The sequence below is a fragment of the Colobus angolensis genome, unplaced genomic scaffold (assembly GCF_000951035.1).
Source record: "Colobus angolensis palliatus isolate OR3802 unplaced genomic scaffold, Cang.pa_1.0 Scaffold57, whole genome shotgun sequence".
NCBI lineage: Eukaryota > Metazoa > Chordata > Mammalia > Primates > Cercopithecidae > Colobus > Colobus angolensis.
In genome coordinates this window covers 10,588,162-10,639,402 of record NW_012119265.1, presented here as the reverse complement: position 1 = coordinate 10,639,402, position 51,241 = coordinate 10,588,162, and the positions used below count along the sequence as shown (strand labels likewise).

Genomic DNA, 51,241 nt, shown 5'->3' with positions numbered 1-51,241 from the left:
ATAAAAAAAAAAAAAAAAAAGAAACTGCCCTTCGGTCCCTGCATATCAGAGCTGAGCTGCCACATGTCACAGTGCGCTTGCTAGAGGTGAAGACAAAGGGAGACTTAATCTCAGATCCAGCATTGTTTCTTTCAGAGAACACAGAGGAGAGATGCCGAGGAAAAATTACTTCTGTGGAAGAAAAGGCAAGAGCTTCACAGTTTTCTCTCCATCTCATTGATTAGCACACAGTCCCTATATCCTCATGTCCTGGTAGAAATCCAATTGTGACACCATATTGATTATGACCCTGTTAAGATGCTTCCACTTTTCAAAAATTCTTCCCATCTGTTCTTCCTCTTCTCCCAATTATTGCCCCTTATTTATTTAAAAAAAAAAAGTGAAGCAGGAGTAATCTAATCACATGAGAAATTAGAAAAGGGATTTGTACAGATTTTCCTTTGAAACTCACACATAATTATGGACTGGGAAGGTTAGAATAAGTTGCTTCTTTTTTTGGTGGGCATGTGTTTAATAGTAGAAGGAAGAGAAGATACATATGGCTATTAAAGACCTGATCGTATTTAAGAGGAAGAATATACTAAAGGTATTTAGAGGGGCACTAGAAAGCAAGAAATTTTCTGTTCTTTAAAGGTTTGCAGTAAATGGCAAATTCTACAATGAGGTAGCATTTATAAGTTCACAGTGACATTAATTCACTAAAGCAACTGGAGAAGTAACTGACAAAAGAGTGAAACTAACTGGTATTTTGTACATGGTACACATGAACTACTAAAGAAAAGGGGTTTCTGTTCCAATCCAGAATAGCAAGTATCAAAAGGCTACCACCATGGGCAAGAGTCCTTCCTGGGATGGAGAGAAGTATTTTTATGGCACATCCAGTCTGTGTGCACTGATAACTAAGACACATGCCCTACCTTTTTATACTGAAATGGCTATTTTTGCCTACATGTCCTTTCCAGTCCTAGTATTCTCCAAACTTCTGTCTATTCTTGCATTTACTCATTCACTAACAATTTTGCAAGATACTGTGCAAAGTCCAAGGAAGTCAATGATTAAAAGGCCCAGATAATACCCTTAAGTATCATAACCTATTATGTCTACAAATAATTCCTATAAATTCCGTCATAGTGATATATACACACACTATAGAGAGAGGAGGAGTGGAGGAGGAAGGAGAGAATGAGAACAGAGCATAGGCAAGTGCTTCACTCAGCCTGGTAATTCAAAAAGTGTCACTGAAACAGGAAGGAATGTTTGAAATGAAACTTGAAGACTGAGTAGATTTTGTAAGGTCAGCAGTGGAGTGGGACATGGTAGGCCATGTTAGAGCTTAAGGAACACCATGAACAGAGATTTAAAAGCATAGGCTGACAGAGCTATTCAGCTAACTATAAATCCTGCAACCACCCTCAATGTTTTCTATTGCTTCTTTGACTGAATCTTGGTAGACTATAATTTCATACAATGACCCAAATTAATGTACCTAATGTGAAAGAATCACAGCATCGGACTCGAAAGGCTCTTTTCATGACCTTATTAGTGGTGGCTGTCAGTGAATTCAGTGAGCTGAGGTGATATGGGTTGCCTGTGTCCCCACCCAAATCTCAATTTAAATTGTATATCCCAGAATTCCCACGTGTTATGGGAGAGACCTAGGGGGAGGTAATTGAATCTTGGGGGCAGGTCGTTCCTCTGCTATTATCATGGAAGTTAAGTCTCACGAGATCTGATGGGTTTATCGGGGGCTTCCACTTTTGTTTCTTCCTCATTTTCTCTTGCCTCTGCCATGTAAGAAGTGCCTTTCACCTCCCACCATGATTCTGAGGCATCCCCAGCCATGTGGAACCATAAGTCCAATTAAATCTCTTTCTTCCCAGTCTCATGAATAAAGACAGCAGCAGCAGCAGGAAAACAGACTAATACATGAGGCAGTGAAAAACAGCTCTCAAGACAAGCCAATGCACCACTGCAAGGGAACACAGGTACACGCTGGGAATATGGACTTTGGAGTCAGGATGGGATGCCTGTGAGCGTCATACAGGATGATGACAGATATTCAGCACCATGTCTGGCACATAAGCAGCACTTCATAAATATCAGATGCTACTCTTTTACTTATTAAATTATTGGAAGGTGTATTCTATAGTTATACTGTGATATTTATGAATTTTGCTACCCACTAAGACATTTAGTTCTACAGGATGAGCATGTGAGTGAACAAGATGAGTAATATAAAATCATCCGATTTTCCAGAAGAATTTAAATCTAAAAATCTATGTAAATTGTCATAACAATAACTTATAGTCCATAAACTATTTTTAAAAATGTAGATTCACATACGTATGTATATTTATCTATAGTAGCTATTCATAGTATAAACAAGAAAAATAGGAGAATAGGTAGGTGCCATTTTCATTACATGACAGATATTTGTAAAAGGATTTTTTTGCAAGATTATAAATAGGTAGGATATTTTAATGGGACACATTGACAGTAATTCTGGTCTCACTCATAAGTGGGAGTTGAACAATGAAAACACATGGACACAGGGAGGGGAACATTACACACTGGGACCTGCCGTGGGGGTGGAGGGCAAGGGGTAGAATATTAGGGCAAATACCTAATGCATGTGGGGCTTAAAATCTAGATGACAGTTTGATGGGTACAGCAAACCACCATGGCACATGTATACCTATGTAACAAATCTGCACATTCTGCACATGTATCCCAGAACTTGAAGTATAATAAATGTAAAAGGATTTTTTTAATATTGCTTCCTGAGGGATTTTCACTTTTTACTGCATTCTCTTGTTAGTTTGACAATATCTAGCAGGGAAAGATGTTCTATATCAATTTACGTATTTATCTTCTCTTTAGATGAGTGTGAGTATTTGGCTTGCCCAAAACACTTCTGAAGAGGTTAAGACCAAGACAAAAGTTAGATTTTTTCCATTGTGGCTGCATCATCAGCTCTACAAAAAAAAAAAAAAAGGAAAAGAAAAAAAAACCCTCAGCCAAATGCATACAAATGAATTATATGCCACCCAGTAATTTTCAAGAAAAAAATTATGAGTCAGGAATAACACTGATGACTCAATGATCCACATAATCTCAGAAAACAGGAAAAACATCAGATTGTTTTCCATTTTAACATCAGTTGGTAAATATTAATTCACTAACATCAATATACAGGGAATTGAACTTGAATCACAGACTATGGCAATAGAAATGTGTGCAAAAGAAATAGTTCTTACCAAAGAGGTAGGAAGACACACTACATACCATGTCAGAATCTATGAATCTGAGAGTGATGAGCATTTGTTCAACAAATATTTCTGGTGCTAATACTATATGTCAGGCACTGTTCTAGGTGCTAGGACAAGAGCAATGCACAAAACAAAAACCACTGCACTTATGTTGCTCACATTTCCAGGTCATTCATTTTCATCCCAACTTAAGCTTGTTCACCCTAAGAATTTAGATGTATTTGGATGTGGAGGATGCTCTACTGGGTCATCCAGATCGTCTTTCAAGAATGAAGGACTTGCCTCCTGAGCTGCTGGGAGTGCAGCTATCAACCCTGTCTGGAGATTTGAATTAGCTTAAAAAAAAAAAAAAAATAAAAAGTGTTTTTCCTAACATCAGACCACCTTCCAGGGCATCCCATACCCAAAGACTGATAAACACGGAGCCATAAAGGCCCAGTCTCCTCACTACACCTTAGGACAAGGGGCATGTCAGCTTCAGAGCAGCCTATGGCATCAGTAGAGATCTCTATTGGCTCTACATTAGGATGTAACTTTTCCTCCTGCTTCCTTACTATATACAACAATTCATCCCAAGAGCATTACCAAAAACATTCTCTAATAAGCTCCTGCATGCCTTTCTCTATCTTAAAGTTGGCTTCCCAGAGGGAACCCAATCTGTGGCAATTGTCCTTAGGAGTGAGAAAACAAACATCAGGATAAGAATTTTCATGCGGATTTCCTGCCCACCTGCTGGCAATGGGCCATCTACCCCATCTCTGATGCTAGAGGCAACACACATATCTTCTGGCACAAGATAATAGGATAATTGTTGACACTTTTCCAGTGGAAGGGAATGCATTGGCTAGATTTTGAGGAAAAATGGAGAAAGAGCAACCATGAGGACAGTGAAATAGGGTAGCTACTGCCACCTGCTGATGCTCTAAAAAAATAACAAAAAGTTGAGAAGGATACATTGGCAATTAAAAGCTAAATACAAAAAGAGTGAGTACTTCCATGGTAACAAGTAAAGAGGTTATCTCCTCAGCAGTAGGGCAGGAAAAGCTGTGCATCCCACCAAGGAACAGTCAGGTTTTCTAGAAGATTAAACTCCCAACCAAGGAAGATCAGCTGTGCCACAGTCAGGGCCCTGATTTGAAAAGAATAGGAGGCTAACATATGGTACGGGGACATCTAAGTTAATGGACTCAAATCTTGAATCACCAGACTGCCGTAAATTCTCTATGCCTGCAGAATTGGCCCAATTTTCCCAGTTAAGGGCTAGAACTCTTCCTTGCTTGAGGATCATTCACAGATCTCACCCACGCAAAAGAACACGTGCCCCCTCAGGATTTGCCCTCACCTTCCCTGCTGGTCACTTGACAAATAAATATGGTTAAGTCACAACATAACTCAGTTGGGAACATGCTAAAAGGAGAGGTACTTTATCCTAAAGTAACTGTATGGTACACTTGTACCCAGAAAGTGTAAATAGGAATCTCGGTGTCCTAGATCAAGATGGGTAAAACAAATTTGAATAAGAGTTTGATATAGGAGTAATTTCTTATAATACTTAGCCTCTAATGCTCTGGCAAGAACCCTTTGAAATGATGAAAACACACTGATAGGCTGACTCATACTAAATGAGAAATACAAGAATTACTACCAGACAATGGAAGAAAGGATTGAAAGACTCAAGAAATAAATACATCAAAATATACTATGAAAGGCCAGAAAAATTCACCAGATTATTTCACAAGTGGGCTGAAGGATATGCCATTTACTAAAGCAATAATGGGTGTCTAGCGAGAGGGGCAACAGCATTACTAAGGTGGTTTGTGGTGGCTCTACATAGGCCAAGGCAGATGTAGAAATGAGCTCACTATTAACAGTGGGCATGTTAGGTCCTTGAAACAATCAAGGCCATGCATCAGCACTTAGCCAGGAGACTGGGTGGAGGAAAGTATTGGAATGAGTGTCAGCAAAAGGGAGCATGACCCATAGAGATGGTTAACAGAAAACAGCTTTGCTAGAGGCAAACTAGATGGGCAAGCAATAAGGGCACTTAAGCTGTACAATCAAAAGAAATTCAAGATGGTTAATCAGGAATCTGAAAGCTGCCATCTCAATGCAAAGTCACAATCCTTTTCTCAGCTTCTAGACCTAAGCTAGGTTTCAGAATCAGAACCCATGGATGGAAAAAGTAGTTAGGTTTCCAGGAGGAAGAACCCAGCAATACCATGGCAAGTACGCTGGGAATGATTCCTCCAGTCTCCTTTCAAAGAGACTTATGCAATTGATTAGGAAACTGTGGAGTTGAACAAGGGAAACTGAAACATGTTAAGGACTGTTGACAGAGTCTGGGTTGACAATGATACTCGAATACTCAAAACAATCTACATCCAATGAGTGATCAGCCGAGGCCTATAAAATTCCTAGACCCCAACTCCTGAGAACCCTGAAAGGCCATCCCAGGCCTAGAGCTTCCCGTAAGACTGAGCTTTTTTGGGACCGTGTTGCAGCTCATCCTCTCTCTGCCCAATCCTGCTTCCTTCCCTTCCTTTCATGGGGGTTGACAGCAAAGACATTTCATATGAAATATTCTGCAAGCTAATCTCATTTTCAGAGTCCACTTCCCAGGCTAACCAACAATGGGCAAGTCAGGGAAACCGGTGGAAAATGAGAGTTTCCTTGTGCTAGATATCTTCCATATCTATTCTCCACTCTTCTTCCTGCTCTGTTCCCTTCTCTATGGACTGCATCATCCAAAGCCTTTGCCCACTGGCTTCTCAAGGGAGACCAACAGGAGACTGAAGGGTGAGAAAATAAAACAATCAAAATACTAATGACCCAGACTCCCTTACCGTCTTCTCACAGGTTGGGCCATGGTTGCAATGCTCCACTGAAAACCTTAACTCTAAAAAGTGACCCTCTCCCAGGTTCACAGGTGTAGCTCTCTGCAGTATCCCTGAATTGTTCCCCAGTTCCTCACTCTTGTTTCCCTTCTTTGGATTTAACAGTAGGAATGAACCTTGTCTATTGTTAACCCTGGGGAGTTTCGTTGGCCTTTTTTGGTTTCCCTTAACCCTGCCCACGCTTTTGTAGAAGATTCCTTATTAAGTGCTCTTTAATTACCCTACCCAAGTATGCCATCTGTTTTTTGCTATGTCCGTGATGAACACAGACCAGTAGAAGTTTACTTGTATGGAGGTGCAAGCAGCCTCCTGAGAAATAAATCTTCCTAAGGAATGAAAGAGAGGGCACACAGACTTAGCTGAAGGCATAAGGCGAACAGATAAGATTGTGGGCTTAGAAATTAGAAGTTCTGGGTTCAAACGTATAGCTAGCAAGTGACTTCGCCTCTATAAGTCTTACTTTACTCATCTATGTACTCGGGAGAACGGTGAAACCTACCTGTGTCAGGACGCCTTCAGCTTCAAGGAACAGAAAATCTGAACCAAATTGGCCGAAATAATCACATTTATCGCCGACAGCTGGAAGTTAAGAGATTGTGAGAACTCTGGGTTGTAGTCGCATCACGGCTCTGGCACCATTTCGCTGCACGTCTCTTGTTTTACTTTCTTTTGCATGGTTTATCTTCAAACTAGCTTCCCTTACTGTTGAAAGAAGGCCGTGAACAGCAAAAACAGCAATGCGCTTCCTTTGTCTCCTCTGGTGTAGTGAGTGTCTTTCACCCAAATCACGGAGTAAAAGCCTTATCCTTCATTCTAATTGGTTCAACTTAGTTTGCTTGTCCACTCCTGTACCAGTGAAAATTGCCCTGATTGGCTAAGGCCTGGGCACTGAGCCAATCGTTGGCAAGGAAGATGATATTACCATGATTAGTTTCAACTAATTAGGATCTAACCCTGAGGGTAAAGGTAGGGATCCCATCCTGAGTCTCACACGCTTCCTCGGGGGAAAGACAGATACGTTTCAGGTGAAGGGCTCAGGTGACTACCAGCCAGCATTACCAGGTGCTGAGTGGATCCTACAGGCAGAAGAGTCATCTAATGCACCTGTCCCTGTTCTCCAACATTCTGTAGAGTTGGCTTGGAATGGTGTACCTGTACGCAGAGGAGGGCTGTGCTCCAGGTGAAGGACACCATCTCCTGTCACTCTCCATTTTTGTGATTGAGTTTGGTCACCAACTTGTCTGAGTTGACCCTCGTAATTGTGATTTGTGCACTTTTCTATACGTTTGCTTAGAAAGCATACATTCTTTATAAAAATGTCCAACCTCACATTTTCTGTCAAATTACCACCCACCTTTCATTTCCTGTTCAAAGACAGGTTTATCAGAGAGAAATGTACCACCCCCATTTCTCTATCTTCCTCTCCTTCCTTAATGCACATTCAACAGGCTGCTCGCCCCACTGTTCCCCCATAATTGCTGAAGCTATGACCACCAACTGTTAAGCCAGTGGACCCATGTCAGTCTTCATTTTATTTGACCTCACAGCAGTCCTCCACACAGTTGACCTCTCTCTCGTTTGGCTTCTGTGACTCTATACTTCCTCAGCTTTCCTCCTACAACTCTCATCATTGCCTGGGATTCTTTGATTACCCATCCTCTTCTACACAGCTTCTAAATGTTGGAGATATATGCCAGTAATTCTCAAACTTTAGCATGAATCAGAATCATCTGGGGAACTTGTTAACAGATTGCTGGGCTCTGCTCCCACTTCTGATTCCAGTGAATCAGAAACTTGCATTTCTAATAAGTTCCCAGGTGACACTGCTGCTCTAGGGATCACACTTTGAGGACAACTTTCCTACCTGACTTTCTTCCAGACCCCAAATCTATATATTTGACAATACTACTTGGATATTTCTCAGGCATCTCCATGCTACTCATCCAAAACTGACCTCATGAAATAGTGCCCATATCTGTTTCTCTTCCAGTTGCCCATGGTCTTAATAAACTCAATTACTTACTGAGGCCACAGACTTGGGTGCCACCCTTGATTATTCTCTCCCCCTCATTCTTCATATAACTAGTTACTACCTCATGGCTCCTCTTTCTCCTACATATATCTCAAAACCATCCCTTTTATCTCTAGCAGCACTAAAACCTTATGCCTGGAAGGTGGTGTAGCTTCCCAACTAGTCTCTCAGCATCTGTACACTGAACTATTCTCCACATACCTGCCAGAGTGAGCTTCTCTAACTCAAATTGGACCCCATCACTTTCTTATTTTAAACCTCTGCATAGTTTCCCAAATGCTCTTAGATAAATGCAAAGTCCATAGTACAGCCTCTAGGCTGTGGGAGATTATCTCTAGCCTCGTCTCATGCCCCTCTCCATTAGGGACTGACCATCTTGGGCCAACCCTGTTTCTCACATGTACTCAATTCCTCCCTCCTGGGGCCCTGTGTGCATGGCTTTCCTTCCTGCACGAGTCTCTTGCCTTTCTGCCGTCACCTCATTAACTTCTGGTCTTTCTTGGCTTCCCAAACTACCTTGTTTTAAATTCTGTAGGTATTTAAATTCCACAAGAATTTAAAACACCTGTACTTAGCCTTCATGCTGCTTGTCAAAAATGTTGTTAGTAATTAAATGGCATTTAATTTCGTTCTGAACTATCAAAAGCAGAAGCCCTGTCTTGCTTGAGGTGTACAGCAACTATAGTGAGCACTCAATAAATAAATTTGAGAAAAGAATGAATCAACATGTTTGAGAGCACAAAGGAAAAATCTACTGTCTCTGGATTTAGAGGTGCTCTGCAGATGATGAGATATGAGTTGAATTGAGTCTTAAACAATGCACAGGAGTTTGCCAGACGAACTAAGTCTTTGTAGAATTTTCTCACAGTGATCAGCCCAAAAGAGTGACAAGTTCCTACCTATGTCTCTCAAAAGTGTTTCTTCAGTGCTATAAGGAGGCTTTGGGCTGCCTGAAGGGTGGCCACACATCCAGAAGCTTTTGTATTCAGATTCGAATCCTGTTCTGTTTATGTAGGAGAGAGGCTGGCTACAGGAAAAGAGGTGGGTGAGAGGTTTGCAGGAGACACCACCAGACCTGTCCTCAGAACAGTGAATATTCCCATGCCCGCAACTCCGAAGGAACCCAGGGACAGAAATTCCACTGGAGAATGATGGGATAAGGAGGGAAAGTGAGGGTGTCCCCCTGCCAGGTTGACCTGAGAAATTGAGAGTAAGTGTGCAAGGGTAAGGGTTAAGACAAGAACTTCATGGATTGGGGTTTATTTTCATCTTTTCAAGCTTCAAGATCTGCAACATCCCCGCATGCTTTTAAATAGTTACCCCTTTCCTAAGATTAATGTCACAAAGGGCGAATGCCAGTGTAGGACTTGTTGATTCTCGACCTTGAATAAATAATGCCTTATAGACGAAAGTTATGTGACTAGTGTATTTCCATTGTTGTCTCTCTTCTAAGTTTTAGTAGATCCACAGACAATTGAGAAAACGATGGTTATGCATCTGTTCCATGGCAGAACAGGTTTTTAACCTAATGAAACATCGCCATCTAGAGTAGAATGGCTTGTGCTGCAGCAAGTCACCCAGAAAGAGAACCTGACCACAGAATCCTGGAACCACATAATTCCGCAGCTTTGCACGTTGCAAAGCGGTTCTCTGGAGTACTGTGGAAAACTTTAGCATTTTGGGTCCCTTTTGAGCTATCAATGCCCCCTTTCAGGAATGTATTCAATGAAATGTATTCCCAAACTGGGATCAACAAACCACTAGAAATCATGAGACGTTACAGGCCTGTAAATTCTAAAGTTTGTGAAATGATGGCTGTCTTCAAAATTAATTAACGGATGCACAAACAGATTTACCTATTTCTTATCAGAGAGATATTTGTAACAGCAAAAATCTGAACTAATAATCATGTTCAACAATGGAGAACTTGTTGAATGAATTGTGTGACATTTTATAATCACCAAAAATAGCATTGTAGAAGAATATTTAACAACTTAAAAAGTTATCACCACAAATATATAAGGTGATTGTGTGTGTGTGCATGTGTGGATGTGTGTGTGTAAAAGCCAGGTTTAAAAAAAAAAAAAAGGCTAGTATGTCCAGTATCATTTTGCTTTAGGAAGGGAAGGAGAAAAAGAAGAGAAAGAGGAGGGAAAAATATATATCAAAATACAGATAGTGATTATCTCTGAGTAGTGGAATAAAAGCCATTTCTAGGCCGGATGCGGTGGCTCACGCCTGTAATCCCAGCACTTTGGGAGGCCGAGGCAGACTGATCACCTGAGGTCGGGAGTTCGAGACCAGCATAGCCAACATGGAGAAACCCTGTCTCTACTAAAAATACAAAATTAGCCGGGCTTGGTGGCACATGCCTGTAATCCCAGCTACTCAGGAGGCTGAGGCAGGAGAATTGCTTGAACCTGGAAGGCAGCAGTTGCCATGAGCCGAGATCATGCCATTGCACTCCAGCCTGAGCAACAAGAGCAAAACTCTGTCTCAAAATAAAATAAAATAAAACAAAAAGTCATATCTGCATTCTTCTTTTCTCTTCCCTATATTTTTGGGCTTTCTGCCATTAACATCAATGTTATTACTGAATTGTGTTTTTCTAATAGAAATAAAAGCAGTAATATAACAAAGAGTTTATAAAGGCAAACCACTTCACTGCAGCTCTAAACACTCATCTGTACCTAAAATAATACCACAGTGGGGAGAATTCAAACTCAGTCATCAGTGGGGGCACACACACATGCACATGTGCACACACACACACACATACACACACACACATACATACATACACACACATACTCACACAGCTGTGGCAAAGCAGTCCCAGTACCTTAGGTAGTGCCAACAGGCAGGGAGACCTCCTCTGGTTTAGCAAAGAAGAGCCTTGTTTCAGCTTGGTTGACCCTCTTCAGATCTAGCTATTTCAGGGAATGGAAATATTTTATATAGCCAAAGCTCCCAAAAGCTGCAGTCCTGCCTCCCACAACACTCTAAGCAATGTATCCCTGCCTGCTCTTTTCTGGGCTGCATAGACCTCTATTATCCTTCCAAGCCCAAGGGAAATCTCTCCTCCCCACAGTTTTTTGAAAATTTGTCCACCATTGTTTACCACTGAATACCTGGAATGGAGATGTTCATTCTCTTATATTCATGTCAGACATATTGATCAGTCAGCATACAAATGAAAGTTTAGTGCTTGGCAATTCCTGTGACATGATCTTAATATGTAGGAAGGACAGCCGTTCTAACCGGGAGGGAACTGGTGAACGAAAGTAAGCCCTTTCCAGCACTACAGCAGCATCCTCAGTGCCAGCAGGGAAAACATCAAAGAGGTCTATAAGACAACCCAGGTGGATAAAGGAATTGACTGGATCACATCAGGCCTCAAATCCTGGAGGAGAGGGGGAAGAAAAAAATTGCCCAAATTTTTGTCCCCCTTTATTCTTATCGTTGGTGCTTTTTGTCCTTCTTGATGGTGTCATTTTAATGTTTAACACCACACTTAGTCACATTCCATGTTCCCTTTTGTAATATAAAGGTTGCCAGTCTTCTTTTCATTGGCCATGTAATTGTTCAATTTCCCATTCTTGCAATATAGGCTCTCAGGGATCTTAACATTTGCTTTGTCTACGGATGTTGCATGTTGGGAAAGTCACTCTCAGCTCTGAGCAGTAATTTCAGCATCTAGAGTCCTGAAGGAAGCCATCAAGTATTAATTGACCATGATTAGATGTCGTATACTATTAGAGCTGAAAAGAAGATAAAAGTCACCGAGGATAAGCTTCCTGAGTACAAACACTGCTAAGGGAGTGAAGGCTGGAATTTTAAACTGCAACACAGGTCAAGTTACCACGAAGTTACCAACTTTTTACATGGCAACAGGAGGGAGGTCTTTTTACAACTTTTTAAAATTTTAATAATTTGTAAAGACTATTTTTAAGTATAACAGCATCTACCACTGCCACAATTTCAGTTATCAAAAATACCAGGATATTAAATTGAGAGATATTAATCAGCTGGTCCTACTCATTCATTCAACAAATGCTTATTGAGTGCTCGCTAACAGCAACACTTATAGCTTGGCATTAACAAAACAGACATTGTCCCTGTGATCCTGGGGTTTATAGTTTATTGGGGGAAACTTGGCTTTAGAAAGCAAAACTATAAGAGTTATAATACACATGGTTTCCAGGTATGCACTTCTGTAACAACTCCTGATTTTTGTCTGGGATCCCTTCCACTGCACTTACAGTCCAAGTCCAAGGGAAGACACAGCACCCAAAGCTAAGCCAATCAGTTCGTTTTGCTCATCTTTGTTTAGGAATCGGTTCTGGGTTGGGTTTATGACCCAAGGGAAGCCAATAAGAACTAATAAGGACACAATTCCCAACCCTCAGTTTGAGCTATCAGAGATTAGGAATCTTTCTTTTCCCACTAGACAGACAGAAAATATGCAGTTGGAACCCCACTGCAAGAGGGCAGACAGTGGAGGCAGAGGCAGAACCAGGGAGGCTGGCAGAGAGGAAAACTGGCACCTAACGGATGGTCCCAGCCTCCAGTCATTTCATTTAAAGTAGCTATAATTCTGGAACTTCTATGTCCCTTGAGCCAATATTTTCCCTGTTTGGGTTGTGTTTCTGACACTAACAACTGAGAATGTCTAGACCGATAGGTAAAACCCAGTACAGCATGGGACTAAGCCACTAAAAAAAGTTTTCCTAAAGAAATGTCCTATAAACTTAGAAGACATATTAAAAGAGCTTACCAGAGAACCCTGGATATTATTCATCACACATTTTCACTGCCTGCAATGGTTTTATCCATGTTGCTCTTAGGATGTGATTATTGTGCACTTTCCTGACTTTCAGATGGAAAAGAAAATGTTGCCAATCCCCCGAAAAACCCAGTCACTCTTAACGAGAGGGACAGTATGAAGAAGATTGCATGGTAAAGAAGGAAAACAAAAAAGACACAAAATAAATCAGAAGCCAGTCACACTTAAAAACTGGGTACACCAAACTCCCACTGAAGATCCAGAATAAATAGCAGACAGAAAGACAGACAAACACACACACTCCTGCCATATGTCCACATATAGCAATAATGCTTTAATCATGCCAACTTACTATGCCGTCTTTCCTAGATACAGAAATAGTATTTCTCAAGTGTGGTGACATGAGCATTTTCAGATTCTACAATGTAACCATTTTGAAAAATAAGTTGAGAATATCTATCCAGAGTCTTATAAATGCATTTGACTTTACAATTCCACTGTTAGAAATCTATCAAAAGAAAACTGAGAAGGCCTTATGTATGATATTGATAAAAGTACTATCTGTACTATCAAAAAATTAAAATCATTTAAATTTCCAGCAAAAATATAATATTATTGTCCCTCTAATTGAATAAATATCTACACCAAAGGATGCTTTTCAAAAGCCAACAATGACAGAAGAATTTTTGTTGTAATGATAAGTGAAAAGAGCTGGATACAAATTTGCACGTATGCCATCATCTTGTCCCTGGGAAAAAAACCTATGTTCATTTCAACTTGAAATGATTCGTGTTTTAATTTATAGGGATAAATGAGAAATCGATTACATGCATTTCCTAGTGAGATTAATCTTAGCTGTTCTGGTATGATCAAAGTAGTCAGCTCAATTTTCCCTGAGTCCTTATCTGGATATTCAATGTGATCAGCTGTCATGGGTGGCTTTGTTATGTCAGGAGACTTGATAGCCAAGACCGATAAACTAAACAGACAGTTATATCAGATTTGGGCTGGGCTGCCCACCCTGAGCTGGGCAGTTGTTAATTTCTGTTAACAATGTGATCACATGCTCTGCTGTACTTGAAGTGTAGTTTATATGTCACATCCTCATTTTTTCCCTTTTTTGTTAGTGTGCATTATAGATACGTGTTGCCCAAAACTGCATCAATTATACATACAAGCAAAAGTTACAATAACTTTGTTTTTAAATATATTTTCTTTCTTCTGGGATATGAAAAATGAATTCACTTGGTAAATAGCCCTGATACCGGATTCATACATATGAGAATAGACTATTTTCTGTTAAGAGAAGAAAACTGTTCCAGAATGTAAAACTAAACAAATAAACAGGCAATCCAGTTACCTCATGTGCAAGGAGCCATTAGTAAAAGATGTATTCCTTTATGTGACATCAGAGGATGTTATATTACACCCAGGAAAGTGGGAAGGGGATAATCAAGTTGAGAGTACAATTCACAAAGATAATCATTTTTATTTGATGGAGAAAAATAGCATAGGTTTCTACTATAAAAGGTTATTTTAAAAGACAAATCACAGGGAAAATAATCTAAAAGCCTTAAAATCTCTTATAAATGCCTGTCTGAATTCAATGACCAAAAGCCCAAATTTAAAGACCCTTAATGTCACTAAGGGAATTTCTGTGGACATGTGCACTGATGATGAAAGGAACAATCTCCAGTGCTCACCTATTCCTCATCAGCTGTGTTGGTTTGTGTGTGTGTGTGTGCATGTGTGTGTGTGACTGTGTGTGTGAATGTGTGTGTTTCTCATGCACCAAGCAGAGCTACTTACCACAAAACCCAGAGAGTGTAGAATCAGTCATTAAGTTGGTCCCAGAAACCATGGTGGCTGGGGTCTCAATTGTGATAAGATTTACAAGATCTAAGATCTAGCATTTGACTCTGCAAAATACAGCACCTTTGGGGATGTTTAGAATCTTTCCATTTATCTACAAGGCATTTCTACTTCAGTGTCTCTCCACCCACACGTACCCCATGGAAGAAGTTTAATAATAGTTCACAGTATGTATGTATATATTAGAAAATGCCTGGCAAATAGTAAGTTCTACATAAATGTTACTTAATCATGTGCATTATATATATATATACACACATATATATATATTCATTCATTCATTCACATAATCCTTTCAATTCTATAAAGTAAGTACTATCATTCTCATTTTATACATAAGGAAACTGAGGCTCAGGGTGACTACATAACTTTTTCATTTTATGATTAGTAAATAGAAGAGCAGAGATTTCAACCAGGGGTCCTTGAGACCATACTAATGAATGCATCAATGAGCAATGAAGAAACAATAGGCTCTAACACCTAATACCAATCTTTGTGTGCCTCAGCTACTGCTCTAATGATTAGTTTCTTTTGCTTTTTTCTTTTTTAAAAAAGCCGTATTGGTTTTTGTTCATTTTTTTAATTGTTGTATTGGGTTTTTTAATTTTTGTTTTTATTTCAATAGTTTAGGGTGTACAAGTGGTTTTTTGTTACATGGATATGTTCTTTAGTGGTGATTTCTGAGATTTTGGTGCACCCATCACCCAAGCAGTGTACACTGTCCCCAGTATGTAGTCTTTTATTCCTTACCCCTTCACCCGCTTCCCTGTCACCTACTCCCCAAAGCCCATTAGAATATTCTATGCCTTTGCATTCTCATCCTCATAGCTTAGCTCCCACTTTTAAGTGAGAATATATAATTCAAATGACAAGTTTCTCTATCACTTATTATTTCCAAGCCCTTGTCTGGGGTTCTGAATTCTGCCACCTACTCTTCCTGACTATGGACTACTCTCCCTGTGCCTACATTTACGACATCTGCAACACTCCCACCTGTGCTGACATCCTAGACTCTGTCCCCATCTTCCCAGCCCAGGCTTCCTGGGACATGTTCTTCTCTTTGGTAACATACTGATCATATATATATTTGTTTATTTACTGTTATTAGATCCCTTTACCCTCAGCTCCTGTGGCATCCTATTTTTAATTACTATGGCTTTATAATAATGTTCGGTGATTGGCTCAGCAAATATTTTCTCCTTGCTCTCTCTCTTCCAACTTTTATTATCCAGCTGAGCATGGTGGCTCATGCCTGTAATCCCAGCACTTTGGGAGGCCAAGGTGGGTGGATCACGAGGTCAAGAAATCGAGACCATCCTGGCCAACATGGTGAAACCCTGTCTCTACCGAAAATACAAAAAATACTGGGCGTGGTGGTGCACGCTTGTAGTCCCAGCTACTCAGGAGGCTGAGGCAGGAGAATCGCTTTAACCCGGGAGGCAGAGGTTGCAGTGAGCCGAGATCACGCCACTGCACTCCAGCCTGGTGACAGAGCAAGACTCCGTCCCCCTCCAAAAAAAACTATTATTCATCCCCATAGTTTTATTCATTTAGAAGGTCAGAATGACACCAGAATCATATTGCTGAAAGTTTCTTTAAAGGAGGTTTTATTAGAATTTCATTAAACATATAAATTAGTTTGAAAAAAATGCTTATGGTGTTCACACACCCCATCTAAAAATATAGTTAATCTCTCTCAGGTGTCCTGTTGTGTTAGGGTAAATCAATGAAATAGGATACCCTGAATGACTGTTATATCAAATATGGTATTTGTACTTCTATTGCTATTCTGAATGGTATCTTTATTTCATTATTCTTTTTCCTAGCTGATAGTTACTACTTAATAGAAAAGCTTTTATTCCTCTACTTTTAAATCTGTCACTTAATTAAATTTTCTTATTACAGCTAATGGTTTTTTAATGGATTTTTTTGTGTTGTGTCCATGGGAATAACACTATCTAAAACTAATAATGTCTACGTCTTCTGTACCCATACCTAGAAATTCCAGGGCAACATTAAATAAAAGTAGTCATAGCGGGCATGCTTAGTGCACTACTAATTGTGGAGGAAATGTTTCTATTATTTCATTATTAAGTACATAATGTAGAATTGGAAACATAGAATGATATTCATTATCTTGTTTAAAACATCTTACATTTCTAGTTCACTGAGAGACTCGTTTTTATCAGAAACTTGAAATATTTCATGTTCTTCCTTTATTAATATAGTATGCTTTATTTGTAGCTTTTTTAGCTGAAACATCTTTATATCTCCAAAATAAAACTTGTGTGGTCTTGATACATTAGTCTCTTAATTTACTGCTGAATTTAGTATTTGACACCTGCATGTATAGAGTTTGTTCTGTTTTTCCTGTCTATGTTGTATTTGACTGGATTTGTTATCAGAATTTCCCTAAATTTAAAAATAAACTGGAATTATTATAAAGTTGAAAACAACAGATGCTGGTGAGGCTGTGGAGAAAAGGGAACACTTATATGCCATTAGTAGGAATGCAAATTAGTTCAGCTTCTGTGGAAAGCAGTTTGGAGATGTCTCAAAGAACTTAAAACAGAGCTACCATTTAACCCAGCAATCCCATTACTAGGTATATACCCAAAGGAAAATAGATAATTATACCAAAAACACACATGCACTTATAGTAGTAGTTCCACACTTCACAATAGCAAAGACATGGCATCATCCTAGGTGCCTATCAATGGTGGATTGGATAAGAAAAATGTGGTACATATACACCATGGAGTACTATGCAGCCATAAAAAGAATGAACGTATGTCCTTTGCAGCAATGTGGATGGAGCTGGAGGCCATTATCCTAAGCAAATTAACATAGGAACAGAAAACTAAATGTCACATGTTCTCACTTATAAGTGAACATTGAGCACCTATGGACACAAATATGGGAACAACACATACTGCATAATACTAGACAGCGGAGGGAGGAAGCAAGGGTCAAAAACTACCTATTGGATACTCTGCTCACTACCAGGGAGCAATATACCTATGAAACAAACCTGCACATGTACCCTCTGTATCTAAAAGCTGAAAACAATAAAAATACAAAATACAAATGAACTAGAAAGCTTTTTATCTTTTTCTACACTATTGAACAGTTGATATATTATGTCTTCAAAGCTTGAAATAATTCAAATTGGTAAGAATATCTAGCCCTACCAACATTTTTGTAATTAATACTTAGATAATTTTAAAAGTTTTTGCTTATTTATTTCTTCAGCTTATCAATTTCACCTCTATTCCATTTTGGTTATTTATAATTTCTCCAAAAAAATGATTTTACTGAGATTTTCAGGTTTGAGAGCATAAAGAAAGCTGTACATACCTTTTACTTGTAATTTTGAAAATCAACCATTTATAAAATTACTGTTTTTCTGTATTTTTCTTAATTCAACTTAGCAATGGTTTTTCTACCTATTTTATACTTTTTTAAAAGAATGAACTCCTGAATTTATTTACCAATGCCATGAATTTTTCTGTATTATAATTTATTAACTTCTAAATTTATATTCAGTATACTTCTGCTTTTTCCATGTTTATTTTGCTGTAATATTTCCAACTTTTAAATTGAATGCCTTGTTTGTTGTCATTTGTTCTTTTTAAATAACAAGAATATATACAGCTATAAATTTTTATCTGAGACTGTTTCACCACAGCACAAAACTTTTGATATATATTGTACTCATTCTTTTCAAATAGTCTGTACATTTTTCCTCTAATACAATCCTTTGCTTTTATTATGTCAAGTTTATACTGGCTAATTCAACCACAGTATCTTGTGCTTTCATATTTCATATTTTTAAAATTTTTATTATTTGTATTATCTAAATGGACTACATTTCCTTTACTTTTATCTTATTTAGTAAAAAATTTCAAAGCCACTATAACTCTGATACCAAAGTCTGCCTACCGGGTTCAAGCGATTCTTCTGTCTCAGCCTCCCGAATAGCTGGGATTACAGGTGCCCGCCACTGAGCCTGGCTCATATTTGTATTTTTAGTGGAGACAGGGCTTCACCATATTGGTCAGGCTGGTCTCGAACTCCTGACTTCAGGTGATCCACCCACCTTGGCCTCCCAAAGTGCTGGGATTACAGGCGTGAGCCACCATGCCTGACCCCAAAGCACTTTTTAAAAAGACCACGTCATTATAGAGAAATGAAATTCCTAATGAAGACTCAACAAATCGAATAGAAAAAGGAACTAAAAATACATTACAACCAAATAACATTTAGTGTAGGAATGTAAGGATTGTTCAACTTAGAAAATCTATTAAATAAAAAGATGAAAAATAATCAAAACATCTGTCAATAGATGCCAAAAAAGTTAATTTAATTAAATTCCATGTACTTTGCTAATGAAAACCTTCAACAAGCTAACAATTGAAGAAAAATTCCTTAATCTAATTAAAGCCATTATAAGAAACCTACAAGAAAACTTTACACTTAATCATGAAATATTAAAAGTAACTTAACTAAGTAACAAGACAAGGCTGTCCATTATTGCCATTATTAGTTAACATTACAGTGCAGGTTCAAAGAAAAATACATAAACAAAAGTTAAAATGATCAGAACAAAAGCAGTAAATCAGCTATTTTAAAAAAATAATCTTTTTACCTAGGCAAGCCAGATAAATCAGTTGGAAAACTATTAGGATAAGATGGCTAAATAAAATCAACAACAATGACAAATCAACAGATTTTTCTACAACTTAACAATAATAGATTAGCAAATTTAATTTAAAAAAAAGATCCAATTCACTACAGCAACGAAGCCCATGAAATGACAATAATCCTAACTCAAATGTGAAAAGCCTTAGAGAAGCTGTAAAACTCCTCCAGAGGAAAGAAAAACTCAAATTAACAGACAGACATAGTACGTCTCTGTATGGAAAGATTTAATATTGCGAAAATGTAACCTCTTCCCTATTAGTCTAAACTGATTATTGGATTTGACAGCCAATTCTAAAGCTCATGAACAAGAATATATAGGACAACTTCTAGAAATGTGAAAAGCAACAAGTAGTGACTTACTCTACATGCTATAAAAATTTTCTTCAAACTATTGTAATTTAAATGATGCAGCAATGGCACAAGAATAGGCCAACATATCATTGGCACAGAGTAAAGGTTTCAGGAACAGACCCGCGTATATGATGGGAATTTAATTCAAGGTAAAGTTTGTATTTCAAATGCTAGGAGAGAATGCCTTGAGAGACTTCTGAATGAAGACCACAGAAGAAGCAGATGAAGAAAAACTCACCACCACTACACAATTCTAATTCCAAAAATTAGAATTGCCGTGTCTGCGGGGGAAAGAAGGCTTATTCTATATAGCTCAGCAGAAAAGCAGAAAAGGAAAACCTCCTGGTGCGGGAAATAAAAAACCTGCCTTACTGAGGAGGAGGTGAAGCTCTCTGTCCCAGAGAAATAATTGGATTTGATGTACGCTTAGAAATTTATGTTTTATTATTTATTACTGCATTATATCAAGAATCCAGATAGAGTAGTCCCGTTGGGAACATACTGCCTGCCAACACAAGAATGCAAACCAAAAGCCTTATGGTTATTGGCAGGAATAGAATTGACCTAGAAGCCCTTTCATCTATAGCATCTCACCTCCAGCAAGGAAGATGTGAAAGAAACTAGGCTTGTGGGCACTGTACTACTGCAATGAAATTGTTTGTCTTATTCTCGACTGGACTCAAAAACTTTCTGACCTGGGTACATGTCTTCAAACTTCTTGGTCCTCCAGTTTGAGTGACAGGTCTAGTTTTGATAATGGTGATGATGTTGATAAGGATAAGAAGCCAGAGCCGGAATTCTCTATTCCTCGTCCCTCAGGTTCTCGTAATTATAGTTAATCCCTATCGCTCCATCATCGTCACCATCCTAAAGCACTCTGATTATATGTTCATAAATAACTATAAGGTTATCTACAAAATCAATTACAGAAACCTCAGTACAAAGTACCCAAATGACGCTAACCTTAACCGCCGCTATGAGATGAAAACCTTGCAGTCACTCTTCAGTTTCCCTTGACTGTCTCCTTCCTTCCAAAGATGCTGCCTGATTCCAAGAGCTTATCCATACCAAATGACATCTCTACTTCTGGACTAAGATGAAATGACATGCTGCCGGTATGGTAGCTAAGCTTCCTAAGTAGCTATAGGAGGATGAATGCTGGAACCACAGGTGAACTTGGCCAATGGAAACCAGGAAATGGGAAGGAGGTAGGCCAATTACATTTCGCCTTCCTTTCTCCCTCTCACGAACTACTCCAGAATTTAGCTCTTCCTCCCTGGCCTCTCAGACAATATTTGAGTGCCAAGCGAACACTCCCACCGTATGACTTCACATGTCTCCTCTGACTCTTCAAGAAGTGGTCTCCACTGCTTCTCCTTGCCTCTTCCCTGGCCTCACTCCACTTTTTCCTCAGTCTCACTGCCCTTGTCTTGTGTTTCTCCAATGAAAAATACGTTTAATCCTTAACTCAGCCTCTGCTTTTTAGAAGGACCAGTTAAAGACCCAGCCTAGTTAGCAAGACAGGGTGTGCCATCCCTTATTTCTCAAATTGGATAATACTCTGAATATTGAACAGAAAGAAATCCAACTCAGTCCCCATATTCATTTCCCTCTCCCCATATATGCTGCAGTAACAACTACTGGGAAATTCTATCATTGCATTCAGCTTCAGCTTCACCTTGAAATAGTGGCTTTTGAGCTTACTCTGTAACTTTTTCTCTTTTTATAGCTTTTCATTACTATTTTATAGATGCCATATGGTTATTTATGTTACTGTGGACCCTAACTTTTTCTAAACTTTTTCTGACACCAGGAATTCATCATTTGAAGAAATTGTCATTCCTCTGAATTTTAACAATTACGTAACATCTCTTGTATTCCAACATAATTTTGCATGTTGAGCAACATCCCAGCTGTTGTTGAAGTCTGTCATTATTTTTCAGTTTATTCCTCGTGGAATGAGAAAACATCTATCTAGTCCCAATGTTTGCTAACACACAGGGATTATGGCTTAGCTTTAACACAGCTTATTACAATTGGAGGGTATAATGATATAGTAGCATATAACTTGATTTCCAGGGTTTAGAGATACTCTGCTATTATGGCTCTGCTGGATTTCAGTGAAATCATTACTCCTATTCCTGCTATTTGACTCTGACTTGGTGAACCACTGGAGTATTAGGGCTGTTCTTTTTGTTCCCACCCACAGCCTTTTTATATATTGCTACTCTATCTCCAGTAATACAAAGTAAAACTGTTTGCCACCTCCCCATCCCAAATGCTGATTTCTTGTCCTGTTGTTTTCTGGAAGTTTCAGTATCCAAATGAACGTTGAAAAAGAGGTACTAATGAGGAATGTGAAAATAAGGGTTGGGACATGGAGACAGTACTCAGATAGGACTATAAAGACCCCAATCAGAAGGCAAGCAAAGGAATGAGAAAGGGATGATGATGGGTTAGTTAAGTTTCAGATGGCAAAATAGGTGTCAACATCACTTCAGCTCCATTTGTCTTAGAAAATAGAAAATTATGCCAGAAACTGGCAATAGATAAGGTGCAGCTTAGATTTAAAGGTATTTTGAGTTTGTGTTTAGTAGTGGGGGGAACAGTGGTTCGTAGGGAGAGAGTGTGTCCCTTTACAGTAGACATCATAGTAGAAAGTAGGGGGTCAGTCAAGGGAGTATTGACATGTATATTTCAACACAGATGTTTCTATCCTTAGACCTGTAAAAATCTGCTAGGAAATTGTTGAAATTGCCCACTATCTGAAAACTCTTAAAGTTGACAACTGCTTCATATGCCTGAAGGTAAAATACAGATAAATTCAACCTCCACTGGAATCAGGTGGAAGAGGATAGAGAAAAATTTAGTGGTCTAAGTGCACTATTAATTTATGATGAAGTCACTGAAAATACTCATATCTTATGAATAATATTAATTACCGCTAGCAGAGTGTTCCTATTCCATTTCGGCTTGCAAATGTCAGCAGAAACCCAAGTCTGTCACAAATCAGCATAAGAAGATAATATTTCTGAAATATCACCAGATGTATTTTCATTTTCTAAAACTCTTGTTTCATACATGGAAGCTGAGGCAGCCAGCACTTCAGAGGAAGGAAAGATACAGCCAAGAACAACAAAGAAATTGTCCAATGTTGACTTTCAAAACAAACTTTCTAAAAGAGCATAAGTAGAAACAATAGTCTTTAGTTGCCAGGGCCAGGCATTGGAGAGAAAGGAATTCTCTTAATCAAATAGTGTCCCTTTAAATATCCAGAATTATCTCTGGCTAATGCTTTTCTCCTTTTGCCTAAACTGGCTGTGTTTCTGTTACATGTAGTAAAAAGAATCCTTATCAATATATTGCTTTTTTAATGTGCTAAACTCTAGCTTCAATGTATAATACTCAGTTAACTGAGCTCTGGGTTCAAAATTAAGAACCCCAAATTTTATATTTACTTATTACTGCCTTTCGATGTAAGGCTGAGCAATCCATCAGTTTGTTGTTTTCGGTTTAATGGATTTCACCTAAAACTCCATCTTTTCTTTGAAGTCTTTCCTGGCTGTGGATAAAAGCAGTCTGTCTCAGTACTGATTTTTCCATCTATTAATATGATCTCTTGCAACATACTTAAAAAATAGCATATAATATCCCTACCTCTTTTACTAATTTGATTTTAGCATAATATTTCTTTTATTTACTTGTTTGAAGATTTGCTCTGGGTTTGACCACAATAGCAACAGCTTATGTTGCTCCATGACGGTGCCTACGGAGGTTAGAAATTGGATCTTTCTGTCTTCTCCTGAAAGCACTTTTTTCAGCACCACGTGCATTGGTCATTGTGCTCCATTTTAGCATCTCCATTTATTTAACTCATCTTCTACTTGGTAGTTTCATTTGGTTGTTAATTGTTCATTTGCAATATAAATTCTCTTTTATTGATAGCGTCCAGTGAATAGGAAATGTGCGTTTTGTTCCATGGACTTACTTTCATTATCATCCTAGTAAATAAGTATGAGTTTACCTGAGTTTTACTATGTGTGAAGTGCCCTGTAAAGGGAATTTCACAGACAAGTCCATATCTATTCATTTATTCATTCAAGAAACATTTATTTAGTTCATGAGGATAAAGAGAAAAACAAAAGACACTCATTTTCCTGGGGACGTCACAGAGTAGAGGAGGGGACAGACAAAATCAGTTATGGCAACAAAGAATAACAGGGCTGTGAAACATGACTAAAATAATATTGAAGCTTAACTCCTTTATTCACTAGAATTTGTTAATGATTGTTATAAGACGACTGAAACAACTGCTGAACAGGTTATTATAATTACTGAAAAATGTTCAGAACTGGGGAGGATTTGAGATTTCTGGCTTCTACCCCAGATTTCAATCTTGAATCACATAGCCTCTTGGGTTCTGTTCTCTCTATGAAAGGAGAATGCTACACAGGATGGCCTCCAACATTCTATCTGGCTATCACATGCTACAAATCTGTAATTCTACAGGCTACAGAAGAAGCTTCTCTACAACTAGTTCAAACTGCAACCTCTCAATAACACACATCTTTGAAGTTCTGGTCCACTGCCATCTTATCTAGCTATGTTTAATCTCCTCTCAAGATGAACTATCTGCGTGGGAATTAAAAATTGGACACATTATTGGTGACTATACCACATTCCTGTGAATCAGACCAATAGCCATCTGGCCCTTGAGTGTGTTTGAAAACACTGCCAAGCTTGGGGAAGGGCCCTTACTCAGGATCTGGCAAGTATTGAGTCAGACTCTCTCTGTGATTGGAGTTCTTTGTTGGAAAAACTGTTTGTGCTTGGGAAGGCTGTATTGGCTGTGCTGTGGGCATCACTTAGCTAATAGGAACATGGCCTGGAAAATAAACTGAGAATGTCCTGGCAATGCTTTCCTTTATGCCCCCGGCGTCAGTCACTCTCAGTTCATTTGTGGTGTGTATGTGTATATACGTTAGGTTTCCTTAGCACGTTCTTGGCAGGAAAAAAAAGAAATACCTCCTCTTATTTTGAAGTCTCCCCCATCTAATTAATACATACACATTGGCTTAGAACACAGCATCTTTTATAAAGAATAAATACCTCATGCTTTGAGAAGTCTCATGGGAAGCATCACAATTACTTGTCTGGAACCATTTTATACCAGGCCATGTTTGAATGAGTGAGGAACCTAGAATAACTGGAAAATTAAAGGTTTCTCATTATTTCTAAGTCAGTAACAGAAATTTACTTAATCAGATTAATGGATTGACATTTTAATCTTGCACTGTTATTTATTGTACTCAGCTAAAATTTTTTTGAGTTTGATCCTTAAGCTGGGCATGGTATTAAATGCTGTACCTGAGATAATTGGTGCTTCTCTTAGTAAGCCTAAGAGTTAGGTGAAATTGTTTCCCCTGTTTTGGAGATGAGAAAACCAAAGTTTAGTGCTTTTTTCATTTAGGAAAAAAAGCGCAGCTCACTGCCAGCTCTCATTTAATTTTACATAAACACTTTTTTGAGGCTAAATCCAATCTGACTGATTTTCAATGTGAAAATAAAATATAAAAACTGTTCTTGGAGTTACTTCTAAACAAAACTAACATCAGAATCATCCATTTCAGAAAAATCGAATTCATCAAATGAATCGTTGGCCAACAACTGCTCATTGTAGGAATGCTACGTTTTCTAGGATTTGACATTTTCAGTGATGGAGAATTACTACATTTTCGTAAATGAAAATACCACTTCTAAAAACAGAATGCTATCAATAGAATGATGTCTCTTGTTTCCAAAGTCGATATAGTAGAGCGATGTGAAAATAATAATAAAAGTGAGATATTTTGTGGCAAAGTTATCTTGGAGTAAACGCTGCAGCCGCTGGCAAGTTGTCTTAAGGAAAACAGGAAAAGGGTTAAAGAAGTTTAGACAGGAACTTTTCCAAAGTCCTACAGGTATAGGCAGTGGTATTAAGGCTTGAAGCTTACTCCAAACCATTTTACTCTTACTCCAAAACCATTTTCCTAAGCACAACAATACACCCTCTCACAGTGAAGGCTCTGCAGTCAGGCCACAGGAGTTCTAATTTTGGCTCTACCACCAATCAGCTGGACAGCGCTGGACTAGTTTCTGAAATTCTTTGTACCTCAGTTTTCTTAACTATAAATTTGAAAATAATAAAATGTAATTTTATGGTTGGTGAGAAGTCAATTAAATACTTACAAAACCTCACGTATAGTAAATGCTGAACAAATGGTAGCTGTTTTAATTTTTGTTCATTCAGCATAGCACTGGCTGAATGAACTAAAGACAAATTATCAGGAAAGATCAAGATAAATATATGTCCTCCATATCCAAGGACCATATGGTCTAGGGCAGAGGAGAGATATGTAATGAAATAATTCAACACAAGGCAGACAATAAAAAAGAGAGAAAGAGATATAAAATGCTATAAGGGCTCAAATGAAAAAAAGAGTATATCCAGTTGGAAGAGAACAACATATTTAATGAAAACAAAATGGCATTAGAATTGGACCAAAAATGAATGGAGTATTTAAACTGATGGTCATATAGTTCTAGACACTGGGATCAAAAAAGAAAAATCCCACTGTCTGATGGTGTTTTATGTCCACATATCAGATTATAAAATCATGAAGAGCAAAGACTGCTTCTGTTGTTCCCTCCTGAGTACTGCAAAACAAACGTTGTGGTTGTTCTGAATGTCAGTATTCACTCACCTCACCAACCCCTAGGGACCAGTTTGTTCACAATTGTGGCAGCAGCCTGCACCCCACACCATCATCGCCCACTCCATTGCTAGTCTTCGGCACCTTGTAAGTCGTCCATATCTGTGGGCACTGGAAACTAGAGAGAATTTTGTAAGGAGAAGGCCCACATGCAAGGTCAAGGAGGTCCATATATACCATATGGAATTTTAAGGAGTATGCCCAAAGAAATTATTTGTCAGAGACTCATAATGATATAATATTTTCGAGCAATTATCAGTAGTTCTAGAAGATTTAGCAACTGGTTTCCTAACTGCTTCTCCCACTCAATTCTCTCCTAATCCCAGACTTATATTTTCAGCTGCTTTATTGACATTCCACTTGAATGTTTCACTCCAAGCAAAAATATGAAACACTAAGTTGATGATCTCTCTCCCTACCTCATGTTCTTCCTTTTTCTTTGTCTGTTAATGGTCCACCATTGTTCCATTTGTCTGAAATCTGAATGACCGCCATCCAGTAGAAATAGAATGTAAGCCACATATATAATTTTAAATTTTCTAGTAGCTACACTACACATTTTTAAAGAAACAGGTTAAATTAATTTTAAATATATTTTATGTAATGCAGTAAATACAAATATTAGCATTTCAACATGTAAGCAATGGGATATTTACATTCTTTAATATAAAAACCTTAGAAATCCAGGTATATTTTACAATTACAGTACCTCAGTTTAGACCATCCACAGTTCAAGTGGCAAGCTGCTACAATATTACTGGGTCTTTGTTACATAGACAATGCAGGTCTGTCTACATCTGAAAAGTGACTCTTCACTCTTGTTCCCTCACCCTCCATCTCCAAGCGTTTAGCGTGTCTCTGTAATGTCTCTCATAACTATTTTGCCATTTCTATTCGACACATGTAAGACCAGCCTTTCCAAAGTGCTATCAAAAACACCATCAATGGCTTCCAATCGCCTACCGAAGAGGATTCAGATGCCTCACACTGGTGTTCAAAGCCTTCCACAATAGGTGCCCTGATGATTTTATGGCATCACTTTTCATTGCCCCTCTCTAACACTCGTCTCCTTCAATTAATCCAGAATACAGATTGTTCTCCCATCATATCCCTACTTTCCCAACCTTTCCCTTTGGTCATTGGCTCCCCTCTCTGCCTGTTAAAATTTTACTCTTTCTTCAAAGTTGTTGTTGAACTCTACTTTTTCATTAATACTTGCTTGTTTTTTCCAACTAGATAGAATCTCTTCATTATTTTATTGCACAATTCTGTATTTCTCATGCAATTTAGGCAAAGTTATTTTGATTTAGAGTTTTGTGTATATTTTTCTTATCTCTTCTAATTTTTAGCCTGTTGTGAGCCAGGATGGTATCTTTAAAATCTCAGTATCCCAGGCAACAGTCAACTGGTTCCTTGAATCTACAAATAGATGCCTAAGAGAAGCCAATCTCTGAGACCCACTGGTGAAGAAAAGCAGAGTACAGAAAACCGTCTTTTTGAAAGAGCTTTCCATCACTCAGGCAACAGTAAGTACCCAGAAAGGCAGGGAGATTTAATGTCATATTTTTTTTCTATGAGCTTAAATGGGAAGTTAAGGTTAAAACTCAAAAAGCTAGCCTACAAACTCTCTTTTGGAGATGTGTTTTCAGGCAGCATTGTTTTGGAAAGTGCTGCATAGGAGAGAGAAGCCTGGCATCATTACTGAAGTGCTGTCATGTTATAATTCGGGTATAAGTGTGGGCATCCTCACTATCTCAGGGAGCATTTTTTCCAATACTATAATCTTGGTTTTGGCTGAGGATATCCCTTATCTTCTCCCAGATGATGTCTAATTCTATAACCAGGACAATTACTGGGTCTTTGTTCCAGGGTAATAGGATACAAGTTTGTAAATCAGTAGGCCAGTGGTATGTAAAAATAATATAAACGTTTCTTTAGATAAAACCAAATCCATGAAACAAAATTCATTGTGCAATGTGCAAGTGAGGGGAGCAATCATTTCCGCCATCTGTCTGAAAGACACTCACACCCTTAGAGCAAATTCAAAGAAGGAAAACAGCACTGTCGAAGTTTTGGGCCCATGCCTAGGGTTCTTTTCCTCTAAATATAGGAACAAATATTTAAGTCCCTGGTGCATTTGTTCCTGTTGTCCAGGTCGCTTCCATGCTTCTGCCTCCCCACAACTTGACTGCTTCTTGTCTCCAGGCAGAAAGCTCTCTCCATCAATGCTGACTACATCAATTCCATTCCATTCAATTAGGCAGGGATCCGGGAAAGTGGACATAATACAAACCAGAGACAGTGAACTACTTAGTATTTTGGGGTTTGTTTGTTTTCCAGTTCCTAATGGCCTATCAACTACAACAGAGTGAAGAGTTTTTGTAGTTGGCTCATTTTGAAAGCTAAACAGAAACAACAGTTTCTAGTTTATTTGGGACTCTTAATTATTTAGTATCAACAGAGATAATTTCCTTGGGGAGTTTGACATGAAAAGGAGTTTAGTCTACGTGTGTTTTATAAAAAATAGGGCAATCAGGATAAGGTTCCATTGTAAGAAGACAGTTTCCCTATTCACAGTAACCACTAGTAAGGCCTGCCCTGGAAGGGCTTGGTTTCCATGGTGATATCACGTTGACACTTGAGCGCCAGTAGCCTCTAGTTGGCAAGATTAGACACCTTAAGCCGTCCTGCTCTCTCCTGACAAGCTGCAGCTGGCTACTGACCAGTGGACATGGCCCTGGAGCACCTTGGGGTAAGCTCTCCCAGGAGAAAGACGTCCAGTCTTTCCTCCTGCCAATGAGGTCAAATGAGCATGAAGTATTTTAATTAGATAATTGAAGAATTGTACCCTTTTTTTTTCACAAACTGATAAAAAGAAAGTGGGGGGAATATCAGACATACAGATAAAACTTCTGTATTTGGTTTCTTCATAAACTATAGAAATACTATGACCATAATTGATCAAAGTGGTGCTGTATTCTACTTGTATGTATGAACTAATAATAATTTAATATCTCTTCTTTTGCATTGAGGGGAGTAATAATTCTGTATAACTTGAGTTTACACAGAACAGTTTGTAAACACTTCTAATTATAAAATCCACGGGGCAACAGTATGAATACCTTTCAGATAAGTAAATGTTTGGGAGTGAGTCTCACTGTATGGAATACATGGAGGAATTGCAAGAAAACTACTATAATATGAAGAAAGGACTGGGGTGATTCAATCAAGGTCTTTGAAGGATTTGTCCTGGTAGAGTTTACCATGACTATATAATTTCAGTGACAGCAATCAGGTCTGAAATAGAAACAGTGGGCCAGGAATAAGCTAGAATAAGCTTGGGGAGTAGTGTGGGGAAATAAAAACAGAAATCCTTTTTTGTGGTGGATCTTCATTTTGAGGTTAAAACTATCAACTCACCAATTCCACTATATTTAAGCTTCTCAATGTGGCTTGAAATTCTCATGCAGATTCCAAGGTGATTGAAAGAAACACCTTGAGGTACTCACCCTTTCTTTTACTTCTTAATGGTAATAAATAAATAGGCCCATTCACCTGCAATTGATGGTTTCTCTCTCTCTCACTCCCACTCTTGCACACGCTCTCTATGTGTGTGTATTCCATAAAGTTTTTATTTCTTTTATTTTTTGTTTATTTATTTATTTTTGAAACAGGGTCTTTCTTTGTTGCCCAGGCTAGAGTGCAACAGTGTGATCCTGGCTCACTGCAGCCTCAACCTCCTGAACCCAAATGATTCTCCCACCTCAGCCCCCCGAGTAGCCGGGACCATGCACAGGCATGCACTGACACACCTGGCTAATGTTTTTAATTACTTATTGAGACAAGATCTCACTATGCTACCTAGACTGGTCTTGAACTCCTGGGCTCAAGCTGTCCTCTTGCCTCAGCCTCCCAAAGTGTTAGGATTACAGTCATGAGCCACCATGCCCAGCTTACAAATTTCAATAGGAAAGAAAATTATATGGACCTACTTTTAAACCTAAAAGCAGAACACCAATGGAAACAAAAAAACACAGACTAAGAGTCACTTGGACAGTGCCATTTACTTCTACCAGATATGCTCCAGGCACTATCCAAGGCACTTACATAATATAATATATAAGATTGATTCTTTACTGCTGGAAAGTACTGATCAGCTCTTTATGTTACTGTCTTGGATGTGTCTGATCATATGTGTTTAAGTTTCTACTAACACATACATGATAGTCTCTGCCATTCATATGAGTCAGTTGTTCATTTAAACTGAAATAACTGGGTTGCTAAATAACTGTACGTTTAATCAAGACTTTGCTTGCTCGATGATACGGTTGGGCTCTGTGTCCTCACCCAAATCTCACCTTGAATTGTAACAATCCCCACATGTCACGTGTGGGGCCAGGTGGAGATCACTAAATCATGGGGGCAGTTTCCTCCATATTTTTCTCCTGATAGTGAATAAGTCTTATAAGATCTGATGGTTTTATAAATGGGAGTTCCCCTGCACAAGCTCTCTTGCCTGCCACCATGTAAGATGTGTCTGCTTTTCCTTTGCCTTCCACCACGATTTTGAGGCCTCCTCATCCATGTGGAACTGTGAATCCATTAAACCTCTTTCCTTTATAAATTACTCAGTCTTGGGTATGGTAGTGTGAGAATGAACTAACACAGTAAATTGGTACTGGGTGGTGGGGCACTGCTGTAAAGATACCTGATAATGTGGAAGTGAATTTGGAACTGGGTAACAGACAGAGGTTGGAACAGTTTGGAGGGCTCAGAAGAAGACAGGAAAATGTGAGTAAGTTTGGAACTTCCTAGAGACTTGTTGAATGACTTTGAACAAAATGCTCAGAAGAAGACAGGAAAATGTGAGCAATTTTGGAACTTCCTAGAGACTTGTTGAATGGCTTTGAACAAAATGCTGATAGTGATATGGGCAATAAGGTCCAGGCTGAGGTGGTCTCAGATGGAGATAAGGAATTTGTTGGGAATTGGAATAAAAGTGACTTTTGCTATGTTTTACAAAGAGATTGACAGCATTTTGCCCCTGCCCTAGAGATCTGTGGAACCTTGAACTTGAGAAAGATGATTTAGGGCATCTGGCAGAAGAAATTTTCTAAACAGCAAAGTGATCAAGATGTGACTTGGGTGCTCTTAAAAGCATTCAGTTTTATGTATTCACAGAGAAGTGGTTTGGAATTGGAACTTATGTTTAAAAGGGAAGCAGAGCATAAAAGTTTAGAAAATTTGCATCCTGATGATGTGATAGAAAAGCAAAACCCATTTTCTGAGGAACAATTCAAGCTGGCTGCATAAGTAACGAGGAGGAAAATGTTAATCGCCAAGACAATGGAGAAAATGCCTCCAGGGCATGTCAGAGGTCTTTACAGCAGCTCCTCCCATCACAGGTCTGGAGGCCTAGGAAGAAAAAATGGTTTTGTGGGCCAGGCCCGGGCCTTACTGCTTTGTGCAGTCTTGGGAGTTGGTGTTCTGCATCCCAGCCATGACTAAAAAGGGCCAATGTAGAGCACAGGTCATTGCTTCAGAGGGTGCAAGTTCCAAGCTTTGGTGGTTTCCACAAGGTGTTGAGCCTGTAGGTACACAAAAGTCAACAATTGAGGTTTGGTAACCTCTGCCTAGATTTCAGACGACATGTGGAAACTCCTGGATGTCCAGGCAGAAATCTGCTGCAGGGGCAGGGCCCTCATGGAGAACCTCTGCTAGGGCAGTCCAGAAGGGAAATGTGGGGTTGGATCCCCCAAACAGAGTTCCCACTGAGGCACTGCCTAGTGGAGCTGTGAGGAGGCCGCTGTCCTCCAGAACCCAGGGTAATAGATCCACCAACAGCTTACACTGTGTGCCTGGAAAAGCCACAGACACTCAATGGCAGCCCATGAAAACAGCTGGGAGGGAGGCTGTACCCTGCAAAGCCACAGGGCTGGAGCTGCCCAAGACCGTGGGAATCTACCTCTTGCATCAGGATGACCTGGATGTGAGACATGGAGTCAAAGGAGATCATTTTGGGCCCTTAAGATTTGACTGCCCTGCTGGATTTTGGACTTGCATGGGGCCTGTAGCCCCTTTGTTTTGGCCAATTTGTCCCATTTGGAATGGCTATATTTACCCAATACCCATACCCCCATTGTATTAGGAAGTACCTAACTTGCTCTTGATTTTACAGGCTCATAGGCAGAAGAGACTTGCCTTGTCTTGGGTGAGACTTTTGACTGTAGACTTTCAAGTTAATGCTGAAATGAGTTAAAACTTTGGGGGACTGTTGGGAAGGCATGATTGGTTTTGCAATGTGAGGACACGAGATTTAGGAAGGGCCAGGGGTGGAATGGTTTGGTCACGTTTCCACCCAAAACTCACCTTGAATTGTAATAATCCCCACATGTCAAGGGCAGGGCCAGGTGGAGATGATGGAATCAGAGGGGGACGTTTCCCCCATACTGTTCTCATGGTAGTGAATAAATATCATGCAATCTGATGGTTTTATAAATGAGAGTTCCCCTGCACAAGCTCTCTTGCCTGCTGCCATGTAAGACATGACTTTGCTCCTCATTTGCCTTCTGCCATGATTGTGAAGCCTCCCCAGCCATGTGGAACTGTGAGTCCATTAAACTTCTTTCCTTTATAAATTACCCAGTCTCAGGTATATCTTTATTAGCAGTGAGAGACCAGACTAAAACACTGGATATACACAGAAAAAGGTTATTTGCTTTGAGATACCTACATGGGCACTGGTGCCCCACATGAGTCAGTGTTTTGTAGGGGCCCCCAGGATCATCAGTTTGCAAAACTGATAACCAGATCAACTTTGTCAGCTTTGCAAACTGATGGAAAGTTTGCTAGAAAGAGAGGGATGCTATCTCCCTGGTGCATGCCAGTTTACCTAATGAATCCAAGTTCATCTAATGCTCAGTTCACCTAATGAATCATGGAGAATGATGCACACACCCACAGCTATTCAGTGGCTAGAGGAGCTATCTTTCACCCTGAGATTTATAGTTGTTGTGTTTAAATAATGCCTAAAAGGAGTCAGTTCTGTTGCGTCCTTTTTAATGACGTGCACTATCTAAAAACCATTTCAGGGTCACTCAGTGAAGAAGCTGTGCCAGGAGACTGGGAATATCTTCCAAATCCTTAAGCAAACTGTGCTGAAAACAAACTGCTGAAACAAATACAAGCATATGACTTTAAAATGATGCCTCTGGAAATAAGCGACATACAGCAGCTGCCAGATGTTCATGATCCCACCCCCCCTACTTAACAAAGGCACCTATATTTCACCAGAAATAAAATTTTATTAGTAACATGTCAAATGTTTTAAAATACAATTACCTTTCTTCTTCCTCTCAGTTTAAAAAACAATCCAATAAAAACTCTAAATCATGACCCAAATATTTTTAAATGTGAAAAAGACATATTTTAGATTATGTAACAGATACACATTTTCCCAAATAAATGTTGTAGAACACCATCTGCTTGATATTTGAGTGCATTCCCACAGAAATAAATTTCTGCTTCTCTTCCTTCATTAATGGTTTATGACAAATTTATGACACTATATTTCACAATAGTTATATCAAAATTTCATGACCAAAAGAGCCTGACAAAAATCACTTGGCATGCTCAAATTAGACAATTTATGTGACTCTCTCATTTACACCAATCCTCCACCCCGTACTGAGACCCCAGCGACTGAGGAGAAATAGAAAAATTACTGCAGGGGAAGGATCTCTCACAGAATAACGCTCAAAAAAGAGCTCAAGACAAGAAGTTACAGATCCAGGTGCCATTTTCAGCTCAGGTTTTCCATAATCTTCAGCTTATGCAGCTACCCAAAATTCTGAATTTAATGTAGGATGTTTTTGTAAGGTTGTCTCAGATTTTGCCAAGCAAGAAATTGCTAAATTCTTGTTAACTGTGAACAGGATTTCATCTTTGTTACCAAATGGAGCTCCCTTATGTGAATATAATCAAGAGGAAAATCAAGAAGAGAAATTTGCATGTGATGGTACATGACTCTACCCATGTTCCCTTCCTGCACTTGATATAGAGAAAACTTGTAAGAGGAATAATCTTTGCATTTTACTCTGCAAAGTATTATAGTATTTGTGGCAAATGTAGAAAACTAGTGTTATGGTTTGCTGATTTTACTTTATGCATTTTATTTCTTAAAAGAAAAAAAATCCCGCAGAACACAGACAAGAACACAGAGTCTTTGAAAGTTTAAGAGTATAGGCTTCAGTCTGCATATTTCTCCAATGATGTAGACTCTCCCAACTCAAAGTGTGGTCGATGGATTGGCAGCATCCACATCACCCGGGACATTTGAGAGATGGTCAAGACCTTCATTCCTCATCCCAAACCTACTAAAAGGAATCTGCATTTTCACAAGATCCCTAGTGACTTGTAAGCACAAGAAGCACTAATGTCATGTTTTTAATCCACCCAACCCTAAAGGATAATCCTTGAGAAAGACAAAACTACTTTAATGGGGAAATTTTGTCCATAACATTCAATCAGGAATGCAACAACTTTTAGACATGGCCCACTTAATAAAGAAACAAAAAAACCTGAAATTTGTCTTGTTACTGCTGTATAGTAATGAAGTTTGAGAATGAGAACATATAAGTTAAAATGCCATATGTTACATAAATATTCAGGACCTGATTAATTATACACAACCTTCCATTGTTTCCAACCTAAGTAGTTTCTTTTGTGAGCCATATACAACTGTCAACTATTACACTGAATTCTGGAAACATGAAGATTGCCTTAGTAAACAATTATTTAATGACTAAGTGCAATAGTTTCAAAAAGAATTTTGTTCAGCCAGTAATGACCATGTTACTATGATGAATTCTTATTTGATACACTCCAGAAACTTTCCCAAAGGAGTTCAGCCAGTACTGCAAATTGTTACTTTCCTCTAAGTATCAATGATAGGGAGCAAGCTGGGGGTGAAGAATAGAACCATCACTTCCACTTACAATGGACTATAAAGACTGGGGCCAGGATGTGATTTAAAGAGGAAACCACAGGGAGAGAAGGAAGGTGGCTTCAGTACCTGGTGTTAAGAAATACTGAAGTTCATTCAAGCAATTCACCAGCACAAGGCAAATTAAAGAAGCCTGCCCCTCTGACCTTGCACACAACATACACAACTTTCAGGCTGTGATTTATCGATTCTCTTTCTCCTTTAAGGCTCTCCTTAATATTAATATTAATCTGACTTGTCCCATAAAAGAACATGGAAGCTAGACAGGTAAGGGGAGAAGGAATTGTTCCCTACCTGATTTGTCTCCCTACCACACCCACAAGATATGCCCCAGGGATGGGCTAAGGTCAGCCATACTTCCCTTAGGCAATAGTGGCTTTTTGCCAACAGTAAATATGCTGTAAAGCAAAATGTATCCTCTCCTTCCCTTCTAAGATCTGGGCCAGGAAAACTTTTCTTCATCTTGTGCATCTTCTCACCTGCAAACACTTTTTGAAAGACATGTTTGATAGCCATCCCAGTTTGGAAAAGGGAAATGCAGGTACTGCATTTGGATTTGGTAAAACAAAACCAAATAATCTGATTTCTGGGACTGTGCATTATTCACTTATGTATCCCCAGCCCTAGCACAGTGCCTGGCTCATAATGGTAGTAAATTGCACTTATTTTCAAGTCTTCTAGCACTGAGTTTGTTAAATCTTGGGTGTTATGTTGAAACCAGATAATGCATTTGAACTTATCCATTTTCCATTTACACACAGGCTTATCCTTTAGCCTTTCCCTAACCTTAATTATTTTCTATTTTTCCTTTGCTTATCCACCCAAAGAGCTCAGTTTCAGGGATATTTTACAGTGTTCACACTTTGCAAATAGTAGATATACTGAAAAGAATCTAGTCTTACTCATCACAGGTGAATGAAAGAAAGGAGAAATACATTGCAGAGATCAGGTGTTCTGTGTACAGCAGACACGGGAAAGCAAAATTGAGTATAGCAAGCAAGAATACCCCCCCACACAACAAAGCAACTTTTTCTTTCACTTACTAATCCTACTCTTTACTTCTCTGGCCCTGCCCTCTTTTTCCTCTTTTCTTTATTTTTCCTCTTCTACTTTTTTATTTTCTTCTTCACTTGGCCTTTAGGCTAGTTGGACACCCACAAGAAAGATCAACATTACCAAAGGCTCTCCATTTTCTATCTCACCTTCCTTGTCATAAGGATGGCTCTTGCCACCAGAGAAAGGATGTCCAGGTTTAAAAAAAAAAAAAAAAAAAAGTTGTAACTGGTCTTCCACCTTTTGCAGCTCCTTAACAAAGCCCGCTGGGTAGTCAGCAAAGCAAGCCTGTGTGTGGGTCTCCCTATAGATTAGTTTGCCATGCTAAAATGCCGGTAGTCTATTAGTTAACCCAGATAAGTTTACACATTTTACATACAAATTTTCTAAATCAAGATAACATTAGTCAACCCCTTATCTATGTGTTGTTTATTGGAAAAAATAATTAAATGCCCTACAAGATATTTTTTAACTACCTGTTTCGAGGCAGACACTTTTTTTAAAAAGCATATTAACAAATATCACTGGGGAGGGATAGCATTAGGAGAAGTACCTAATGTAGATGACAGGCTGATGGGTGCAACAAACCACCATGACACGTGTATACCTGTGTAACAAACCTGCACATTCTGCACATGTATGCTAGAACTTAAAAAAAAAAAAAAAACACAAAAAACTGGTTTTTAAGACAGTTCCTTCTCGATGTATGAATGTATAGATTAGAAAACTCAGTTAATGATGTCATCAAATAAAACAGGCTTTTATATCTGTCACTGGTTCATTGCTCAAGAGTTCTTTCTTCAAGATTTATTAAATACAATAAATATTACAATGTCACACTTTTTTCATTTTTTTTCTCTTCCTCTCTTCTCTATGCCAAAGTATATGTATTTCAATCCTCAATCAATTTCAATATGTGGCATTTTTGTAATTCATATCTATTAGCATTGGTGTCTTTTACTTACAGACACTGTCCTAAACCAAGTCAAATGTTCATTTCAGAAAACATTTTAAAGTATTAGAAAGCTAATTCTACCTTTAAAATTGTATGATGGTGTAACTATCCCATCAAATTTGGAGTTTTTCAAATAAGATCTTATTTTTTAAAATAAGTGTTCTGATTAAGTATTTTATAAGCAGTGAAATAAAATTTTTGAAACTTTGGTATCAAATCTTGCCCTCAAATTAATTTTTAAACATTTAAATCTGTATTTCAAAGCTAACTCATTTATACTAAATTGCCTTTAAAAATTAATCTAAATTACAATTTTTTAGTTTCTTCTCAAGCATTTCTTCCTACTTTGATTGAGTAATTAAACATAAGCCTCACAGTCTTATCAATAATATATCTATGTGGTCTTCAACAATGCAGGCTAATTAGGGAACCAATACTCTTTATACTAACTGAATTCATGTTTTCATTAACATGAAAAATTAAATTCATGTTAATTTTTAAATTTGTTAAAACCAAATTTCTCTTGAATAGAAGAAAGTCTTCTTGGTTACAAGATGGCATCCAACTAGGGAAGATACTTTGTTGACAAGTCACCATACATAGATTTTTTTCCAAGGCATATGATTCCTAAAGGTCTGTAGTATCTTCATTTAAAGCAGTGCCCTTGATTATGATTATTATGTGTAAAGTGTTCTGAAAGCACATTAGTGAGCAAATCATTCCAAATCCCTTTAACCATGTTCTTCTTATGTCCTATGCAATCCTTACTTTAGATTCTTATCTTCATTATCATAGTCTTCCTAACACTCATCTTTGAGTCTTTGGTATTTTCTTAAATACACCTTTGGCACCTAGTTTTTCCAATCTGTTTTATCAGTTAATGACAATTCTTTAAATGATACGCTCCATAGGACAAAACTTCAGACATTGAAATCAGACATCACTCAAACCTGAAAGAACAGTATGAACCACTTCAAACAATTTCGTGAATCTATCCAACTTGTTAAATAATTATCTGTCAAATTGCAAAACATAAGGACTTATCTAAACTTCACCACCAAAGGCATTCTGAAACAATTTGTCAAATAGTGAATGATCAACTATTATACAAAAATCAGTGCAAAGTTTCATCCAGGCAGCCTTAAATGTACTGTTAGCTAGATGAAGAAATAACATCATGTGGAATTTGTTGTTCTCATTAATTTTTGCAGATAAGGTTTCTAAAAAGTATCAGCTCATTAAAAACAAATTTACCTGCCTACCCTTTTCCTGAGCTTCACAGCCTATAAAAAAATAAATAAATACAACTTAAACTGCTAACCAAAGGCCCACCACAAATTTTAACCAACCTGTAGAATTTAAAGATAAGCCCATCTGCAAGGCTATTTTGTTAAATTTCACTTTTAAAGAGAAAAGTCTAAGCCCTCCCCACAAAATAGTTAAATGGATCAGTTTGGAGTAATCTGGTCATTACACTCAGCAGTTTAGTTGCAGTTTAGTTGCAGTGTCTTTGCCCCATCTTGAATTGCTACTAATGGTAAAAGGAAAATGGTGTCAAACAATTATTTGGCACAATGCTTGACAAGTCAAAGCACTTCAGAAAGAACCAGCCCTTCCTCATGTCATTTACAGAAAATTAAATGTGTTCCACACTTCATCCTCAGGGATATGGCATTATCAATTTAATCTGTTACTTTCATTACTTTCTAGTAAGAGTGGCAGAATTTGGAAATCAGGGCGTAAAAGAAAATTTTTCACCTGTATAATTGTTTAATGTAGGCCCCTTCCTACACATCTTATGTTTAAAAAAAATCTTTGCTTCTAAAGCGCTAATTGACCGCTTTATCATATGTGAACATATTTTCTATTCAATTTGATGATTCTAAGGACTGCTGAGTAATAACCATTGTTCTCTCCAATCAGTTCAGCATGCATCTCATCTTTGATATCAAGTGCACTGGTAATGAGTGCCTTATATTAACATCTTCACTATAAACAGTTCAGGCATTTAGAAACAAAGTATCAATGGACTTAACAGTTACTTTAATTCATTTTATAAATAAGCAACTGAGAATTTTGCTCCAAGTGGCTGCTAGTGTAGCCCATTTCATAAATGGCATTCTCCGAAGCATAAGGCACAATATGATACGAATGCAGCTCTTCATAATAGAGAGACTGAGAACAGCATTCTTGTACCATAAACTTCAGCCGTTTTCTTGTATCAGAATATGCAGTCTTATAACAGGGAGCTTCTTTAAAGTATTCATAGCTCTCTTTCTCCGTCTCTAGATGTATCTTCCTCAGCAAATTGTTAATTAACACAGACCTTCTTAAGTAGGTTTCTGGGTCTTCAAGAAACCTGAGCTTCTCCAGAGAAAGTTTGAGAATGCAAGTTCTGTCCTCAGGTAATATCAGGTGCTGGAAAGCAAACATGATCATTAAATCTATATTTAGAAAAACAAAAACTACAGCTTTTTACTGTTGACAACACTCATAAAAATGAAAAAATAATAATAAATAAACCCTTACTTTTGGAAAATACCCATGGTAATCTTGATGTAAATCTTCTTCTTCTGCATATTTTCTCTTAAAGTAGGCTACTTTCGACGTTGTTAATGTATATGTTAATACTTTTGTTGGATAAGCTAAACAAATAAAAGAATTGGGGAAAGGTCAGATTTTATTGTGGCAAATAGTATCTTATAATATAAATTTTATCTGTAAAAATAAACTGGTGATCCTGGAAATTGGTGTTCTCCCTTCAACGTGGTGAAGCTGTGATTGAAAAGCCGGCAGGCAGGAAAATACCACCATCCAGACCCAAACTAGATGTTCTAGAGAGGATACCTATCTTTATTTCCTTATGCAGCCCCTCAGAAATCAAATACCAATATACTATTTTATTTCATGCCATTTAATGTCAAAACACACCCAAATTTGAAATGGAATGTAATGAGAGGAGATAAGAAACTTTTCATCATTCTTTTAGTTAAACTGCCTAATATAGAGAGGACTTTTAGTGTCACTAGGTTAATCAAATTGGCATAAAATAGTTGATAGCCCAATTACACTTTAAAAAAATAACAGTGTATCTATAGACAAAACACTCTATGATATGATTATGGTATAGCCATCATCCTAACACATGGTTTAATGGATGTTCTAAGTAAATGAAAGAATTAGGTAAGGTTCTGATTTGCAGACTTGGCCTTGTCATAATACTCAAAGTGAAGACCTTTGTTTTCTCCTCTAAAATACTGTTGCTACCGAGGTTCTGAGTGGTTTAAGGAAGGATGGAGTTCCAGAAGCCAATTTTCAGTGATCCTTCAGTTTAAAGGCAGTGCTTAAGGGAGTTCCCAGAATGTACTCTAGGTGGCACTCATATCACAAAAAGGAGGCAAGATCTACTCTAAAAGCTAAAGACAAGCAGCTTCCTAGAGAAAGCACTGAATGAATTTAGAAAACAAATTGAGTCCAGTTCAATACTCATTCAACCTCAGGGGACCAGGCCAGAAAGAAACTTCATATTTAAACACAATTGATTTTACTCTTAATACACACCGTCAAATATTTCTGTGTGTTGAAACCATTTAGTTCACAAAATAATGAATAATTTATGTGTTAGTTAAATAAATCTACAGCAAGACATTTGATGGTTTTTCTCTAAAATCTTAAATTTTTCTAAGCTTAAATATTTAAAATGCGTTCAAGACTTTTCTTTTTCTAGTTTGTCCTCCAACTCAGTGGCACCTGAGCGACAAAAGCTTCCTGCAACTTTTTGTAGTTATATGATTTTCCTCAGTCAGTAAGATACAAAATCACTCCCAAGCATTCCAATTTTTCACTGGCATCACTGTGGATTATCAACCAAAGAGAGCCTTAAGTTTGAGTTGTTATGTTTTGTTAACGGAATGAAGCATTTTAACACACTGGTGTATCTGATGTTAAAAGAAATGAGTATGTCATGATAATTCACAACTGAACTGAAGCAAAGACAACAGTTGCTACTACACTTACACAATCCCTGAATTCAGTAAGCAAACGCAGCTTACGTAGAGTTTTCACTGATTTCAAACGTTTAGGAAATAAGAAAAACAAAACTGTATAGAGAACAAAGAAACCAGTTTTCTCAGGGGCTGTTTTTTAGTAAACTGCATTTTCTTTGGTATATATTTTAAGGATTTAATCAAATAATTAGGTTAAGCTTTGGGTTCTCCCATGTGACAATTACTTGTACTTACTTCTTTTTAAACTGTTTAGCTAATTGATGTAATAGTAGTTTTCAAATGTTAGTGAGCATCAGAATTATCTGGAGGGTATGTTAAACTCTGAGGGTCCCACCCCCAGAGTTTCTAATTCAGTAGATCTGGGCTAGGAGCAGTGAATTTGCATTTCTAACAAATTTCCAGGTGATGCTGATACTGCTGGTCTGGGGATTGTATTTTGAGAGCCTCTCGTTTGCAGCATTCAGCAGATGTAGTAGTAGTACTATGGCAACAAGTTAAGAGCAGAACGTTCAGTCAATCAGCTGATTGCCATATCAGTAGAATGTCAGGCAATTGGCTTGATTGATTGTTGCTGTTACTGTTGCTTCCCTACACTGGCTTAGATGCTTTAGCCTCATGAACAAAGCCAGACTGCATTTTAACTAAATAGTGAACAATGAAGTCAGTTTTCCTGGGTTCACATTAAGAAGCATCAATGGCTGTTATTAGCATTATACCTGGGCAGGTCACTAATTTTTTTAACAAGTTCTAATGAATTACTATAGTGTAGGTGACAGTGAGGAAAGACTAGAAAATGAGATGAGTAACTTTATCATAAGCAAACATAACTTTCTTATATGTATCTTTTTTAAATGTCTGCTTATTTTATCTTCCATGTAATGCAATATCTACAGCATTTACGACCAATTAAAAATCTTTTAATGAGTGATACAAGAGAGGGCAGGTGGCAGATTAGAGAACCAAATGACAAACTTATAGTTCTGGCTCCCAAGTGCACCTCCAGGAAAGTTATTTTTATTTAACAGATCAAGATTAAAAAAAAAATCATATCAAATGATTCCAAGGTTCATAAAGATTGTCTGGCTATCATCAACCAGTTAGCCTAAGATACTGAATGTATCAGATCCTGAAAATACAGATAAAATTCTCAGGAGTTCTAGATTTAAGTCTCAACTCCTCCGTGGGCAACACACTTAGCCATTTAGTTTATTGCTCTTAAAAAATACCCCTATGGGTTGTTAAAATGCTGAAAAGCCTTCACAGCTGGTATCAGTTTGACAATTACCTCTTTGCAAGCTGTTTAGCTATTTAAAATGTTTTCAGTATCAATTTTGGAGGATGGTTCTAGCCACTTTTAGGTTAAAATATATAGCAAACATAAGTTCCTACATCTGTTTGCTTGGCTGGATTAGAACTCAAAAAATTCATAGCTGATAACTATGTATCCATCACCTGATTGAGCCTCCTCAGTGTCCAGATAAGAAAATTACAGCCCAGACGAGTTCAATAATTTACATTCTGGTATGTGGCTAAGAGTTTGGGTTTTGAAAATCAGATGGAAGTGGTCTGAATTCCAGCTCTGCTGCTTCTTATTTGTGTGACTTTGAGCAAATTACATAAACTCTCTAGAAATCTCATTTGTAAAGTAAGGATAGAAATAACACTGGCTCATAAGATCATTGAAATAATTCATAGAAAGTGACTGGCACTGTGCCTAGCATATAGTAAATACTCAATCAAATTGTAGACCTTATTTGTGCCATTAGTCACAAATATACCCCATAGAAACAAAGCCCAGCCTGAGTCACAAATATACCACATAGAAACAAAGCCCAGCCTGGCCTCCTAGCTCTGACTCAAAGACTCCACCACCCTGCCTCCCAAAAATACTGGATTGTAATCAGCAAGTTAAAAAACTGCGAGAAGATATTGCAAATGATCAAGTTGAAAAAAAGTAGTACAGATTCTATAACAACTCCAGATATCTCTGGTGTATTGCCATCGGTCATGCATTTTGGGTGAAGGAGGTGTAAACTATTTTTGAAACATACAGGTAATCATCTGGATAATTAATTAAAGCTGACCTGACTGTCCAAGGAAGTTTGGTTGTTATGATTCAGTAAACATGTGTAAATCTGTTATAGTTCTCCTGCAACTAAAAGGTCAAACTCAACCCAGCCTATTATTCAAATAAAGATGACGAAATAGACAAGAAAAAAATGAAATGACTTTATGTCTTCTTATTCTGAGTGTTCTGAGCTCTGAGAACAGTATGTAAATTACAGAACTGAATTAGGCTGAGCCTAAATTTATCTCTGAAAGTGAAATGGCTAATGCTGGCTTGAATATTCAAGCTGTTTCTAATGCTATATCCTCTGGGCCCGTAAAATATCTGTGCCCGGCTCAGTGTCTTTGGGAGTATAAAACATCAATAACCAACAAATTAAAAGTTACGGAACAGAGTGACCATCCCTGTCAATAGAGTTCTAGCAATACAATTTATATGTAATTCTTTAAATAAATATTTAAAATGTAATTACAAATGGTTGCTCAAATGCTCTTCCTTATTGCTCTGCTTCTGCCTCCAGAAAACGAAAATCCTATTATGGTGCAGGTGATTTCATTTGGTACATGGCCCGGAGACAATATATTAAGGAATCATCATGAGCAAATTAATTTAAAAATACTTTGAGATAACAGACCACAGTAAAAAGAACAACTCCTGTCAAAGTAATCCATTCTTTATCCAAGACTGAAAAGCTGGAGATATGGTGAAGAAGTGATGAGTTCAATATATCTTAATTTTAGTTTGGTTTTCATTTTTCTCCCTACAACATTTGAATCAAAACATTCCAAAAACAGAGTTGAAACCATCCTATTAGTTGTGTGCATCCTACCCACAGACAGAAGGGGTGGAGGCTGATCAATGAGAAAGAAGGTTGGTTCCATCTCAGATCAACAACTGACTTGTGTTTACGATAAATCAGGCACCTCAGCTTCACAATCTCTTGCTGATTTTTCTTTGTAATATGTTAGCCTGGCATGAGCCTTTGAAAGAGCAATGGTTCCTATCTAGCTAAATAAAGCTTTGCTGGTGGCAAAGCTACTGGAGATATTTCCTTAAGGGCCATGACCACAGTTGATTAGAAAGAGTTACCCCATCTGTCCCTGTTAACTATATTCTGCAGTCTCGCTGCACGGCTTAAAATACTTCAGCATAACCTTCTAGTCCTGTCCAATGGCCCTAGTTCAAATATCAGCTCTACAGTTTATTTGCTTACTGACTTTGGCCAAGATATTTAACCTCAAAGAGCCTAACTTTTCTTTAACTGTTAAACGGGGGGACAATATCAAACTCATTGAGTTTTACTGGAATTAGAAGAGATGATGTTTAAAAAGCAGTTACTCAGTGCCTGTCGCATGGGCTCATATTTCCTGCTCGATAAATGTTATGTATTATTATTGCAGTGATTTCATTTTGAAATCATAAGTACATATCCTGCTCGGCAGCATTATATTATACCTAGGACATTGGTCCTCTCTTTAGTGCTAAGCACGGGCTGCATGAAGCATTCACGAATGTGTTCAAGAAGGGAGATGGGTGCAAAGTTCAAGGCTATGGTTCTGTGCCTTCTGGAGACCTTTGGCTCTGTTGATGTTTAACAATATTCCATCAGCCATCTTTCTTCTCTCTCATAACCCCCTTGCCTAGCACCTTTCTGGATAATATCCTGTATGGTAGCGGAACTCAGTGCCAGGTTTTATCTCCGAATCAATGGAACAATCTGTTTCTTCAGATTTATCATCCACCCCAAGCACAATATTGACTTTACTGGCAGTTTAGAATTACCAACAAGTTCCAGCTCCTAGCAGACTTTCTTATGAACTTCCAGGAATACTGAGAGCCAATGACTTAGAAGACTTTCTCAAGATACTAGCAGCATTGTTTGGTACTAGATTGTATCATGTCCTTTGGGATAACCCCAAGCACAGGCATGGAAGAGTAAAGAAAACCCCACCAGTTCCACAAGCCTACCCTGCTCCCATGGTAATGGTCTCTGAACCAAACAGAACACCATTAAGTTTCCTTAGATGCTGTACTAAAGCCAATTGCTGCCGTGATCTGGCTCCGCTAATGATAGAGGCCAAGTGCAGGAGGCTTCTCGGGTAAATGCCGTGATCTTCCACCCCCTAGAAGTGGATTCCTGATTTTGAGGAATGATATTCCCTTTTACCCCATCTTTTACCTTGGAAAGTAGAAATGAATTAGGAAGAAAATTGCTTTCTTGGAACCACATTGCAGTATATGGGTTCCAAGAAATCCATACCTAGAGATATGCTAGAGAGATACTACAACTTCCCTCAATACCCAGGACTGGTACTCAAAGAAAAGACTTTTAATCCCTAACCTATAGATAACAGTGGCCTTTCTAAAAGTACCTGATCTATATCACTCACATTGTCTTCCACTTTGATATCACCACCACCACCACTCCATGCTTCAGTATATTAACAAAAACATCTGTCTGGGCCAATGTTGCTTCTGCTATCCCAGAAGGGATAAAAAACCCTTATGGATAAAAAACCATAAGATTGAACTAATCTTTAATTTTACTCACTTTAAAACACATGAGGATTTGCCTGGAGTTGGGTGGCTCTCTGCCCTCACTCAGGTGGTACCTGATTTGTGTTTCACCTGGAGTAGCTCTAGTGGTGAAATAATTTTCATTCACAGGGTACCTTCTCACTAAAGAGCTATAGGTGCTTCCATGGAATAGCACACAGCCATACTATACAGCCATAAAAAAGAATGAAATCATGTCCTTTGCATCAACATAGATGGAGCTGGAAGCCATTATCCTAAGAGAACTAACACATAAACAGAAAACCAAATACTGCATGTTCTCATTTATAAGTGGGAACTACATTGAGTACACATGAACACAAAGAACAGACACAGGGGCCTACCTGAGGGAGGAGGGTGAGGATACAAAAACTACCTCTCAGGTACTACGCTTATTACCTGGTGTTGAAATAATCTGTAGACCAAACCCCCAGTGACACACAATTCGCCCTTGTAACAATCCTGCACATGTACCCATGAATATAAAATAAGCTTTTCCTAAAGAGCTATAGATGCTTCATTAAATTGTGTTATGTTCGAGCTCAAGCAATCTACTTAAGCTTGTAGTCTTATACCACACATTAGATAGAGAGAAAATGAGGCATAAAGCAGTAAAATGAGCAGCACATGGAGGCAGAATTGAGGTTCTAGGCTCTTGAGTCTTGACTCTCTTTACAATATTCCCAACTTTTCTTCATGTTCTTTACTCATGCTCCCTTTTCCTAAGCACTTTGAAAATAATATATACTCTGAAATACACATGCAGAGTGGACTTCCCAACCTCAAACTTGTTCCTCCTGTCCTTCTACGGACCACTGATATTTAGATAACTCTTATATTTCTACCAAGAAGACTTCTTGCTGCACTTTACTTTCTGTCATTCTTTTGTTTTCTAAATATAAGGCTGTATTACAATATTGAGCACAATACTGGTTAGCTCTTAGTGCTTTTCAGTAATATCCTTCCACCACCCCTTCACCCCATCTGAGAATTATTGCAGTGAATTGGATTGGCTCTGTTATTAGCCTGTTTGCATAAATTTAATTAGAAAAAAAGAAAATATTAAAAAACTGGTGTTAGATTACAAAGGGTAAACATTAATGTATTAACACTATTTCGATAAACAACTTAAAAAGAAAAAGGAAAAAAAAGAATCCACAAGGATTGGCTTCTCCCAAAACTCAAAAGTATCCTTCCTTCGTGTTAGTGCTAAATTGTTGTGGTCAATGTACTCCTACCTCTGCTTCAGAGTTAGCAGTTTTGCTTTTTCTAGGTTTCTGAGGCATATTGCTTTGACAAACAGAGCAATCTGAACTGATTATGCCTTGGCTTTAGAGTTATTGTTGGGATGCCAGCTGACATGAGTCATCAGTAGGGAGCCCAGGTATGGAGGGAAGGGCCTCAACCTCTTGATAAAAGTTTTCAACATCTCTCTGTGCATCAAAGCATCTTCTAAATTCCATGAAGTTTACATGACATAAAACTGAACATAGAATTTTTCACATATACCTAAAAACTTCCAAATAGAGTATATGAGTAAAAAGACTGAAATTCTAATTTGATTTAGTTTTAACCGGCTTGATCTCAGCCTTATCCAAATCTTATACTCCTAAGTGCGTGCTCTCTTTATAATCCATTACATATACAAGTGCAGCTGGTGTTCAGATTGATGAGGGTGACTAGATCCTTAAATAAAAATTAGTGTGGAACTCTGTATACATCTCATGGCAGATGACAATAAATATTATTGGTCTCCTTAGGTTGTTTCTCACCATAAAATGCAATCAGCATGATAAATGAAGGAAGAAGGGTGGATGGTGCTAACGGCTAACAAAACAAACATTTTTGACAGTTCAAATGCTAATCTTTAATGCTTAAAATGATTAAACTACAGATATTTAAATAAGTGGCTACAGAGATCAATAATCTTAAAGTCTCATGGTATTCATAAATCTGTACCACTAGACCAGAATAAATTTTCAAATAGGTTTCTGAATAAAAATTGTCAATTATTTATTTTTATAAAGGGAGGAAAGAAATGGGATGAAATGCAGCATGGTCTATTCTTATAAATTTGATTGTTATTTGCTAGGCTGGTTACCTACGGAAAGGGCACAGGACATGTGAAAGTTACAAATGCTGGAGGACTGAATACTCATTTAAGATGTATTCAGTCTTGAAAATTGAGTTTAAAATGTTGAACCCTCAGAGGTTTCTATCATCATGACCTTATGCAAATTAAATTTGAAACATCATAATAATCTCTTTCTGCAACTTGGAGAGTTCTCTTCACTTCCTTCATTCAAACAGGCACTCGTGTGCTCAGTAGGCTTCCGCTTGGCATGTTCCCGGAGCCAGGCTACCTAATTTGGCCCACCCTATTCACATGGGTCTTAGAGAGGAAAATCTGCCAGCCCACAAATGTCCTTTTTACAGAAAACCTCTATTGACTTCTACCCAGCAACCATCTATATAAACAACCCCTTATATTGATCTTCTAAGTTATGGTAATGCTACATTAGCATTCATTTCTCTGGATACATATTTAAACAGTAATTTCTTTTAAGCTAGCAATTACCTGGTAATGCTGAATCAATCCGAAAAGTGTATTTCTAGAACAGTTTCAGAAAATCTGCTGAGAGTTCCCCTTTGCACAGCGAGCATTTCTCACAGCCTCAGGCTCATGAATGGTTACCTGAGATCTTGAAACAAGGAGACAGACACAAATAACATCGGGCGAGTCAGGACTGCACTGACATGAACTGGTTCTCAAGTCAGGAGAAAGCCTGCAACAGGAGGATACTATCTAAGATATTTGAGATGGGGTTGGTCTGGACTAGATAGATAGATAAGCCTTCAAACACACACAATCACTTCAGTGTTCTACAGGTTTAAGTTTAAACATGAGAAATCTTAACTATCCTAAGAAATTTGGAAACAACTGAATAACTCATCTTACCAGTTATTTACTTGGGAGATTATTTTTGGAAGATTATCAGTACGCTGATTTAAAAAAAAAATCAGAGTCATTCTTAAGTTTTAATACCAGATTTTATATAATTTCAGGAAGTATTCCCTCTAAAGTAACAAACCAGGAGTTAACTAAACAGATGAACCCAGTCTTTCTTTGGAATGCACATTCTTTCTTACAAGATTTGAAATCACCAAATGCTACTTTTTCTTTGAAGACAGCATTTCTTTAAAGGGCCATGTTTAACTGCACCTTTTCTACATGGATGTATGCTTACGGATCTCATCATCTTCTAAATTTAGAGAGATGCGCTTTCCAAAGGAAGATAGGCAGCCAATAAGGAGGATCCCATCAAAAGAGAGGTGAGTTACTATGGTTACTTTTCAGGAGGTTGAGTAACAGTGAACGGCTGCTCTTAGCCAAATGGACCCTTTCCAGAGGAGGACCTAAAAAGAATGTTGCTATCCATACGTGTTGATTCAATTAGTCAAGACTACACTATGTCGTTTGAGCTTTAACCACAGGCTTTCAATGGGCGCTTGCTGCTTCCAGCCTAGCCGCATATAGGCAGCGAAGTCAACGGATAAACAAGGACTGAAAACTTCCGAACGCTAACCTGATAGCGAAGAGCAGGGGAATCTTCACCCAAGAACCAATCCCAAGGTTTACATTTAAAAAATCAAATCAGGTCATTTGGGACCAGCAGCTGGCCACTCTTCAATGACTGGGGGCGGGGTGGGATCCCGGAACACGTCCTTGTCATCCCCCTCAAGGAAAGGAGTCCCTTCTGAGCTCGGAGGAAAGCATCTGGCTGGATGGGTCCAGACATACCTTGCGAGCTGGGTCCACTCACCAGATCGGCGCATGCACCTGTTAGGTAGAGGCGCGGGGTTCGGTGCTCACTTCTGCTTTTGCGGCTGTCACTCTTCAGTAGGGCACTGACAGCGGCAGCAGCGGCAACTGCAGCTCGGCGGGCAGCCCTGGCTCCTGCAGGTCCGTCCCTCCAGTCTCTGAAGCTCCTCTCACTCCGGGTTCGCAGCTCTAGGCGGGCGCGCAGCTGTTCTCCGCTCGCATTGGACCACAGGGAGCAGATGTTACCCGGTTGCTAGGAGCGTTGCTAGGAGGCGATGACGCCCCTCCACAGCTCGGGAGCAACTTTCCTGTAGGTCGAGTGCGCTGGCGGGGGCTGCTGGGAGCAAGGTTGAGAGCTGGAACGCCGAGGGGCGGCGAACAAAGAGCCCCAACAGAGGGGTCCCGACTGCGCTCGCTTAAGTTGGGGCCGGCGGAGTGGACTGGGAGGCTGGGGCGGGGCGAGAGCCACGGGCCTGGGTAGGTGAGCGGCCCCGCGCCTCCACCGGCAGGTCACTCGCTGCAGGCCTTGGCTCCATATCCGGTTTGGGGAGAGGGGTGGGGCGGCACTTTCATCGACTGAGGAAGCAGCAGGGTTTGGCTCAGTGTTTGTTGTTGTTGTTGTTGTTGTTGTTGTTGTTGTTGTTGTTGTTGTTTTAGACCCCGATGCTTCCTCTGGGATACTCTTCGCCTTGGAGCAGGGCGCTGAGAAGGGAGAACCGGATGAGTTCGTGGGTGTGACTAGGGGTGAGGCGTTTGGGGATGAGCAGTACGGGATTTTCTGCCTTCTGGGACTCTCCTCCCTAGTATGTTCGTGTTTGTGTCTGCAGGTTTGAGCACTTGATAGATTCTGAGGAGGGATATATTAACTAATCCATAAAAATCAGCCCAGAGTCTCATTCCTTTTGGCGTTGTCTTTGGCTGCCTACTGGCAGGGTGCCTCAGATTAAGTAAAAAAAAATGTTCTTGTGGTCTAAAACACGTCCTTCACACAATTAGAAAGTCTTCATTTTGGTCCAACAGCTAATTAAAACCTCAGGCCAACATGTAAACTTCTTTAAAATGAAAATGCAGAAGAGCAAAGGTATTTTTCACAAAGGAGACTAGAGGTGTGCTTG

At 38.6% G+C, this 51,241-nt stretch overlaps 2 long non-coding RNA genes across 2 annotated transcripts; one reads left to right on the top strand and one right to left on the bottom strand.

Moving 5' to 3' along the window:
* The first annotated feature begins 28,122 nt into the window (after positions 1-28,122).
* On the top strand, positions 28,123-33,982 carry LOC105526057. The gene is made up of 2 exons (XR_001004014.1): positions 28,123-28,186; positions 33,752-33,982. It is a non-coding gene; the product is annotated as an uncharacterized LOC105526057 (long non-coding RNA).
* Positions 33,983-37,131: 3,149 nt separating this feature from the next.
* On the bottom strand, positions 37,132-50,361 carry LOC105526056. Its single transcript, XR_001004013.1, has 4 exons — positions 50,106-50,361; positions 48,882-49,005; positions 40,202-40,317; positions 37,132-40,090 (listed from the first exon to the last, which is right to left on the bottom strand). It is a non-coding gene; the product is annotated as an uncharacterized LOC105526056 (long non-coding RNA).
* Positions 50,362-51,241: the final 880 nt, after the last annotated feature.